Source organism: Littorina saxatilis, linkage group LG17 (genome assembly GCF_037325665.1).
Source record: "Littorina saxatilis isolate snail1 linkage group LG17, US_GU_Lsax_2.0, whole genome shotgun sequence".
In the NCBI taxonomy this organism is placed as follows: Eukaryota; Metazoa; Mollusca; class Gastropoda; order Littorinimorpha; family Littorinidae; genus Littorina; species Littorina saxatilis.
In genome coordinates this window covers 9,670,616-9,741,572 of record NC_090261.1, presented here as the reverse complement: position 1 = coordinate 9,741,572, position 70,957 = coordinate 9,670,616, and the positions used below count along the sequence as shown (strand labels likewise).

Genomic DNA, 70,957 nt, shown 5'->3' with positions numbered 1-70,957 from the left:
GTTACGGTCTGGTACGTGGATCTCCGAGATGAGGGCGCCATAGTCCAGGATTCGAACCACAAGGCTGCCACTGCTGTTCTTCAGTGAGTACCTGTATCCACCATGCAAAAGACGGTCTTTTAGCTGCTTATTCATGCAACGGCGGGGGTATAACTGGTTCTTTGGGATTGATATGCTCGGCCTTCCGTTTGCCCTCCAACCGCAGGTCCGCGTTTTGTCCAAACATCTCTACTGAGTGTCTTCTACTTTGAAGACCTAGTGGACCATTCCAGCTTTTCGACCACACTTGACACATGATCATAAGAAGAGGCCTTTTGCTTAATATTCCCCTCAGTTCCCTCCCGTGAACACCATCTTGTACGTCATCACAGATCCGTCCAGCCATTTACCTGCGACTAAACGAGTCATTCCACTTTCATACATACCGAAGATGCCGTAAAGCCTGGCTGGCTGCTTTCTGTGGAGAGTGCAAGATTTGATAACTGACACAAATGTCCATCTGCGAATTTGTTTCTTCTTTCAAATTCCCGTTTGATGTCATACTGGAAGCGACCTACAGGCTGTTGATTTGTCACAGTGGTAAGTCATCAAGAGGAAGGTTGCCCTTATTTCATGCAAAAGCCCGGGCAGAGCTGACCCTGTGCTGCTGTACATGCTGTATTTTTAATGACGGACTGATGTCTTCCGCCTGCTGTGCGTCCTAACTCTGTTTAGTTAAACCACGGACCTACATTAGAATGTAGGTCCGTGGTTAAACCATGAGCCATTGAAAATGTGGTTGTATTTTCATAAAAAGGAGTCCTCTAACTTAAACGGCAGAGCATATAGCTTGTTTGTGGAGTTTGGATCTCGTCTATCTGCAAGCTGTCGGACAGGCCATACTTCGTGTGCTGTGTGTGGGTGGGGGGGGGGGGGGGGGGTGCCGCCTGGCCATTGTTGCGCGCGCATGTGTGTGTGCGCGTGAGTGCGGCGTGCGTTTACGTGTGTGTGTGTGTGTGTGTGTGTGTGTGGGGGGGCTAGTGGTACTGATGCCGCACAGAAACTACAACGCGTGTATTATCGATCGAAGATAAGACATTGTTGCCTGTGTGGAGTATGGATCAGTACGCACCGACCTAGCCGGCTATCGCTCAACCGGCACTAGTTTTATGTACGGGTAATTAAGGACATACCGTACTGTTATACTCGGGTGAAAACGTTTATTACGCTACATGAAATTGCAGCATATTTACACCCCCGGTATAGGGGTGTGTATAGGTTTCGCTCGATGTGTTTGTTTGTTTGTTTGTTTGTGTTCGCATATAGATCTCAAGAATGAACGGACCGATCGTCACCAAACTTGGTGAACAGGTTCTATACATTCCTGAGACGGTCCTTACAAAAATTGGGACCAGTCAAACACACGGTTAGGGAGTTATTGGTGGATTAATATTCTACAAGGACTTATAGAGCGACATATTAATGGTCAAAGGGAAATAACCACACTTGTTAGCAGTGCCTGCTCAGTTGGTGGCAGTGAGAATGCTAAGGACGGGGGTGTTTTTCCTACCTCGAAGGAATTTCTTGTTTTTTTATGCTGCGATTGTTTACAGTATTCTATAGAAAATTCCATAACAGCTAGCCCCGTTAAATCCTTCACGTTTTCAGTGTCACTTTATGTATCTGTACTTCGTGGTGGGTGATTTCAGTACAGTGTACTACAACTGATCAACATTATGTACTAGCCCATGAAAGCCTGCTCGGATATTTATTTCCATCCCTTCTTGCCAATGTTCACCGTAGTCAAATAAGAAACAGCCCGGCATGTGCATTTTAGAAAGACACATTCAGCAAGATCATGCGCAGCCAGACCATACATAGACAAACAGATCCACGCACGCACGCAGCACGCACACCCACCCAAACACGCATACACACACACACACACTATATACCCTTTTCTTGAAAAGTGACTGAGGCTTTCAGTTTCAGACTCATGTGCCTTACCTGTTCACGTCTTTTCCATCTTTTAGTGTCTTTCCGTACAATTCCTGGGTAATTTCTCCCGGCATGTTTGTCAAGTCTGTACTCTGAAAGCCGTACTGTGAAAGCCACGAAGCGTATTGTCACGTTGTCTGTGTGTGCCGCATGAGATTTTGAAATAGTGAACACGAGGTCAAAGCCAAAGGCGAAGGTAAATGGGCGTGTCTTACCACAGGCACTAGAAATCACTAGTAAGTTTTATCAGATTGAAAACAGAGCGCCGTGAGTTCACCAGCTGCTCAGTCTGGTGGCTGGGTGTGATAACTGTCAGTCTTTCGCCCTTGATCTCATTTGGGGTCTAACAATTACACTTACCTTGGTTTAGTTTAACGGCGATGTTCATGACATGTTATATGAAGTCTTATATCGCGCGCGTATCTCCAGACTCGGACTCAAGGCGCAGGGATCTATTTATGCAGTGTGAGATGGAATTTTTTACACAATACATCACGCATTCACATCGACCAGCAGATCGCAGCCATTTCGGCGCATATCCTACTTTTCACGGCCTATTATTCCAAGTCACACGGGTATTTTGGTGGACATTTTTTATCTATGCCTATACAATTTTGCCAGGAAAGACCCTTTTGTCAATCGTGGGATCTTTAACGTGCACACCCCAATGTAGTGTACATGACTCATCCGTGATGACACAACGAATGGCGAAATGTTTGTTTGACGTACAGACCCTGCATGACTACAGTGGAACCCCCTTTTAAGACTCCAATTTAAGACTTCCCCCTTTTTAAGACCTTGATTTTTCAGGTCTTCTGTTCGAAACCTCTGTAAAATGTACGCCCATTTTAAGACTCCCTCCTTTTTAAGACCTGATTTTCTTAATTTGTTTAGGTCTTAAACTGAAGGGGGGTTCCACTGTATAACAATCAGTTGCCATTGCGTGACATTAGTTACCTGTATAGGACCCGTGTCAAATCATATCCACGATATATAGCTTGAGTACTTCCAACAGAACTGAGATGGCATTGTTAAACATTCTATTATTACTCGTACCAGACTGCTGAAGTTCATATTACTGCAGAAGGGATAACATAAGCTTCAATCAACTCTGGCTTGGGGGTAATGCCAATCCTTTAATCACAGAACGTTTAGGATGCTCATTGGGTGATGTGTACAGTCGAGTATTTAAAAAAAAATTGTTTTGGTGTTACATGTTTGGCCTCATGAGAGTTTATAAGCAATACAAAAGAATACACACAGACAGACTTACTTACTTACTGCCCGTTATGCCGGTTGGCATGTAGGGCAGCAAACACAGACAGACATACAGCAACAACATACGTCTAATAAACATAATTGTTTAATTTCAATTTTGCGTTTTCAGTCAAACCCGTCTATAACGACCACCCAAGGGACCCACCAAAAGGGGCCGTTATGGACAGGTGCTCGTCATGGAAGGGGGAATTATACAGAAGAAAAACTCCTCTGGAACCTTTTTGGAATGGTGGTTGTTGGCAGGAAGTCGCGAAAGAGAGGTAGTTGCAAGGACAGGTTTGACTGTATATCAATTCATAATAAAAGAACTTCCAAATGCCATTGTTAGATCTTTCTTTCTTTCTTTATTTGGTGTTTAACGTCGTTTTCAACCACGAAGGTTATATCGCGACGAGGGAAAGGGGGGAGATGGGATAGGGGAAAGGGGGGAGATGGGATAGAGCCACTTGTTAAGTGTTTCTTGTTCACAAAAGCACTAATCAAAAAATTGCTCCAGGGGCTTGCAACGTAGTACAATATATGACCTTACTGGGAGAATGCAAGTTTCCAGTACAAAGGACTAAACATTTCTTACATACTGCTTGACTAAAATCTTTACAAACATTGACTATATTCTATACAAGAACCACTTAACAAGGGTTAAAGGAGAAACAGAACATTGTTAGATCATTTGCTTTGGATTATATTTGCAAAATCATGCTTTAAATATAACTGACCACTGTAAATCTCTTCTAAACACACGTGAGAAAAATATGTTATATGTTCAAAAATAAAATCTCATTTCAAATCTCATTTCATAATACTGCTGCATTAAATTTTATTAAACAAAATCAGTGTTCTTAACAATGTTCTTGACACTGCATAAAGCAACATTAAATTTAATTTTCAAATGCATTTTATTTTTTATAAAATGGAATCAAATAGGATGCATGGTATTTTATTCAACAAATAACACTTTCAGTGATGATATCATATCAACAAGAATAACTTTTTTAGAACATGATCACACATACATGCACACATAATTCTAAAATGCACATAGAAACCATTACGCCTTCTATTTAAAAACAAAACAAAAACAACAACAAATAAATAAATAGATAAAGTCAATGATATCAAAGCAAACTACAAGCATTAGAAAGTTCATGCTACAAATCCGGATTAGATGTTTTCTTCAAACAGTTTTATTCATAAAAAAATGCTGCCTAACAAACAAAAACAACATTTAAAAAAAAGTATTTCATTGAAAATGCACAAGGTAAAGTGTACTGATGCATTTTAAAAGCACAAAACAAACGAAAAAGAAGAATGCAAGAGATAACAAAGGTAGACAACATAAGAGACAGCAACAGTACCCTTCCTTCTCCTTGACAATAAACAAAACAAAACCCCAAATTAATCAAACATACCCCCCCCTCACACACACACACAATTGTAACTACATGTATATTCTTTCAATGTAACTCAATTACTTACTTTAAATAGTCAGGTTGATTTTTAGATTAATTTAATCTGGTCTTTTTCTCCTTTGTTCATTTTGTCCTAAGCTAGAGCTTTACCACTGCTAAATCTTGTGTCAAATCTTTTCATTCCCAGTGATGACAGACATGTACTGGAATGCAACTTCTGCATTGAACTGCATGAAACACGACAGAAACAAAGAACCATGTCATTTCTCTTGATGTGAATCAATCAGATTAAGCAGGAAAATAAAACCAGAACAATGAAATACTTCGAATAGATAATTTTTCTTCAATCATTCGGATGAAAAAAGCAAGAATAGTAGACTGGTACGGATTATAAAGTTCATGTACAAGTAACAGAAGCCACACTGCACTTCCACTGACAATGCCACTAATTCAACATGTTTAGGAAGCAATATCAATGATACTAGATCGACTAGCATTGATTGTGCACAATACAACCTTTTTTTACATTTAGTCAAGTTTTGACTAAATGTTTTAACATAGAGGGGGAATCGAAACGAGGGTCGTGGTGTATGTGCGTGTGTCTGTCTGTCTGTCTGTTGTGTGTGTGTGTGTCTGTCTGTGTGTGTGTGTAGAGCGATTCAGACAAAACTACTGGGCCGATCTTTATGAAATTTGACATCCCCGGACGTTTTTTTCATTTTTTCGATAAATACCTTTGATGACGTCATATCCGGCTTTTTGTAAAAGTTGAGGCGGCACTGTCACACCCTCATTTTTCAATTAAATTGATTGAAATTTTGGCAAAGCAATCTTCGACGAAGGCTGGGGTTTGGTATTGCATTTCAGCTTGGTGGCTTAAAAACTAATGAGTGAGTTTGGTCATTAAAAATCGGAAACTTGTAATTAAAATTAGTTTTTTATTAAACGATCCAAAAACAATTTCATCTTATTCTTCGTCATTTTCTGATTCCAAAAACATATACACATGTTATATTTGGATTAAAAACAATCTCTGAAAATTAAAAATAGAAAAATTATGATCAAAATTAAATTTCCGAAATCGATTTAAAAACAATTTCATCTTATTCCTTGTCGGTTCCTGATTCTAAAAACATATAGATATGATATGTTTGGATTAAAAACACGCTCAGAAAGTTAAAACGAAGAGAGGTACAGCAAAGCGTACTATGAAGCACAGCGCAACCGCTGCCGCGCCAAACAGGCTCGTCACTTACTGCTCTGCAAGTTTGCACAAACTTAATCCACTGCCTCCGAGTTTCGGTATCGTCAGGAAACCTGTGCATGGTATATCCCTTACCATGATTGCACAGGTGAAACCACATCTTCTCCGCTTCGAAGATGGAATCTCCGTTGAAACATACGTACTAGCAGTGGCTATCACTGTCGGCCATATTGCTCCTGCATGCGGTGCCACAATCATGACGTCACTAGCATCGGTGCTGCCTCTCGCAGAATTTGCAGGTGCGTGGAATCGGTTTTTATTTGATTAAAAAATCAGCCACGCAAAATGTTACAAAACGGTCTTCGGAACATTTACAAGATGACTATTGCACATGTTTTAGGCGAATAAAAATTTTGCACTTTACTAGGCCTTTAAATGACAGTGTAATTCCAATATTTTTACCAGTAAGTTCTGACAAGATCAGCAGCAAAATCAGGCAACACCAAACTTGTAGATGGTCTTCTGACGATAAGTCTCACCAGGCCTCAGAATGGTGGTGGGCCACGAAGGCTGAAACAAGTAATATGCATGTTTGAGGGTATGTACACAGCAATTTTGTATAAACCTTAACCCTTCGTATATTCACATCCACAGGGTTTATTAACTTTCTCGCTAAAACTCCTGTTTATTGTCTGTTAAATTTATTTCAGTAACTGCTGTGACTTCATCATTCATGGTGCAGTTTCCTGAATTTATCAGCAACAGGTATGTCAAAATAACTGAAAAAACAAAAACAAAACAGAAAACTTTACGCTAAGCAATAAAACAGATTGCTGTTGAATTTTTTTTTCTAATTTGCACTTTGCAACATATTTCAAAGAAAAAGGACTTAAAAACAAGGTACCTCTAGCCATTTCAAGAAAAACACTGAGCTATAAGAGGAAGCATTAAATCATTGTAACATCAGTGTAATTGTGTAAAAAGACCAACATTCATGAACAATTATCAATTGGAAAAACAACAGACAATATATCCTTGTTAAGAAAACCAGATAGACCCTATTTTATGCTGTCTACTCCATACATTTTATCCAATAATCAAAAAGTTTTAGCCTACCTACTTACCCCAACTGTTTTGTATTTGCTGTTTTCAAAGTCATTTTACATTAACCACAACTATTTTTGTGATCTAAGAGAAACAAATTCGTAAACACTACGTTACCCCCCCCAAAATTCTACTCACATGATGAACACTGTCAGGGTAATGTTGAGCCTCCAGACACATAGCTCCGTACTGTTTGTACGTTGCTCCTCCCTTTCCATGAGGCACGTCCAGGAAGAAACCGGTGTAGAGATGCATACCAGGCTCTGTGGTCCGACACTCGATGGTGCGACCTGATGGGGGATGCTCCAATCTGCCAAACAAACAGGAAAACAATCATCTCTTACATTCATCTGAATAGAAACATGTTTGAGATAAAATCAAGTGAAAGATCAAAGGTAACAAGAAATTCCTTCGAGGTAGGAAAAACACCCCCGTTGGTCAAAGGGAAATAACCATTCTCACTGCACCCATTCTCACTGCCACCAACTGAGGTTATTTCCCTTTGACCATGAATATTTTTCTCTATAAGTCCTTGTAGAATCTTAATCCACCAATAACTCCCTAACCGTGTGTTTGACTGGTCCCAATTTTTGTAAGGACCGTCTCAGGAATGTATAGAACCTGTTCACCAAGTTTGGCGACGATCGGTCCGTTCATTCTTGAGATCTATATGCGAACACAAACACACAAACACACAAACACATCGACCGAAACCTATACACACCCCTATACCGGGGGTGTAAAAACAGAAGGTAAAGAAAGTCAAACAAAAACAGTGGAACCTACAAAAAGCAACTCTTTACAAGAACTTTATACAGCATGGTTAGACCGCAAAAATCCTGCTTGCCTGTTCCACCCAACACTGACCTGCGACCCCCCCCCTCCCAGCACACACACCCATCCCCTTTCTTGGTCCTCCTCCCAACTGCTTTCAAATAAAATTAAAAACTTTGATTTGTTACATACATGTACATCTTGGAAAAGATAATTATTTTTAATTATGTTTATTTTTCTTGGCAAAGACTTGCTTAGTTGCTACTATCTTTCATTATGTTTCCAATACAGTTTGTTGCTTTTTTTAATTTTTTTTTACTCCTACTACTCACTTTGCAGCCAGCTGAGGTTTTCCATCACTGGGAGGAAGACAGTAGGTGTGGTCAAAGCCATTTCCTCCCGGCACCTGTCGCTGACGATCTCCCAGTCTCGTCGGTTTCCTCAAATCCCATTCTGTGCCCTCCACCTTTTTGATCTCGCCTGCAACATGAGTGTATCATTGCTGTACTGTCAATACAAAGTAAAGGCTTTATTGTTGACTAGCTGTACACGTTCTTTAAACTTGGTCAGCATAAGTGAAGAGTGGAGACAATGATGCGATGAAAATATGACGCCTGACTGACTTTTACCAAGACTGAAACTTGACCAGCAAAAGTAAAGCGAGTAGAGCTAGACAATGATGCCATGAAAATACATTAATGACGCATGACATAAGTCATAACTAACGACTCAGTGGGGAGAGCTGAAGCAAAGTTTTGCAAGCCCAGACGGACTGGATCGCCAAGGGCTGATAGAATATATACTAATTTCGCCTTTTTTAACAATTCTTTTCAACTATGGATTTTCGAAAGTACTCTTGGACATGACCTGAGTGGCAACGAACATACTCCGCAATTTTTCCGTCCAAATCGATGCAGCTGTTTCCGAGCCTTTCGACATCAAACACACAGACAGACATTCAGCAACCAGCTTTATATATTAGATTTAGTTTGTCCAAAAGTTCCTTGTTCATGATTCAACTATTGTGACATGCAAAATTATGTAACGCCCTGTATTCCTTGACAAAGACCTATACTTATTCAGTCATGAATGTTTTCAGTAGTAATCAGTGAAACACTCACCAATGGGGATGTTAGTTTCATCTAATGGCAGGAAGGTGTCAGTAGGAATGGTCACAACATGCTCATCCAGAGCACCTCCATTCTAGAAAACAAAGAAAAGATTTGATTTGATTTATGAAGTTTTATATCGCGCGCGTATCTCCAGACTCGGACTCAAGGCGCAGGGATCTATTTATGCCGTGTGAGATGGAATTTTTTACACAATACATCACGCATTCACATCGACCAGCAGATCGCAGCCATTTCGGCGCATATCCTACTTTTCACGGCCTATTATTCCAAGTCACACGGGTATTTTGGTGGACATTTTTTTTTATCTATGCCTATACAATTTTGCCAGGAAAGACCCTTTTGTCAATCGTGGGATCTTTAACGTGTACACCCCAATGTAGTGAACACGAAGGGACCTCGGTTTTTCGTCTCATCCGAAAGACATTGTGTTTCATACGTTTTTGTTCCTCTCCATCCACTTTAGGACAAATACACGGGGGGGGGGGGGGGGTTAAAATTGCTGAACAGGTCAATGTTCAGTAAATTAGTTCTACTGTGAAATAATAGTATTATAAACACACACACGCATGCACACACACACATACACATACACACAGAAGTGTACATTCACAGAATTACACACCCACACACACATCCACATGTGTGCATCCACACACACACATTCACAGAACACTCACATGTCCTGCAAGATTGAAGTACGCATGGTTGGTGAGGTTGACAGGGGTTGGCTTGGTGGTTGTAGCTTCATACTCAAGGATCAGTTCGTTGTCGTCCGTCACTCTGTAGCTCACAGTAGTGGTTAGCTCCCCTGGGTAGCCTTCCTCACCGTCAGGACTGACGTACGTCAGCACAACTTTATCTCCCTCCACCTTGCCGCTCCAAACTTTCTGTTCAAACACGATACGATGATGTTACTTTCAGTAGTCAGCGTTCATCTACCTGGCTTGTTGATTGGAGTTGTCCCTCTCCTACAGTTTTGTTACCTACCAGGCCTTGGTCTACAGTCATTTATGCATATTTTTTTTATCAGACCCCTGTCCGGTCAAATGTTCGGCAGTTTTGACATGCAGGATGTCTTTTGACACCACAACTTAATTGTTGCAGCTTGGATATTCTGACCAAAAATAATTTTGAATCAAGTCTAACTGACCGATTGTCTTTGATTACTGGAACAACACTGCTCCTAGCCCAAACTGTTTGGCTGCCAAGGTTGCGAAGTGTAATTAACCTACCCTCTTGACGAGGCTGTTGGTCGACCTCTTGTGTCCTTGAGCTATTTAGCTGCTATCATCGATAGGTACTGTCCAGCACTGAGTGACTCCCTACTCTACGTTATGTTTGGCTTGCATCGGTCTGTACCAATATCAGCTAAAGAGACGAACCAACCAACGTTATTTTTGGCTTTTATTACTTCAGGGAAATCATGAAATAGAAATCACAAACAACACAAACAGCCATATAAAAGATAATACAGAATACAGTATTTATTGAGCCAAGTGACATTAAAAAACATTTAAAGCACAAGGAATTTCGCGTAGTGTTGGTAAAATCACGCACACACACACACCCACACACACACTGACACACACACACACACGCCCACACATACACTGACATACACACCAACACACACACGCCCACACTACAGCAGTCACGATCACACCATCACACGCAGGGCAGACATGAGGTAAAACAAATGACAATCATCTATTAAAAGAAAATGTACAAAGAGTGGTCTAAGATGCTGGTGGAAGGGTCTACACAGAGTACAATTTCATAATCTAATGCATAGTTAGAACTAGCCCATCCCCTCCACCCACCCACTCATGAATAAAGCTACAATGAATCATAAAATAGTTATTATTTAAACCATACAGGGTTATAAACATTCGTTAACACGCACACACACAAAAATAGACACAAACAAAAAACAAATGAAGCTGAAAGAAAAGTTTTTCATACCTTATAAAAGCCCACTTTTCCTCCATGCAAGGAGTTTGGTGGACTGTTGACACACAAGTCGTATGTCTTCCCATCCAAGGTGAACTGACCGCCCGCAATGCGACCGGCTACTCTTCCTACTATTGCACCAGAGAACAGGCTATCCGCCTCATACCCTGAAGAGAGAAAAGTAATAATACATCAGTCACTGTTTCCAAATAGGATAAATGGTTCACCAGAAAGGGAGCATCTCGTTACTTCCCCGTATCGTTACTCCCCCGGCTTTGTTACTAACCCTAACCCTAAACCTAACCCTAACCCTAAGGGGGATCGAGTAACGAGCCGGGGGAGTAACGAGCTGATCCCCACCAGAAACAGTACCTCTTTCATGACTATAACTATTTTTTTTTTACTGTTTAGACTACTGCACTGGTAATTAGTGAGAAAAAACCCTTGGATTGCCCCAGAGCATGTCTTCTGCCCTGTCCCCCAGCTACCCCCCCCCCCCTTTCCACTCTTGCAATCTTAGTAAGTACTTGGCAGAGAGGCTGGGGTGGGAAGAGGGGGGCTCACCCCTTTTAGGGCCTTTCTTTCTTTATTTGATGTTTAACGTCGTTTTCAACCATTCAAGGTTATATCGCGACGGGGAAAGGGGTTAGATGGGATAGAGCCACTTGTCAATTGTTTCTTGTTCACAAAAGCACTGATCAAAAATTTGCTCCAGGGGCTTGCAACGTAGTACAATGTATTACCTTACTGGGAGAATGCAAGTTTCCAGTACAAAGGACTTAACATTTCTTACATACTGCTTGACTAAAATCTTTACAAAAATTGACTATATTCTATACAAGAAACACTTAACAAGGGTAAAAGGAGAAACAGAATCCGTTAGTCGCCTCTTAGGACATGCTGGGGAGCATCGGGTAAATTCTTCCCCCTAACCCGCGGGGGGGTTTTAGGGCCTGATTTTCTCAGATTTTTGTAGGTCTTAAAAGGAACCTTAAAAGGGAGGTTCCTCTGTGTATTGCTGTGTTCACCTGGCAAGTCATCAAAGCCCAAGGTAATGTCCACCACCTTGCCGTTGCGGTCTGGAACGTTGATTTCGCTGATGAGGGCGCCATAGTCCAGGAGTCTCACCACAAGGTTGCCACTGCTGTTCTTCAGTGTGAACCTTTGAACAAAAGGCAAAACTCATGAAGTACTAATTACTCTACTTCCCATGCAGGTGGCAACCCTAACCGTACCCAATGTTGGGAAATAACTCTTTCAAGTTTGTATGGGTCGTCGAAGAGTTGCTTTCCCTCGTTTATATAAAAACACTTAGGCAAGTCTACAATGTCACGTGTGGCTTGCCTCAGTGTTTTTTTGGAAATGCAATGAAAAACAAGGGAAAGCAACTCTTCCACAACCCACACAAACTTCACCCGACAGAGTTATTTCAGGAATTCGTCTATTAGACCACCTGAGAGTCTGGGAGCATTGCTACTGATAATAATTTGTTGTTTTTGTTGTTGTAGTTTCAGTTTTATGTTTATAGCATTTATCTAGTAAGGCTGATGGGGTCTATGTCGACCAAAAGAGTGGGATTCCCTGTAGGTGGAGTTCCTGGATGGGGATTCCCTGTATACAGGGAATCCCACAGGGTGGAGTTTTTCAATAAAACTTGCAAACCATACTCAAATTTCTAAGAAATATAAAAAAAGATTGAAAAACATCACATTCTACCGATGTCGCCAAGCATCATGTGACTTTCAGCGATATTAGCGACACGCTACAGGAACTAAACCCTGTGGTATTCCCTGTATACAGGGAATCCCCCTCCAGGAACTCCACCTACAGGGAATCCCACTCTTTTGGTCGACATAGACCCCATCAGCTCTAGTAAGTCTAAAAATAAGGGTATGTTTACGAAAAAAAATAGGGATATTGCTTTTTAAAAATGTGCCTGGTGAATACAAAATACCTGTGCTCGATTTTTCAAAGCAATTTTCAGTTCACCCAGCTGTATATGGGTACCCGACCCTCCTGCACGGAAATGCACTGACGCGTCGCATAACTTGACACAAAGACACAGTGATACAACAAAAACATTCATGTTCAAAGTTTACGTCGTTCATGCATGCAGTCGACACTCGTATCCTCATCGCGAATTATTGCAGGACACCACATGACAGTGACAACACACGTGCAACACAATCAATACAAAGTAACTCATGTGATGCAACTTATCCCTAGCATCCGCACGGGCTGACCTATGAAAGGAGACGATTTCACTTTCAGTGTTCGATCTATAGTTGCTACGTCACCCTACAATAAACACGTGTCGCTTTACTCGTCTTCGGAGGCAACTACTTCAACTCATGCAATCGCATTCACCCTTGTCATACTTCGTCACATCTTTCCCATCTTTCGTCTGGCCGAACGCTTCTTTGGTGATCTCCCCCGGCATTTTGTTCCAGATCTACTGCAGGTCGCAGAGGGGTGTGTCGAGCAGAATCTGACTTTGTGCACAGTCTAGCGCTGCACGCGAGGCCGAAGGTAAAGCCAAGGGCACTCGGCGTGGGGTTTCCGAGTTTTGCCGAAGTTTGCCGAAGCCCGGTATGAGCAACGAGCAAAAGCGTCCACGATCGGAACGTGACGAAAACCAAATGGGGGACGAAGATATGTCATCGGGCTACGAAGGGCACATGTCTAAGAGGCAAAAAACAGAAGAAGGCATGCACGGAATGTCAGGAAGGGTAAGAGATCAATTTTGTTCAAATTCAGCACGAAACATGCCCAAAATTAATAATATTTGCCACGGCCAGCTTCGACGCCTTTGTCTTGCACGTGTGGTTTCAAAACCGCATCTCATTAGAAAGTATAGTTTTGTTTCTAAGTCAAAATAGTGCATGCCTGTTGTTAATCCATAGTCTCAGTGTTTATAAGAATTTGTTAACAATGACTAAAGTGAAAGCAACGATTATTTTCAATCAATATTTCCAATCACAAAACATGATGTACGAAATATAACAAGATGGCGACCATCATGTCGCCGGTGCATGTGTTGGAAATGTCGACGTAGTTCTGTTTCATGGTATTGGTAATCTTTCGCATCAAATTAGTAATATATTTAGGCACGTCAGATAATTGGTGTTTTGTGCATGGACATTCTGGTTTGAACTAAACGTCTTTGTTCGCAGTTATGGCTCTGTTCATTTTCCTTTGACCCGGTTTACATGGGCGTCATCTATTTTTAGTAACGCCAATGACCGGCTTGAAATACCTTGAACTGTCTGGGCATAATTACTAGGTGAATCAATCAAACGAAGGTTGCCTTGTTCTTTCAGCTGATCAGCTTAGGGAGAACTATACAGTTGACGATGTTCACATTATTTGGCAGTCTGACTGTGAGTGTGATTTTCCACATCAAACAATTTCTAGAAGTGAAATGGCTTTGGCACAGTCATTTGAGTCATCATGCAGCCAAAGCATTGCATTTCCCCAGAGAAGGACACCACACACATACACAAACAAACTCATACAGTTACACGTTTTCTCTCTCACGATGACGCACATAGACAGTGACATACTCAGTCACACACACGTTTTCTCTCAGTCTCGCACATGTATACACACACACACTGTTCTGTCTGTCTCACACAGACTTTAAATTTCAAAAAGGAAACAGAAGGTGAGAGAGATAAATCACAGACAATAACACAAACACAAAAAGAGAAGAAGGCTAGACCCCAGAGAGGGGATGACGTCACACTCACAGTGCATCAAACAAAGACTGTATAGTGTTCGTGTTACTGTTATACCTTCTAGCTTCCCCGGGATAGCACTATAGACTATCAGTGACAGTAACTTTGTCTGAGTACCACAACAGCCGACAGGAATTTGTTCATTATTAACAAAAAATAAATACTTGTGGGACTGGGAGAGCATTTGTCTGGTCAGAGAGCTGTTTATTATAGCTTACAGTTACAAACCACATTGCACACAAACTTTTGACTTGCAGGACCGTTACGAGGACCCCCACAAGCCCAACCCATCTCCTGTGGTGCACGTCAGAGGTTTGAGCGATGCGGCCATCGAAGCTGACTTGGTGGAGGCCGTTCAGCACTTTGGTGCTGTCAGAGACGTCATCATGATGCCACGCAGAAAGCAGGCCCTCATTGAATTTGAGGTATTTACAGGCTATTTTGCTGCTCTCAACATTCACTTGCAATGCTTGTATGTGTGGTTATGGACAAGCTTGTTAAAGCCTGGTGTTCTGCACTGATTGGTGAACTCTTTCGATGTGGATCTTGATACCTAATCTGTTGTTTTTTATTTTATTTGCAGGACATCAACGGTGCACGGAACTGTGTGGAGTATGTTCAGGTATGTCTGATTATTTTTTAGTTTAAGGCTTTTCAGATTTTAAATAGTCGAGTGGCAGTGTGAGATTTGATCACTGCACTCAAATTGTTGTAAATTTACAAAATGCCTTACCTTTGGCAAATAATAAACTGCTGTCAACTCCAATTCTCATTGTTGTTCGAACTTGATAGCATTAAGATACTCTCCTTTGTTATAATGTTAATATGTTATAGAAACTTTTACATGTTCTGTTCCCAGTGTATTCACACACACCGGCACGGTTGGCCTAGTGGTAAGGCGTCCGCCCCGTGATCGGGAGGTCGTGGGTTGGAACCCTGGCCGGGTCATACCTAAGACTTTAAAATTGGTAATCTAGTGGCTGCTCCACCTGGCGTCTGGCATTATGGGGTTAGTGCTAGGACTGGTTGGTCCGGTGTCAGAATAATGTGACTGGGTGAGACATGAAGCCTGTGCTGCGACTTCTGTCTTGTGTGTGGCGCACATGATATGTCAAAGCAGCACCGCCCTGATATGGCCCTTCGTGGTCGGCTGGGCGTTAAGCAAACAAAAAAAAACAAAAAAAGTGTATTCACAATCTGTTTTCTCTTATTTCAGTCAAGTGCTATTTATGTTGCTGGCCAGCCAGCTTATTTCAACTATTCAACAAGCCAGAAGATTCAAAGACCAGGGTGAGTTGGCAGTTTTTGTCTGTGTCTCAGTTTCTGTAAAAAAAATAAAAGGATATTTGTCTGTTATTCTGTGGAATTTTTGTTTGTTTTATTAATCAAAGGATGAAATTCTAGGGCAGTTTGTAGCACAATAGCATTGTTTCTAATTGTCGTATGTTTGTATCAAGAATGACTCCAATGGGACAAAGCTCTCATCATGGGCCTGTGCTAATGTGTGAATTGTGTTGACTGTTCGCAGAGACCCCGAAGACAACAGACCTGCCAACCATGTCCTTCTCTTCACCATCCTCAACCCACAGTACCCCATCACAGTGGTAAGCACTTAGCTTTGTCATTCTTCTGGCTTATTTTGTTGTACTTTGACTGAATTAAAACCACGGCTGTAGGGTGAAGCTGTTTCCTATGGAGTGGAAAAGTAAAGGTCAGCTGCTATTTGCATAGCGTGTGATGTAGACATTATGTTTCACGGTCAGTCAATTCTCCAGGATCCTTAAATAAGGGCTAGACTTATCAGGGGTCGACACTAACTTATTTGGCCTGGGGCCACACTGGCCCCAGAGATGGAAATTGCTGGGGCGGAAAACAAAAATCTGGGGCCCACTCTCAGTATTCACGTGCGGCAATGCATTGTCTGTTTTTCTTCATCGTACTGAAGCCAGGGAAATTCTTTCAACCATTTGACATTGAAATTACGACAGCGCTTCGCGCTTTTGGCTGCATCGGTCTCCTTTTTTCGTTTCTTTCCACCCTGTTTTTCATCTTCATTTCCATGTCTTTTTACACCAGGGATGTGTCGCCACATTTTGCGTTTGGCATTTGAAGGCGATACTTATCTCTCACGCTAAAGAGCGCAATCTGGGAGTTATTTCCCTTGTGGCATTGTCCTTCGATTTCAATGGTTTTTTTTTCTTGACTGCGGCATTGGTCGTAACGCAAATTTCGGTGACGACTTTGACTGGCGATTTTTAGTGATTGGCTCTGGCATTAGAATTTTCGGTTTGTCATTGTTGGAATTTATCCTGGGGCGGAGTGAGCCCCAAGCTTCGGCAATGTTTGGGGCGGAACACAAAACTCTAGGGCGTTCCGCCCCCGCTAGTGTCAAACCCTGCTTATTAATAATAAGTACCCCCCGCGGGTTAGGGGGAAGAATTTACCGGATGCTCCCCAGCATGTCGTAAGAGGCGACTAATGGATTCTGTTTCTCTTTTTACCCTTAAGGGTTTCTTGTATGGAATATAGTCAATTTTTGTAAAGATTTTAGTCAAGCAGTATGTAAGAAATGTTAAGTCCTTTGTACTGGAAACTTGCATTCTCCCAGTAAGGTAATACATTGTACTACGTTGCAAGTCCCTGGAGCAAATTTTTGATTAGTGCTTTTGTGAACAAGAAACAATTGACAAGTGGCTCTTTCCCCGTCGCGATATAACCTTCGTGGTTGAAAACGATGTTAAACACCAAAGAAAGAAAGAAAGAATAAATAATAAGTAAACTGGGAATACTGTTCTAATTTTGGCTTTTTTGACTCACATGCGTAGCAAAAGTGAGTCTATGTACTCACCCGAGTCGTCCGTCCGGACGTCCGGACGTCCGTCCGAAAAACTTTAACGTTGGATATTTCTTGGACACTATTCAGTCTATCAGTACCAAATTTGGCAAGATGGTGTATGATGACAAGGCCCCCAAAAACATACATAGCATCTTGACCTTGCTTCAAGGTCAAGGTCGCAGGGGCCATAAATGTTGCCTAAAAAACAGCTATTTTTCCCATTTTTCCCATTTTCTCTGAAGTTTTTGAGATTGAATACCTCACCTATATATGATATATAGGGCAAAGTAAGCCCCATCTTTTGATACCAGTTTGGTTTACCTTGCTTCAAGGTCAAGGTCACAGGAGCTCTTCAAAGTTGGATTGTATACATATTTTGAAGTGACCTTGACCCTGAACTATTGAAGATAACTGTTTCAAACTTAAAAATTATGTGGGGCACATGTTATGCTTTCATCATGAGACACATTTGGTCACATATGGTCAAGGTCACTTTGACCCTTATGAAATGTGACCAAAATAAGGTAGTGAACCACTAAAAGTGACCATATCTCATGGTAGAAAGAGCCAATAAGCACCATTGTACTTCCTATGTCTTGAATTAACAGCTTTGTGTTGCATGACCTTGGATGACCTTGACCTTGGGTCAAGGTCACATGTACTTTGGTAGGAAAAATGTGTAAAGCATGTGAGTCGTATGGGCTTTGCCCTTCTTGTTTATCATTCTGTCTGGTTTACTTTTGGATACATCTATCTTTGTAACCTGTCAGACATTTTTGGGGTAGATACATTTCTTGAGAGCTAACTTGTGTGTCTCTTTTTCCCATAATTTCACTTGTTAGTTTCGTGCTGTATTTGTCAGTTTAATTTCAACTCCGTATACATGTATCTGTTGTGTAGTTAAGGTAATTTCTTATCACAGCTGATTGTAATTTTCAGGACGTGATGCACACAATCTGCAGTCCCTATGGCCAGGTTCTGCGCATTGTTATCTTCAAGAAGAATGGAGTGCAGACCATGGTCGAGTATCCTTTCACAATGCAGCGGAGATATGTGTGAATTTGTGTGCATGCTCATCTTTGTAAATGTACATTTTAAGATATGTGTCGCCTGCAGCATTTCACTGAAGTACCCATGGCTAATTTGTTTGAAGTGTTCTGCTGTTCATGAGTAAATTGATACATATATTGTGTATCATTGTCTGACCAGTGGAGCTGCTTTATGTCTTGGGTGAGATATTTCCTTAACCCTGTGAAAGATTTGACAACATTGAGTCAGCCAAGAGGGCTAAACAGTCCCTGAACGGTGCTGACGTCTACTCCGGCTGCTGCACCCTCAAAATTGAGTATGCAAAGGTAGGCTCAAAGTGCAGGGGTGGGATTTCTTCCGTCCCAGGAAGAATTTGGCATTTTTTAATATTTTTTTTATACTTTTTTTGTTAATCCCTGGCAGCTGCTGTTTACACTCCGTTCTGTGAACAGAAGGTCAACTACCTTTCACCATTACAAAATTGATACCATGAGTGACATGTCATCCTGGCGAATGTGGCATCTTAGTTGCTATCAATTTGAAAACTCTGCTCACCCACAACTTTATATGACCGGCACGGTTGGCCTAGTGGTAAGGCGTCCGCCCCGTGATCGGGAGGTCGTGGGTTCGAACCCCGGCCAGGTCATACCTAAGACTTTAAAATTGGCAATCTAGTGGCTGCTCCGCCTGGCATTATGGGGTTAGTGCTAGGACTGGTTGGTCCGGTGTCAGAATAATGTGACTGGGTGAGACATGAAGCCTGTGCTGCAACTTCTGTCTTGTGTGTGGCGCACGTTAAATGTCAAAGCAGCACCGCCCTGATATGGCCCTCCTTGGTCGGCTGGGCGTTAAGTAAACAAACAAACAACTTTATATACCGTATTTGACGGACTACAAGCCGCGACTTTTAAAAAAAAATTGCATTGCGGCTTATGAAAAGATGCGGCTAAAACGTTACCTAAACTTGAATAGCATTCACCTAATGGAAGTCGCCGCAGATTTTCATTTTGCTCGATTAGCGATTACCGGTACTTTATTAGCTCTCTACTCAAGACTCGGCGCTTTTCTCTTTCTTTCGTGTGTCTTCGTTTGTCAACAAGTCGTTGTGACAAGATAGCGTACAGAGAAACACAGGATGTATCAGGATCTCGCGCGCGCGAGATTTCGTTTTTTTGTGTCTCGCGATAGTTGGAGGAGCGAGAGCCGCCATGTTATGTTTTCGTCTGCTCGAAATGTGCGCAAAAGTCGTAATTCATCCCAAAAAAAAAGCTTATTCCGGGCGGGACTACATGTGTGTGTTGGTTACAAATTGTGTGTGTGATATTTTTCTTCAAACTTTTTCACTTTTCTTCTTTGTTTCACTTGTTTATTCTTGGAGCCAATTTCGCCAAATACCATACTTTCATTTGCCTGGTTGTTTTGATTGATTGACGCGATCTGATTATATTTTTTTCGACGGCGGCTAATATAGTGACGCGGCCTATACGTGGCTCGTCCCAATTTTTTTGTTAAAATTCGGGGGTGCGGCTTATAAAACAGTGCGTCTTGTAATCCGTCAAATAGGGTACCCCTCTTGCATGGATTCAGAGACCTTCAGTGTGCATTCCTGATCTGTGAACCAGTGGTATTTACCTTCTGATACATTGAGTCCTTTATAAAATTTGCAAGTGAAACACACTTAATTTAAACATATTTCTCTTTTAATTCAAGCTATGATTCAACAATAATTTTAGAATATAACTCCTGAAATGATGAATTGAAAAGCAGCATCAGAAGACTATAGAATTAGCAAGGGATATAACTCTGGCGGTTTCTGATTTTGTCTAAACCTTCTTGTATAACCTGAGCAGTTAGCCCTTTTGAAGGTGTTTAATTGAAAAAAACTGACTTGAAACTTGTTTCTCATTTGGTTCAAGCTATGGTTCAACAATTATTTGAGAATATACCACCTGCAGTGATAAAATCATAAGCTACAAGTAAAGATGTGTAGTACAAGGGAGGTGACTGTTATTTTCTGTGTTTGCTTTGTTTGCATGGCGATTTTCCTTTAATGCAGTAAACATTTGTTTTAAACAAAGACAAAACTAGGTGATGAAATCAAATACCTTCAAGTTCACAAAAATTGTTAATTATGTGCATCTCCAATTTTAAGGTTTTGTTTAAGCCGCTTCTAAAACCCTTGAAATTTGCTTACCACTTGTTTTTGTAGACCCCTCCTAGCAAGAGTGATGCAACCAAACGCCTTCAAGTATAGAGGTTTTTGATTTTGTGCATTCATTTTTCCCCCCCCTCCCCCAAAAAAAGTGTGTGCTGTTTTCAGTTTTAAAGCCAGGAGAGGCTGAAATAGCAACTCGTGAATTGCTAAAAATTCACTTTCAGCTGGTTAGTTACAAATACCTTCAAGTTAACAAGATTTTTTACTTTTGTGCATCTCCAATTTTAAGATTTTGTGTAAGCTTATTTCCTGAGACATCCTGATTGCTGGCTCGCGCGCAGAGAACAATTTTCCCTCTTTATCTTCACTCTCGCTTGCTGCAAAATCCCTCTCGCGGAGGTTTTTTTAAGACAGGCCAGACACTGGTTTTCCCTTGACTGTATAGGGGCTTCTAAAAAAAAACCTCTTGAAATGTGTTTACCACTTGTTTTTGTAGACCCCCTAGCAAGAGTGATAGGACCAAACATCTTCAAGTATAGAGGTTCTTGATTTTGTGCATTCTCTCCCCCCCCCCCCCCCCCCATTTGTTGTTGTTTGTTTGCTGTTGTCAGTTTTAAAGCCAGCTGAGGCTCAAATAGCCCCCTCATGAAATGCTAAAATTAGTTTTCAGTTGGGCAGTTACAAAAACCTTCAAGTTTACACGATGTATATATTATGCATCTCCGAAAAGCTTGTTTGTTCTAAAAATTTAAAGGGGGTCCTGATTTGGCCTATTATAGTCCGCTGGACCTGAAAAGCAACAACTAACTAACTAACTAAAATTTAAAGTCAGGAGAGGCCACCTAAACCCTCCCTAAAATGCTAAAATTCGTTTTCGGATGGGGGGCACTGCCCCCCCAGCAAGGGCGCTGCCCCTACACCCCGCCGGAGCCTTAGCGGCCCCTGAACCCCGACCTTCCAAAATGTTCAGTCCTGGCAACATTTTCGGCTCCCACCCGTGAAACTGTGTTTTCATTACAATTATCTTCAAGATGCCCAAGCATCTCAGAATATCATGTACTTGATATAAGTTTGTTTGTTTGTTCGTTCATGGGCTGAAACTCCCACGGCTTTTACGTGTATGACCGTTTTTACCCCGCCATTTAGGCAGCCATACGCCGCTTTAGGAGGAAGCATGCTGGGTATTTTCGTGTTTGTATAACCCACCGACCTTTGACATGGATTACAGGATCTTTTTCGTGCGCACTTGGTCTTGTGCTGCTTGCGTGTACACACGGGGGTGTTCGGACACCAAGGAGAGTCTGCACACAAAGTTGACTGAGAAATAAATCTCTCGCCGAACGTGGGGACGAACTCACGCTGACAGCGGCCAACTGGATACAAATCAAGTGCGCGACCGACTGAGCTACATCCCCGCCCCACTTGATATAAGTGATTGAATAAGATGGGTTGAAACTAGAATGAAAATGGGCCTGCAGACATTTTGTGTTTAATAAGATACGAAATGGATGGATTATTAGATTTGGTAATGTTGAACGTTTTGAAGATAATCAGCAAGTTATTCTGTTATTATTTTGAACAGTTGCCATCCCAGCTTTGCTTTAAGCATAATAATGTATTGCAGCTGGCATGTTTTTCACTTGTGTGTATTTGTTGGTTGTTTTAAGTGATAGTGGAAGGGCTTGGAGGTATAAGAGAGTGAAGTGTCAGATCATGTTCCATTTCAGCCATCTCGCCTGAATGTGGTGAAGAATGATGCCGAGAGCTGGGACTACACAAATCCAAACCTTGGTATGACTCTTTTGACTTAGCTGTTATCTTTGTTGTTATCTTTCTTCAGTTTTCCCTTTTAAGGAAAGAAAGTAACTTGTATTCATCGCAGTCAGTGATCATTTGGTGTTGGAAGTTTTATCCCACATGTATGAAAATCATGCCTAGTGTCAGGAGTATAATGAAATGTTAAGCACGTTCTTTCAAAAATGATCGAATACTATCATGCATTAATTAAGAATATTGTAAGTGTTTTTATCTCCAAATTGTTGACTATTTGTAATAGATTAATGAGTGCAAGTGTGTGTTTTCCAAATTACAGAATGATATTTAGTTGATTTGACATCTTTCCTTCACCCATTGTGTCATATATGCAAGCATTGTTGCATCTTCAGAACAGATCTCAATAAAATACAGGGCCTTGCTACAAAATCAAACTGAAAACAAAACTGCTTTATTTAATATACACTAAACAAAATGGAACAATTCTGCACACACATTACCGCATCATTAAACTATTATTAGGCAGTGAACCCTGCTAAACTGGGAGGCATAAAATTGGACTGAACACCGTTGCTTTATTCAGGCTTGCAATCGATTTTCCAATAAGGGGAAACCAGGAAGGGAGGGGGGAGGGTGGCATTTGCTTTTGCCCTTATTTGTTTTCTAGCTCCATGGAGAAACAAAACAGACCCACAACAATGCAGTAGTCAGTTTTATTCCAGAATATTTCTGAACATTTCTTACATGTTTATCACCAAAACTTGTTAACAAACTCAGACCTTTTATTCAATTTTAGGTCTGTGTCTATTTGTTGCGTGTTTTCGCACATAAGCTGTTGCCTCTGAGTTAGGTTTCACTGTGTTTATGAGAACATGGATTTCTGCTAAGCTTTTAACCACACCTGTGGCTTAATGGCACATTAAGTGGAAAGTATTGATTGTCTTGACAACATCTGGAGGTAAAACACACGTTTCACTGTACTTCATTTTCACCTCAATCCGCCACTCGCAGGTTCTAACAGCAAGACTTTTGATTTACTAACACATTTGCGCCGCACTTAATATTGCGTCGACATTGTTTATTCACCATCTGGAAAGAATTTCTTACTTTGGCTTCTGATACACAGGACACTCGGTCATGTTTCCCGGAGGTATACACAGCAGTTTCACCTTCTTGTGCATGTTGAACACTTACCATGTTGCTTTGTATTCTTACACCTATTTCAGTCATTTACTTTTTGTGCGTTTGAACAGAGCATTGATTGTACATGCAGATAGTGATCAAGACCATGTCTGATGCTATTTTTTTCTCATTTCACTACTCTAGGCACATTTTCATTCATACGACAAGGCAGGATCATTTGTCCATGCTAGTTGTAATGAAAAGCTCAGTACAGTCAGTGTCCTGCCGTGAAAGGTTAAGGTTTTGCATTCCACTCAGAACCGCTTGCATCGCGTCATCTGTGCAATAGACATGTTGAAGGAAGAGGATAGTTGCATTGCTGAACTTGTCAGTTGACATGAAACACAAGGAAGCAGATTGAAACTGAAAGCAACACGAGAGCAGCCAGGAGATTCACTCATCACTCTCTGCAACACTGGGGGACACTCCACGGACATCACCTCAGACAGACAACCTCGATCAGGCGTGAGAATGAAAATACCTGTGGTGTTCCAGTTTTAATTCAAGTGGCTTGAAATAGAGAATTTGATTGTGCTGTATTTTGCTTGAGAAATAAGCAAATGGGATAATGAGAAAAAGCTAGCTTTTGGTGATGAATTCAACAACAAAACCGACAGAAAAATTGAACTAGTGTTTAATATTTATGCCGCTTTTCAGTTTCATCTTGCACATTTTATTTATGGAAACAAGATTTACAAAGCAATGAGGAGGTAATGATATTAAAACACACCATTTAGTTTTATACAATAAGAAACAGAAAAGGCAGAACATGATAACTGCAAGTAACCTTGAAGTAGGGAAGGAGGTTCAAGTCCAACAGAAGACCTCATCATATATATCGCAAACATTAGCATTCATATATTTCAGTATTGTGATCAGTTTTGCATTTTAAACTAGAAGTGGGGTTGGGTTAGCTTTGCTAGGCTTTTGAGGGACACATTGTCAAAAGAAGATCACAGACATGCTAGTGCATTGAAGGAACAGTACCTCCAGAACCGCTTCTGGCGTTAAAAAACAAGTTAGACAGTAATACAGCCATGAAGTTACATAAAGCAGCCACTGAAGCAGCCACTGAAGCAGCCACAAAGTTGTAAGTGAAAATATGAAGCAGCCACATTGTTGTAAGAGAAACACTGAAAGTGACACAGCAACAACATTGCAAGTGAGACACTGAAACGGCCACAAAGTCATCACTGAAAATGTCATCCACTGCAGCAGCAGGGACACGGGGAACAACACTAGGCCCAACCCTCAGACCCTTGCAGACACGCCTGACAGAAGCACGGGGAGCAGACATTAATGCAGCATCCTTTGTACTGCCGTTCGTTCGCCACAGCGCAACAAGAGGAAGTGCAGACTGCAAGCATCCACCCAACCTCATGCAACCAAACTTCTGGTCTTTCCCACTCTCCACCCCGTTTCATAATTCTCTTTTAACGCCAATGGGTTGTGCTCACGTGCAGACCGCCGGGCCCTGGTCGGCTGATGCTCGGTGGAGCTGCGGCTTGCCAAACCTACGAGCTGTGGATGAGAGAGAAATCTCCCCTGACTTTGTCGTCTGAGTCTGCCACCCTGCAGGATTGTGAACTTACGATAATGTGTGGAGCTGTGTGCTTGTTTGTGACTGACGTTAACCCCTGCGAGCTCCGTGGAATCTTTTCGGGCATCTGTGTTTGCGTTGACTTCAAAAATGGGTAAAGTGTGTTCAGTGGAAACACATGGTCTTGGTGTTATGCATTCCTGGTGAAGAAATCAAAAACACGCGAGCCATTGAAATGAAATGCCAGGCAGTGCATGCATGCAATGTACAGATTGCTTTCTGTCCTACATTCTTTTGTTTGTTTCTTGTTCAAAGGGTTGCAGTTTCTTGTTACAGGTTGCTTGTTCTGTTCTTTTTGTTCTCACGGCTCTTTATTTATTTTAAAGCGGAAAAAGATGTATTGAAAACATGACATGTGCTTTTGATATTAAGTTTAAAAGTTAATTGTTTCTTAGGAGCTGTTGTATGTCTTGGCTTGTTTAATTTGGGATAAAGTTGAAAAAGGCAGTTCTTCAGTGGGATAGGGCGGGTGTGGGGCTCCATATAATGTGCAACTGATGAAGTTGAGTAATCTGACCGTTTTTGTTACTGATGTTTTTTTTCATTTGGACTTGTTTTCGCTCTTAGTAATCAGGAGAAGAGATGCCATCCAGCCACAGTGGTTTTGCAGAGTTTCCTTGTGTTACTCGACAATTCTGTCATTTCTGCTTTGCGGAAAGTTCTCACTTCTTGTGGTCACGTTTTCCATTTCTGGTTTGAATTTTTGTATCAAACTGGAGTGGAGGGAATGTAGCACCTCTTGTTTTTTGTACTGCATCTCAAACGCACACAGCTGCAGATGAAGGCTTGACATAAAGGATTAACATTATCACGTTTGATTCAGACTGATTGTTTTTTTAACTCTTTTATTTCTAACCATATGAATTCAGCTTATGAATGAGTTTGAAACACTTTTTTTTTTAAAGCTGACAACTGTATCAAAGAATTTTTGGTTTTGAAAAGAAAAATCAGGCAGCAATGCTTTTATGTCAAGCCTGGTCTGCAAAACCTTAAGGCCACAACACTCATACACTCAGAGAAGCCACAGACGTGTCAGAAGTGTAAAGCGTGTTTTAATAACTTGTAGGCAAAGATGCCCATCATCAGCGTGGACAGCCACTCCTGCAGGAGCCCAGTTACGGAAGCGCACCTTCGCCCTACAGTATGTAACCCACCGCTACGCAGCATACACACACCTATACTCCCCTCGTCACACCCCAACAAGCATTGGACTGTACTGGAAACTATCTAGCCATCGGAAAAGAAGAGGAGGCTGGGTTGTTGAGCAATCCTTTTTTGGTAGACGTGACCCTGGAAAAAGGGCACAACCTGTTATTGGTAGTATGGTCCAGCTAGTATAGCTTTCAGTTCAGTCAATGCTTCGTTGTGTGTTGACCCCAGGTCTTTCTGGTGTTCCATCACGCTTCTGTTCCTTGTATTCTGAAGTTGATGGTTGGGATTGGGTTGCTTTGTTTGGTTCGGTTCCATGTTCTTGGTTTTGATCGTTGGACCTCGGGTTTCAAAATGTCAAAGTGTGATGGAACACCAGTTAGATTGTTCAGAGCAGACATATCACACAAACACACATTTTGAGTGTTGTGGAATCGTTCCAAGAGGTGCTCTCATTTTTTTTCAATGAAGAGTTTTGGATTTAGGATCTTGAGTCTTTTTTTCACCTTTGTTGGCTGCTTTTGACATTTTCTATAGATACCAATCTCTATTCTTGTACATAGAAATAATGACTTGATATTTGTTAGTTAACATTTTCAGATCTGTTGTGTGCAGCAGTCCCGAAGCTAAGTTCAGAAGATTGTAAACAAAAATGTAAATACTTCAATGATGGCACATTTTGTTCATAACAGACGGGCCAGCTAACATGCGCGGAGGGCCAGGCGGCGGTGGTGCCTATGGTGGTGGTGGCGGCGGCGGTGGCTACGGCGGCGGTGGTGGTGGCTACTACGACGAGTTTGAAGGCTACGGTGGAGGCCGAGGGGGACCCTACGGTGGTGGCCCACCTGATCGCTTCGGGGGACCTAAGCAGGTCTGTATTTCTTGACATCCGTCAGGTGGAGGCATACGTACTGACCTGTGCTGATGACAGAAGAAAACTATAACGCAGATTGCTAAACATTCCTCATCAGGAGATGGTTCAAATTGTCGATATGAAAAAGCAGGCATCTGATCGTTTATTTAAGTAAGAAAAAGTTGGCTCATGAGCGTCTCGATTTTTTTGTGTCTGCGGGGTTGAGTGGAAGGTAGCTAGGTCACAGGAGGTTGTCCATTATTGAAAAGACCATAACACAGCAAAATTGTAACGTAAACTAGCACGCTTTTGCTAAAAATGTCAAATTTATACAATACACCTACTTGTGGCATGCCTTGCCAGGTATGAAATGAATTACCCCCCGTGGGTATCCCATATTGGTTGGGACGAGAAAGAATTTACCCGATGCTACCCAGCATGTCGACCGGCACGGTTGGCCTAGTGGTAAGGCATCCGCCCCGTGATCGGGAGGTCGTGGGTTCGAACCCCGGCCGGGTCATACCTAAGACTTTAAAATTGGCAATCTAGTGGCTGCTCCGCCTGGCGTCTGGCATTATGGGGTTAGTGCTAGGACTGGTTGGTCCGGTGTCAGAATAATGTGACTGGGTGAGACATGAAGCCTGTGCTGCGACTTCTGTCTTGTGTGTGGCGCACGTTATAAAAGCAGCACCGCCCTGATATGGCCCTTCGTGGTCGGCTGGGCGTTAAGCAAACAAACAAACAAACAAACCCAGCATGTCGTAAGAGGCGACTAACGGATTCTGTTTCTCCTTTTACCCTTGTTAAGTGTTTCTTGTATAGAATATAGTCAATGTTTGTAAAGATTTTAGTCAAGCAGTATGTAAGAAATGTTAAGTCCTTTGTACTGGAAACTTGCATTCTCCCAGTAAGGTCATATATTGTACTACGTTGCAAGCCCCTGGAGCCATTTTTTGATTAGTGCTTTTGTGAACAAGAAACAATTAACAAGTGGCTCTATCCCATCTTTCCCCTATCCCATCTCCCCCCTTTCCCCGTCGCGATATAACCTTGAATGGTTGAAAACGACGTTAAACACCAAATAAAGAAAGAAAGAAAGAATGAAATGAATTCTGCAATGCATGTCTGAATATCTTAATTTTGAAGCCAGGATGGAAATAGACTTAAAATGTGTTATTGACTGCAAGCATTATATTGCACTTTACTGTACAAAGAGCTGGATTTGGATTTGTGCCTCTGTCATGGGCAGTTTTGAATAATGTTCACATGGTTTGACTGAACCCTAGCAGTTGTGAATGTAGCGACATAGTATGATATCAAGTGTTGAGTTGCTGCATGCAGGACCGGTTTGGACAGAACATGGGCCCCCAGGCCAGCGGACAGGGTTGTGTCGTCATGGTCTACGGCCTCAACATGGAGAAGATGAACTGCGAGAAGCTCTTCAACCTCTTCTGCCTCTACGGAAACGTCGTCAGGGTAGGTGGAGCTTTATATCTAAAGAGGACGAAGACAAGAAGTAGTACAAATTTCTTGGAAGAAACAAAATACAATTAAAAAAGATGAGCTCATTAGAGCATTCTTTTTTTTAAATTTTTTTTATTTGCATCAATTTGGAATGGGTTTTCAATGTAAACATTTTTGCTGCCATGCTTTATAAAGATTTGTAAGTTTCAGAAAGTGTTGATGTTGTTGAGATATGTGTGGGAAGCAAAACTTCTTTGAGAATGTCAGCTGTCAGATAACAATAAAAACAAAACAAAATGCAAATCCTGTTCAAGTGAGTCGGACGTCCTCTCTCAAGAAGTTCCTTATAGTAATTGTTATTGCTGATTATCAAATCAAGTCCTAGAAGAGCAAAGAGAGACTTATTGTAATTGGTATTGATGTTTATCAGATCAAGTTCTTGAAGAGCAAAGAGGGAGCGGCCATGGTTCAGCTTGGAGACGGAATCTCAGTGGAGCGCGCCATCCAGAATCTCCACAACTGCTTCTTCTTCGGCAGTGAACTGCGCCTCAGGTTGGTTTACTCTAACTCTTGTTATTAAGACTCCATGGGTGATAGTTATCTTTTTTGGTTTGTTGAATCATAAGGCAGAAAGGTTACAAAATGTAACAGTAGCTGTCATGTGATTACAGTTTCCATGTTGCTGAAAAAGTTATATCAGTGATACACTTATTTTGAATATGATTCCATATTTGGGAAGAGTTTAAATCTGGCCAGTAGACTGAACAAGATTTCTTTGATTTGTATGCGGCCGCTATGCTTTTTCATGGGAACACTAAAGTGATTTTAAAGCTGAGTTAATGTATTCGGAGTCTGGAGACCATTTCTGTAAAAGTTAGAAATGTTGTTGAAAATGTTCCCTGCAAGACGTTGACTGTTGTTGCTTTCTCCTCCAGTCATTCCAAGCAGGCGTTCCTGCAGGACGTGCCTAACCCCCATGACCTTCCTGACGCCACCCCGTCCTTCAAGGACTTCATGGGCAACCGCAACAACCGCTTCACCAACCCTGAGGCTGCCTCCAAGAACCGTATCCTTGCTTTGCTCTAACATTGTGCTGGTTATTGTCCCGTGTTTCCAGCGTCAGTTCGACACCGTGGCTTCAATTTCTGTTAACGGGATTTTTAAAGTAGCTTTAACATCTGCTTCTATCTGAAGAGAAAGTTGGACTTTTTTGGTACAATGGCTTTGATCATTTAGGATCAATCAAATATGCTCACTCAAAGCTGTTCTAGTAGTCTGTGAAGACTAGTAATGTATAGAGAGTAATGTCATCAGTTTTATAAAGTCCAGGTTGGTGATTGCATCTAAAAAAAATAAAAAATAAAAAAAAAGGAAGAAGAAAAACCTAACTCAAAAACAAGTTGTCTGCAGTTACATTGTTTCCTTAACCCATGTTCAGGCATTCAAAGCCCAGCAAAGGTTCTCCACTTCTTCAACGCTCCCCCTGGCATCACTGAGGATGAGATCAGAGAGGTGAGTGGTTTCTATGTGAATGTTCACGAGTTTGTTCCCTCTTCCTCCCTTTACAATGGACCTTCCACTTGAGTGGAAAGTGTCGGTCAATTAAAGGCACAGTAAGCCTCCCGTAAACCATCACAGAGCTCCCCGAGCGTCTAAATACAGTACAAGCATACTTCCATTTGAACGCTCACCGAACGGGAACATCTTGGCTGCTTTCTGTCGAGCGTGAGACATTTTCCAAGAATTTATTTTCGTAGACTTGTTCCGTTAACAACAACGGCGCCTCGTTTTTGCGCTAGACCTAACTTTTAAAATCTAAATAATAAATTGACAGCTTGTTACACAAACATTCTTTAATCATAAAAGAATTCGTTTTTCATCAAGACAAGATCAGAACAATTCGAAGTTGTGAAAGTTTAAAAAAAGAAAAGCCCGGAAGCAGGGTCACGCAAGGGTCGTAGCAGACGACGGCCGGTTTATCAGTGCAAATCGCCGTTCCTCTCAACAGTCAAAAGCTATCGCTAGAGTTCTTGTGAACCACAGCCGTTGTTTCGTGCATAAAAAAACGTGCTATTGTAGATAAGCTCACGTCGAGTCGCATTCAAATGACTAACTATGACGACTGCATTGTGAAAAGGGAAAACTGGATCACACGGGTTCACGATGGCTCAGGGGTAAGATAAACCACGCAAAAATAAATTCTTTGAAAATTGTTCGCTCTTTACGGAGGGCACCTAGGATGTTCTCAATTGGTGAGTGTTTAAATGAAAGGGTGTTTGTACTGTGTGTAAAAGCCTGACCGTATCTGTGATGGTTTACGGGAGGCTTACTCTGCCTTTAAGGTTTATACCTTGGCTACAGCTCATCTTTAACCTTACATCATCAATATTAATTGTTTTTACCCATGGCAAACGAACACACGCCATTCCTGCTTCAAATTCTTTTTTGTTGTTCCATAATTTCTTTAAGTTGGCATAAGATTTGGAATTTGAAGAAGTGAGACTGAATGGCATAATCACAGAAATAACGCTACATAAAGTTACTATAGTTCACTTGATTTCCCTTGGATGGATTTATTGTGTACCTTGATTTTGTTCCCTTTTGTTTGGTTCCCTGGCACTTACTTGATTTAATTTTGTTTTCAGATCTTCGAGAGCAACAGTGGCAAGCGACCTTTGAGAATAAAAATCTTCCCATCCAAAAGTGAGTATTCATCTAATACCAGTTATAATACTTGTATCCACTTGACTTACAAGGAAACTTTGCTCTGTCCTGCTAGATAAGCTAATGGTGTGTGTGAGTGTGTGTGGTTTGTGTGTGTGTTTGTGAAGGACTTACTTTGAAGATTTATCTGCCCTTTTTGAACATTTGCCTTAGCAGACAAATCTGATTTGAAAAGTTATTTTTCTGTAAGCTGTTGTGGTTGGTGTGCAATGATTTCAATAACGTTGTTGTTGTGTTTCAGCGGAGAGAAGTTCCACTGGGCTGGTGGAGTTCGAGAACAAGAGTGACGCAGTGGAAGGTCTGATTCTCACCAACCATCACCCTATTCCAAGTGAGTATTCTTTCGCTTTGAGCTTCAAGCTTCATGGTTTATTTAGTAGTGTGTTTTGTGAAAGTTAGCAAAGATGAAAGGTAAAAGGGTTATAATTTGATAAGTGGTGTTTGTGCCTTCATTTTTGCTTTGTTTGTAAGGATTTACATTCTTGGTGTTTTTTTGTTATTGTCAGTTTATGGCTTTTTTCAAAATTGAGGAGAAATGCTTAGCAATATCTTATGGCTGTCTTTGTTCAGACACACTGTTCTTATAAAGAAACTGATTTTTTGCAACAGTTGTCTAATTAACACATTTTGTGTGAGTAATCCGGTGGAAGCAAGTTTGGTCAGTCAAGTTTCAATATCGTATGTTTACAAATGTATCCTTGTCTGCTGCAGGCGCCAAGACACCCTTTGTCTTCAAGCTGTGCTTCTCTGCCTCCCCCATCGTGTAAGCCCTTGGAGGAATCGCCACCAGGAGCTTTGGCTTGCTATCATCAAGCTGTGCAGTGTTTTAGGCACAAACATCCTGCAACTTTGTTTTACAAACTGCACTTTACTGTAGGCAACTATTTCATCATCATCATCTTGTCATTTTAATGGAATAAAATGTTCGTGGTTTAGGTTATCGTGGACTTCATTTCTCCATGTCCTCCATGTGTCTGTGTACTGTATTTTAATTGAGGTGTTCAGTATTGGATGGTTTTATTACTTCTTGGACTGTTTGCTACAGTTTCAATTCTGATGTTAAAACATTTGAAATCAAACTGTAGGGCTGGTCGTTTTATTGATCATTGGTGAAAGTTGAACTGTGTTTCGCTTTGCTGATTAAAATAATAAATCATTTTTCACTGATACTTGGTGTACAATTTTTGTGGTGTACTCGTATGTGTGTGAGGAATGATTTTGGACTATTCGGACATTCTCAAGGGTTTGCACAAGAACCTTGGACTAGAACCTCACCTGCTGAGAAATTGAAGCCCTGGATTGTCTCTCCTGGTACAGCTCTTTAACGGGTGCCCGAACTGCAGAGAACATACGCACAGCCCAAGAAAGTAGAAAGGCAATGCAAGCCCAGTCTCCACGGTTGTCTTCCCTTATTGCCCTACCTGTTGATGGTACGTCTGGATTGTTGGGCCAAGTCATATTTGGACACTGAACTTCCAACACAGTATGCTATTTGTCTTCATCGCACTCCTAAATCAAGAGACTAGACCTGAGAATTGATGCATGCATTCTTTGTGAATGTAACTGTACAACTGTCTGGCTAATGGCAGTATTTGTGAAGAAGGCATGTTCGTAGTACAAAGAAAGGGTATAATGTGACAATGAACTTGAATGTACAATTGTAACGCAAGTCTTGTTTGGTGCTGGTTCTGATGAGGCCTTTGCATCATTAGAGCTTTGTCAATTTTGTCAGTTATAATTATCCAAGTTAAGACTGGCGACATGAATTGCCACTTTTCTATTAAGTCCTCTTTTTCTGTATCTTCTCCAAATCAAATGGAAAAGCATATCTGCCAAATCTGGGCAAGGGTCATTACTCATGCACATATCAAACTGCCCACTATTTCAAAATCGTTTTAATTTTATACTGTACCCTTCGCGATCAATTGACACAAAATAATTATTAAGATCTCGACCCTTCGCAATGAAACGACATACAAGTATTAATTCTTTTTCTTTCTCTCTTTCTCTCTCTCTCTCTCTCTCGGGTAGAACTGACACTCCTAAATTACAAGTTGACCCGTGAAAAAGACGAAGTGGAACATTCTCTGTTCCGAGGGCCATGCTGACACGCATGTAGTTAAACAGAACCACAGGCACTACAAATATACATTACGTTGAAATCGGCTTTTCAGTGAAAGTTGCTCAAACTTTTAGCAATTATGTGGAGGGGGATGTAGTGTGTGTGATACCCCCCGCGGGTTAGGGGGAAGAATTTACCCGATGCTCCCCAGCATGTCGTAAGAGGCGACTGACGGATTCTGTTTCTCCTTTTACCCTTGTTAAGTGTTTCTTGTACAGAATATTCTGAGCGAACGACGAAGAAGAAGAAGAAAAAGTATAGAATATAGTCAATGTTTGTAAAGATTTTAGTCAAGCAGTATGTAAGAAATGTTAAGTCCTTTGTACTGGAAACTTGCATTCTCCCAGTAAGGTAATAATTATATTGTACTACGTTGCAAGCCCCTGGAGCAATTTTTTGATTAGTGCTTTTGTGAACAAGAAACAATTAACAAGTGGCTCTATCCCATCTCCACCCCCCCCCCCCCCCCCCCCCTCTTTCCCCGTCGCGATATAACTCGTGGTTGAAAACGACGTTAAACACCAAAGAAAGAGCGTCCGCCCCGTGATCGGGAGGTCGTGGGTTCGAACCCCGGCCGGGTCATACCTAAGACTTTAAAATTGGCAATCTAGTGGCTGCTCCGCCTGGCGTCTGGCATTATGGGGTTAGTGCTAGGACTGGTTGGTCCGGTGTCAGAATAATGTGACTGGGTGAGACATGAAGCCTGTGCTGCGACTTCTGTCTTGTGTGTGGCGCACGTTATATATGTCAAAGCAGCACCGCCCTGATATGGCCCTTCGTGGTCGGCTGGGCGTTAAGCAAACAAACAAACAAACAAACCAAAGAAAGAAAGAAAGTGTGTGTGATGCAGTCGGAGCTGGCAAGTAAGGTCCCGGGAAGTACAGTGGAACCCCCCTTTCAGACCTTCACAAATCTGAGAAAATCAGGTCTTAAAAAGGAGTGCGTCTTAAAATGGGGGTACATTTACAGAGGTTATGAACAGATCATGTGTGGATACTGGGTCTGAAAAGGGAGAGAGTCTTAAGTTCGGGGGTTTTAAAAGGGAGGTTCCACTGTATCGAGTTGATTCTGTTTTGATCGGTGCTGTGACAACAGTGTCATCACAAGGCCGCCTATCGCCGGAACACTGTATTAGGCGGATTACGAGTTTCACGTGCAGTTATAAAGTCTGGATGTCCAGCTTGCTGTTTTTTCTCTGGGATTTGAGAGGGAGAGATAGAGAATATCAGGTTTCTTGTTGTCAACGTAGGTAATTTGTAAGAAATTGCTGAATTTTGACACCTGGGTAACCAGATGAGTCTTATAGTAATGAGTGTTAGGCCCAATTCATATGTGACTTGTCGCAAGAAACTTAACTGATCAAACGGTCATATTTTTGTCCACGTTTATTTTCTTCCAAAAAACAAATCTAAAACAACAATAACAGTCTCAAACGCCCCAACAGGTACACACTTAGGTTTAGAGTTTAGAATTGTAATACGGGCGACACGTCCCAACTTTTTAGACCGACCTTCTCCATGAACAGGGCTTCTGATTTTTTTACTCTGTTTCGATCCATGACAACAGGAGGACTTGCTGGTATTTGGTAGATTCAAGTTTCGAAGGATATTTTTTATTGTGCAAATCCCGCATAACAAAGTTAATTCTAAATACAAAATGCATTCACAAATAAACAATTCTGTGCACGATTCAAATACATCACAGTGAACTACTATAGATACACTTAAAAAAATTATCAACTGTACAATCACACATACACATAATCACACCGTGGCACGCACACACACACACACACACACCAGCACAGCGTGGCGGCACACACACACACACAAAGGGACGCACGCACACGCAAATGTATATACGGCATGTACAAATATGTATATATGCAAGTATTGAAAGCTTATTTAACAATGTTACACACGTGGGTAAGCGAATAGTTAAATTAGTGTATTTTTCTTATTTTAGATTCCCTGACAGTCCGCTTCAGTGAAGACATACAGTGTTGTGCCTGTTCTTCCTCCTTTCTTTTTCCCCTTTCTGTAGACTGTATATTGTTCGTCATAATATATCCATAGACTTGCACTCTTTTCTGCTAACACTTTTTCAACAGTGTTACAAATCTAAACCTCTTCCAACGCCTATGGTGGGCACTCAGTCATCGCTGTTCTAATGTTTGGCCGCCCCGAGCGCTCGGCCGGTGCCAGACAATTCCAGACTCCACGTTCAGTGGACTTTTCCCATGTCTGGCCGATCCTGGAAGCGGGTAGCGTCGCACCCAGGCGCAGACAACACGGGTGGTTGTGTACCCGTTGTGTGGGCTGAATTGATCGCCATTCAGTTTGATGTCACCGTTCAGGGTGAGAAATGAAGTCACTCCCGAGGGGGCGAAAAGGAAGAGCCTGCTGCGCAGAGGTCGCTGTCTTAGTGATGTTATTATGGTAATAACAGTTTATAGATAATTGTTCTCATCAACACGATTATATTGCCAAAAATGTTACAAACGCTAGGGTGACGTACTCAAAACCAAATAGAGCCGCAGTCCAAAATCATTATCAGCTTGACTGAGTTACCGGGCTACAAACTCATATGATTCGCTGAAACTTAAAGTATTTGTTTCAGGTGTCATATAGTTTTTCGAGTTCAAAGCCAGTATATGTGTTTGGTGTTTTCTGCTTTGTATTTTCTGTTTGTTTCGAAGTACCATTGAGACCGAACCTGAAAATAAGTGTCACGTTGAAACTGATGTTGAAAATCCTGAAATCTGGTCAAAGACATACTAGTTATGCCCGAAATAAGAAATATTCATAAATAGCACCTATCATACATGGTGACCCCCCCCCCCCCCCCCACAAAAATCATAGTGCAACCCACAACAATGCTTACAAGAAAATTGGTTGATTAAAATCAACATGGCCGAAGCAATGTTTTCATAAAAGAAGCGGTATTGTACGGGCACATGTTGAATTTGGGTTACATGTGTTGCAGAGTATTTGAAAATCCGTAGGCATAAAAACATGCAAAGAAGAGTGATAGGTCCCTGTTGTGAATATAGTCAAGTGGATAAATTGATTACTTATGTTTCACACTTGTTCTGCTGTTTGAGAGAGGAGACGGTTTGGCGGTCATGGGTTGTAGGTTACTTATGCAACTTTAAGAGCAAGGCGCATGGTGCATGTTCTTATGATCGTTTTGATGAAAGCGTCATGAAGAGGGTGTTACAAATACAATGTAAATTTTGTTTTTGATGTTTGGTCTTCGTTGTGGTGGTTGTAAGATTGTGATGTGTTTAACCAACGAGATACAACGCTATTTGGGACATGGTAATAATTGGTTGCCGGTATGGACGATATTCTGTGCTGTTACGGTTTGAGATTGTTGGCAGGGCCCGTGAGCAAAAGTGTGACCGACTCAGCGCAGAGATGATCGAAGAGATTGTTTCGTAGTCTATTAGTGTTGTGACGAGCGTTGGCTAATGGTAACGAGTACATATGTCTGTAGTTGTGGGTGTGTGTGTATGTTTGCGCGTTCAGTTGGTTGGGATTATGGGTGTAATTTGTAAAAACAGATGTGACAGTAATAATGGAGTTCACTTTGAGGTTAGTTTGAAATGCGGGAACACACGCACGTTTTTGAAAAAAACTATCAAATTTTGAACCATGAGATCTTTATTAAATAATAAACTGAACATCAGCAAAAGATCAAAGCAATTATTAATAAGGTTTGAAAAACTTGACTTACTTACTATGTTAAATAGTGGATTGAAGGCTGAAGATGACCTCATTTACAAATTACAACTGAGATGGGGAGGGGGGGGGGGGGGGGGGAGTGCTGAAAATGTGGATGAGAATACAAAAAAATGCTGAGTGACAACAGGGAGGTTAAGATACAATGAAGTTTTTTTTGCAAGGAGAAATCACTGTTTGAGACTTCATATTTTACATTTTAAGAATAAGTTTTTGATTGGTTTGAATAACTCGACCCCTCAATAAATAGTAGAGCATAGTGCAATTTCATGTTGGCATCTTCTCCACTCAGTGAAAGCTATAACCCAAAGACTGAAGACCAAAGTGCTTTATCCCACTTCTGACCCGAATCACCCCCCTCCTGCTAGGTACACGTGCACTCAAGTTAACCTCTGCTTTGACCTGTGTGCCAGGAGTCAGATGGGAGAGAGAGAGAGAGAGAGAGAGAGAGAGAGAGAGAGAGAGAGAGAGAGAGAGAGAGAGAGAAAACCTGTAACTGATCTCGTGAGAACGGTAACAAAACGAGACATGTCAGTTCTCCGAACGCATTGCAATAGATGACCGCTCCTGCGACCATCAATAATGTCTAATCTGTTGACCGAATGACTCCATATTTAGTATACATGAGTTCAGTTCATGGATGATTAGTCCACAGAGTGGAAAACTGGTAGGTCGACTGGTCTGACTTGTTTGCTCTTTCGCACACAAATTTCAAATTCAGTGCACATACGATAGCTGCTTAAAGTCGGCCTAAATCGGCACACTTCGGCGAAATAGGCTGAAGTAGGCCGAAGTAGGCCGATTCTGCCGAATTAGGCCGACTTGCGTGGAAGAAGTACGGTATGTCAGTTGCCAAGAAAACCGCCAGTAAAATGTGTTGATTTAAGCTCGGAAGCTTAAAAAGTAATTGATATCCATATGCGACTGTAGTTTTCTTTTGAAAGAGTTCAAATTAAATCCTGACAATTACACATTATGTAGAGATTTTGATCCAGATAAAGAACCGCATAAGTTTATTTCAATGCGACGATGCCATGGAGATTGCGAAAGGGGAAAAACACCCCAAATGTCCGTGGTGTTACTTTCCGTCCTAGTACGATACTAATCTGATGACTGTCGTTTCTTCAACTGAGTCGTCCTTCTTTCAGAAATGTCTTGCAAAACATACAATGTTATTGACACCGTCGAAACAGGTTTTCACGATAAAGAATCAGTTAGTTCTTCTTCCCATTTCAAGATACAGGGAACCGGCACGGTTGGCCTAGTGGTAAGGCGTCCGCCCCGTGATCGGGAGGTCGTGGGTTCGAACCCCGGCCGGGTCATACCTAAGACTTTAAAATTGGCAATCTAGTGGCTGCTCCGCCTGGCGTCTGGCATTATGGGGTTAGTGCTAGGACTGGTTGGTCCGGTGTCAGAATAATGTGACTGGGTGAGACATGAAGCCTGTGCTGCGACTTCTGTCTTGTGTGTGGCGCACGTTAAATGTCAAAGCAGCACCGCCCTGATATGGCCCTTCGTGGTCGGCTGGGCGTTAAGCAAACAAACAAACCAAACCAAAAATTCAAGATACAGGTATGTATGTATATGGAGGATAAGCCGAATAATAATAATAACTGGACATTTTTAAGTGCCTAACCTATGGCTGTAGGCCCTTTACAAAAGAACATAAGATAAGATAAGACAATCACATGTTCAAGTTGTGGCGCAAATTTGTCTTTGAGTGACTCCAGCAGTTGTCAAAAACAAGTTCGTTTTTCGCGAAAATATGCCCCTATTTGGCACCATTTTTGAGAAGGTCCCATAACTATACAAACATCGAGACATAGCTCCAGTTCAGGCCAAAGGCTGACCCCACGGATTATTTCACGAGCATTGTTACACAGGCTGGTGTAGACATTTCAGGAGTCCTTCGTCTCGATCATAAAAATAATGCAATCTCTAGTGTGCGTGAATTTTGTAGTGTGCAAATGCAAGATATATGTGCACACTAGAAGTACCGGACCGGCACAGGCAAATAAGTAGCTCGTGGGCTATGACCTCTCTTCGTCCCGTGCCGATGACACTCAGACTGACCGTCCTCATTAAGGCTGTGGTCTCCCTATGACTGTCCGGGGCTATGGGTGTTTGAAAAGATGAGAATCACGTAAAGAATTCTGTACAGCGAATTAAGGCGGCCTGAAACTCGACCTACACTGCCTGCATTCCCTTGGCAGCTTCATTCAACTCATGACCATTGCGCTACTGATCTCAGTTTTTGAACACATAACCCCGGGTAGTCATAGAGAGACATCGGCTTTAATAGACCACCTTTTTCCGTCCCGTACCCAACCCCAGCCAATTCCTAGCATATAACCACGTCATGTCCCAAATAGACACTAGTTCTGGGGACAGAAATATTAAGTTAGCACAGCAACCCCAGCCAAGTCTTTACACTGGTGTCTGTACAACGTTTCGGCCCATGACTGAGCGATGCGGCACATCACGCCTTCGATCACTGCCCCCAGCAGCGCCTGTGACAACAACCATGTAGGCCCGCGTCAGTCTGTCTCTGCGACGACGACATTCTACTCTCGCGCGGTGGACACTGACAGGGATAGAACGCGCACTGACTGTTTACCGACTTTCTGTCCGATACTGAACCTGTTTTAGGCCGCGTCATTTTGTGGATTTGAACGGCTGACAGCAGGATTACCACCGCCTTGTGACAGCCTGCTGTTCGTCAAGACAGGGACCTATATTAGGTCTAATATAGGTCAATGGTCAAGGTAAGAGATAGTTATCGTTAAAAAAATGTTTTACTTTTGCTTGCACATTGATTACATTTCATAAGAGGCAGTTTGACTTTGAATAGCCATATCACTGCTTTTTGTTTGGTATGCCGGTTTGGTAGTAGTTGTCCTTGAAAATAGTGATACGTCAGTGTTAATCCTTTTACTTTAGAACTTAGAAGCGTAGTTTTTAATGGATAAAGACATCGTTATCGAGGATTTCAGTGATTGTCTGATCATAGCTGCTTTTGTTTGTTTAATCATTTGAACGATTACCTGAATTTATTTTCAAGTTATTCTCATATTTGGAATTTTCATATATGACATATTTCGTGTTGCTGTTTTCTCATAATTATTTGGATTTTGTGCTTATAAAGATCAGTGGATCGATTCTTTGGTATCCTTTTTACAATACTTCAAATCAGTATTTGTTTTAATTTTTTTTTCTTTGTATATGATTTCACGTAACTTAGTGGTTCTCGAAATTCAGCTGCCATTTTACCCCCGCGGGTTAGGGGGAAGAATTTACCTGATGCTCCCCAGCATGTCGTAAGAGGCGACTAACGGATTCTGTTTCTCCTTTTACCCTTGTTAAGTGATTCTCGTATCTATATATATATATACGACTTGTGTCTGTCTGTGTGTCTGTTCGCGATGCACGGCCAAAGTTCTCGATGGATCTGCTTCAAATTTGGTGGGCATATTCAGGCAGACCCCGGACATAACCTGGTCGATGAGAATTTTCAACACGTGCTCTCAGCGCGCAGCGCTGAACTGATTTTGGTTTGCGCGCTGAACCGATTTTGGTTTTTCTCCGGATCCATTCCCAGTAACTCTTCCTTATCTTCTCCAGTGTTTTCAGTCGCGCTTATCTCCCTTCCTCCGTGCGGTGCGCCGGCAAAGCCGGCGTTCACCCGGCATGGCCGGGTCCCCGGCGCAACCGGGTATTCGGCTCGACTTCTTCCCGGCGCAGCCGTACCCGGCGAAGCGGGTATTCATCTAGTAGAATATAGTCAAATTTTGTAAAGATTTTAGTCAAGCAGTATGTAAGAAATGTTAAGTCCTTTGTACTGGAAACTTGCATTCTCCCAGAAAGGTAATATATTGTACTACGTTGCAAGCCCCTGGAGCAAATTTTTGATTAGTGCTTTTGTGAACAAGAAACAATTGACAAGTGGCTCTATCCCCTCTCCCCCCCCTTTCCCCGTCGCGATATAACCTTCGTGGTTGAAAACGACGTTAAACACCAAATAAAGAAAGAAAGAAAGCTGCCATTTTTGTTCTTCGAGTTTTGTTTTCGATTTGAAAATCTTGTCAATGACACGATTGTACGGGTACCTTCTTCTCCTCATAGAGTTTTTCTTGTTGTTTATCGGTAAGTTGTTTTTTCTTTCTTTTCTTTCTTACTCTTTATTTGTTTGTTTGTTATTTTGATGGTTTTACTTTTTTTCTTTTTGGAAGGCTCTCTGATTTTCTTCGTAACTGTGGAAGTGAAAGAAAGTACAACGCAGAAATGAAAGAACCTTTATTAAAGATAGTTTTCATCTGTAGATACCACCAATCATGATGGGTTTTTACGCGAATTTTAACCGTGTTTTTTGTTTTTTATTGTTTTTTCTTTCCTTCTTCTTTTTTCCCCTCTCTCTCTCACACTTTACTGCCAACCGAACATCAGTCGACTGAACTATATATTACTTCTGTCTCGTTAATTTTCCATTTGTGCCACCGATAACACTTTAACATAACACAAATAAAAACATGTAAAAAAAGTGTAATGGAAGGAACATGATCAGAAAAAGGCAAGGAAAAGAAAAATAGACAAACTTACAACTTAGACATGTTTTATTTGTCGCATTGAATGTAAACATTAGGTTGATGGCGGGGTAAAAGGGTTATTCTCCTGAGCTGTGTGCCAGTGGAAGCCATGTTATGAAGTTGACATTTCTTCACTTAACTGAGACATTTAAACCATAGACATTGATTTCATTTATAAGAACTGATTCCATATATATTCTTGGCCTGCAGATAAAGAATTAGAAAGTAATACTTGTTCATTTTTTTGGTCTGCGTTGAGTAAATTACAACTTTAAAACCCTGGTGACAAGGGTTTTAAAGTACGCCAACTTTGTAGCATGGAAACCAAAGGTTGTGACATAAATGTGAACACTAACAGTTATAAAAACAGAAGACAAAAATAATTATATATTAATTATTATGTATTTTGTTGTATGTCTGTATCATTATCTAACTGAAGTGTTATTGAAAACAAGTGAAGAGAATACATTCTAGTTGCCATCTAATATACGTTTTAATCATGTAAATGCATACCCCCCGCGGGTTAGGGGGAAGAATTTACCCGATGCTCCCCAGCATGTCGTAAGAGGCGACTAACGGATTCTGTTTCTCCTTTTACCCTTGTTAAGTGTTTCTTGTATAGAATATAGTCAATGTTTGTAAAGATTTTAGTCAAGCAGTATGTAAGAAATGTTAAGTCCTTTGTACTGGAAACTTGCATTCTCCCAGTAAGGTCATATATTGTACTACGTTGCAAGCCCCTGGAGCAATTGTTTGATTAGTGCTTTTGTGAACAAGAAACAATTAACAAGTGGCTCTATCCCATCCCCCCCCCCCCCCCCCCCGCCCTTTTCCCCGTCGCGATATAACCTTGAACGGTTGAAAACGACGTTAAACACCAAATAAAGAAAGAAAGATGTAAATGCATGTCTCAAAATGGTACACAGCTCCGGAGAATAACCCAAAAACGAAGGCGTTTCAGCCCATGAACGCAGTTAAGAAGAAGAAGTTCATGTTGGTTGCATCCGATGAGGAGGCGTGTTTTCAAACATGAGATTTTACACTGCATCCTTCTACCCTATCCTTCGAGATGCTGTAACACGCATCGGTCTTTCTGTAATACAAAAATCAACCTATTTAAAATTAAATATAGGCTTCCTAAATGCATATCACGTTTTTATTTTGATCGTCAAGTTTTCTACTACGCAAAGACCACCGACATTTCAAAATTCAATAAAAAAAAAAAGCGGACAAACAAATATACACGTAAAACTATGAAAAAGAGAGAAGATGGTCGATTCTTCGTGTGAAATCAATCTTGTCCGGAACCTTATTACTCGTTTTCGCCAGTGCCATACAGTGTCCAAAGCATGTTGAATAATATGTAACGGAAATAATGCCATTTTTATATAATCGTCATTGTTTTATTTCTGACCGCTCTGTAACATGTCATGTTTATCACACAAAGATTGTTTTTGTCCTGTGTTAGGAATTAAACGTACCCTGGAATATATCTCCCGCCCTTGTTTGTTTTGTTCGTGGTCTTCTTGTTTGTTTTGTCTTTCTGTTTTTTCTTTGTTTGTTCATTTTATTATCGTTGGTTTGTCTCTCTATTGTGAATGTTTAAAAAGGCAAATGTTCTATCGACCAGAACGTGTGTTGCAAAGCAACTCCCCACTCACTATGACTAAGACTGTTTGACTTTTGATAAACACAACACCAGTTGACGCGTCACAGCGGGGAGTTATCCTGTTGATAACCGTGAAGACGGAAGTTCATGCGATTATCGCAGTTTGTAGGGTCAGACACCGAACAATGGACACATTGTGTAAAGTGGTGTTAGCCGAAATAACTAACCAAATAGAACGGAGTCTTTGTGCTTGCTGTTACATTGAAAAGCAGATCAGGTATAGTGATAACTATGTGGTAATCTCGGCGGCAGCTACGTCATCAGTTTATGCCGTACATAGAGTTAACTATGGTTAGAGCTTTGGCATGTAATGCATCAAACCTCAAAGACGACACCAAGATTTACGACAACGAAGGGAGTAATCACAAACGGATACCTTCTCCCCCCCCCCCCCCCGACCGCGGACTCAGTAAAAGGAATAGTATTATGAAGAACAGAAAAACAAACACACAACAACAAAAAAGAAAGAAAATAAGAAAGAAAGAAATAAACACCCAAAATAATATTAAAAAAACAGAACAAACGGGATGTCAATCAAAGGCTCTGCATTTAAAGAACAAAAAGAAAGAAGCAGAAAACGAATAGAAACTGAAGGGTAAAATTGAATTTGATTTGTAATCGCTCGTTGGTTTTTCAGTTTGGTGGGGAAAACAGACGGGCGCAGTGGCTTGGTGGTAAGACGTCGGCCTCTTGATCGGGAGGTCGTGAGTTCGAATCCCGGTCGCTGTGCCGCCTGGTGGGTTAAGAGTGGAGATTTTTCCGATCTCCCAGGTCAACTTATGTGCAGACCTGCTTGTGACTTAACCCCCTTCGTGTGTACACGCAAGCACAAGACCAAGTGCGCACGGAAAAGATCCTGTAATCCATGTCGGAGTTCGGTGGGTTATGGAAACACGAAAATACCCAGCATGCCTACTCAACGAAAGCGGAGTGAAGATGACTATGCTCTCACAGTATAGTGTGGGGAACCCAAATGGGAAAACGAGCTCACACGTAACCAGACAATTTTGGAACGCTGAAGAAGAAGAAGAAGGTGGGGAAAACAAGGTTAATGAAAAGTATTTGACATGGTTTTTGTCGCACGATAATTGTATTCTTGCCTTCTGTTGTACATTCTGAACGCAGAGAACCCATTATCTCTATTGTTTTTTTGGTTTCTTTAGAAAACCAAACTAAGGGTTAGGCAGCTGAATCAATGTGGTAGAATTTATTTAATCGACCATAACATATATCTTCCAGAAGCATCAGTCAGACTTATTTGACGGCGAAACAAAAGCAAAAGGGAAAAAAATCTCGTGCCTGTGGTCTTTATAGTGTAGTTTCCGTCCTTTTACAAAAGACGACTCTCATAAAGTAAGGTAATTAATCCATCGACATCAAAGTTGGCCAACCTAAGTCATTCGCCGATAGGCTACTATCGACCGCCTTTCAAAGTCCGACTCTCGACAAGATTTTATTGCCAGCCGACCGTAAGAACTTTTCAGCCGCCCGTTGAAACTCATCAGCCGCCCGTTAGAACTCTAATCTGCAGGATTTCGAAACGCAGTTGTGATTACCTGGTGTTACGCATAATACACATTCCTGGGATTGGATTGTTTAGAATGCTGTGCACGGCTTTGCGGGTGCCACTTCAACGATTGCGCTTTTCTGCAATTGTTGATCCAAGAGAAAAATGCGAGTATTGAACCGTCTTTAGACCACGGAGTCTGGAACTGGCGAAAACGGTCGATACAGATCCGGCCACGCTTGATTTCACACGAAGAATCGGCCTCCTTCTCTCTCCTCCACAATCGGTTTCGCATCAGTGGTTGTTTTTTTGGTTCCCTATCGACGGTGTGAAGCGAAGTGTGTCGCTAACAGGTCGTTGTAGTTGTTGTTGCTGGGACGTTAGCGGTGAATTTGAAGAGGAGAGCTAGAGAACAGGTTTCTCCTTATCTTTTATGTCGTCGTTTAGTTTTTTTTAATAAGGGTAGGAGTGGAGTGAGAAAGAAAGAAAGGGGAGAGAGAGAAAGAATCACAGTGCGTGTGTGTGTGTGTGTGTGTGTGTGTGTGTGTGTGTGCGTGTGTGTGCGTGCGTGGCGTGGAGAGAGAAAGAAAGAAAGAGAGAGAGAGAGAAAAAATCACAGTGTGTGTGTGTGTGTGTGTGTGTGTGTGTGCGTGGCGTGGAGAGAGAAAAAAAAAGAGAGAGAAAAAATCACAGTGTGTGAGTGTTTGTGTGTGTGAGTGCGTGCGTGATTGTGTCAGTGTGTGTGTGCGCGTGTGCGTGCGTGCGTGTGTGTGTGTGTGTGTATGTGCGTGTGCGCGTGACTATCCGTGATGACTTCAATGTGAGTGAAAGCAGGGCGAGGAGAAGTAGAGGAGCCTAACCTGAATGCAGTTTTCTTGTTTGTTTGGCTGTGTTGTGGTTACGCAACCAAGAAAGACATTCCGTTGGCTGGCTGAGACCCACTACGGACGCAATTTTGCAGCTTCCGGGAGTTGTAGAAAGCGCGCAGACTCCCCGTCATGCACAAAAACACACTCTGCCCCCCCCCCCCCCCCACCCTAACCCTCACCTCTTTATTGTATAGTTGGCGAGACAACTATACCTGCAGAGGTGTGCAAACACGCTTCCAGATAGCGGCCTTGTTGCAATCAGGACGTCCACTACGAACCGAGACCTTCTTTGTTACACTTCGTGGGTTCTTGTTTGATGGGGGATGGTATAGACAGAGTTGTGCGGTGTCTTCTTCAGCGGGTTTTTTTTGTCCGTCGAAGATTAAAGAACAAAGGTTTAAAGGAATAGGCATGGAAGCTTATCCCAAACGTCATGCAGAAAACCGTTTTTGTTTGTTTTTATATTGCTGTCAGTTTGTTTGTTTGTTTTGTTGTTTGTAGGAGTGAGATTGTGCCTTGGGCTAGGGTAAAGGAGAAACTCTGTACATGTGTTATTTAAAAAAATGCGTGGAAGCGGGTAAACGATCAAAAACAGCATGATTGTGTTCAGTTGCTGTAACAACGTTGAGCAGTTAAAAGAAATGTTTTTCACGACTATCATAATTTATGTTGTCATAGGCAACACGTGTCGCATTGACCTCTTCCAGATCTTTTTTTCTTGTTTTTGCATTCTTTAAAAACAAAACAAAAACAAACAAACAAACAACTATATTCCAAAGCCATAACAACATTGATAACAAGGCATCAATAAAATCACAAAGTCTATAGATGAATGTGTTATTGAATACACGTAGATACATAAACAAATACATTGATAAATACTGTACATAAACATAATCCAATCAAAAATATCAAATCTTCTATACATATAAATAAAAGAGAGTGTCTGTCTGTCTGTCTGTGTGTGTGTGTCTGTGGTCGCCATACCTCTGAGATGGCAAGAGGCAGGAACAAGATAGTGTGCACGTACACTCCCTAGGTGCCGCAGATGTGCACCTGGGTTTTAGTTTCTTGATTCATTGTTTCCTTTCTCAGATTATGGACCTCCCATTTATAGAATACAGCCTATATGGTGCAAGACCAGTTCAGTGCCTACTGTTCACCTGTAGCAAGCACATCATGCCAGTGATATTAGAGACTCGCTATTGCTCCTATGAGGGGAAGAAATGAAGAATGAAAAATTAACTGGACAGTTCCGGAAATTTCTAGAAGGTAAGGGAGATAACTCTTTTTTGTCTGTGGTCGCCATACCTCTGAGATGGCAAGAGGCAGGAACAAGATAGTGCCGCAGATGTGCACCTGGGTTTTAGTTTCTTGATTCATTGTTTCCTTTCTCAGATTATGGACCTCCCATTTATTGAATACAGCCTATATGGTGCAAGACCAGTTCAGTGCCTACTGTTCACCTGTAGCAAGCACATCATGCCAGTGATATTAGAGACTCGCTATTGCTCCTATGAGGGGAAGAAATGAAGAATGAAAAATTAACTGGACAGTTCCGGAAATTTCTAGAAGGTAAGGGAGATAACTCTTTTTTGTCTGTGGTCGCCATACCTCTGAGATGGCAAGAGGCAGGAACAAGATAGTGCCGCAGATGTGCACCTGGGTTTTAGTTTCTTGATTCATTGTTTCCTTTCTCAGATTATGGACCTCCCATTTATTGAATACAGCCTATATGGTGCAAGACCAGTTCAGTGCCTACTGTTCACCTGTAGCAAGCACATCATGCCAGTGATATTAGAGACTCGCTATTGCTCCTATGAGGGGAAGAAATGAAGAATGAATAATTAACTGGACAGTTGCGGAAATTTCTAGAAGGTAAGGGAGATAACTCTTTTTTTGTATCCAAACAAAGGAGGTAAAGCTAATCATAATGGGATAGCGAGCGTCTTAAATTGATACAGGGCTCCGCTTACTCCCGGGCGAAGCCGGGCTTAACTGCTAGTATTAAATAAAAGAACACGAATGAGCTTGTAGAACATTTGTTGCTAAGCAAGACTATCCTTGGCTTCAAATTATTAGTAATCAATGAAACCAAGCCCTCTTAACGTATTGATTGAGTGCACGGGGACAATTTAAACATTTTTCACTGAATAAACCTTTCTGTGCGTAATGTTCTATTTACAAGCTAACGATCAGTTGTTACGTCTTCAATAGCTTTGTTGTGCAGGCCAAACAAGGCTTGGAAGAATAAGCTAGACGTGTAACCTGCATCATTATTGTAAGATCTATCAACGAGTATTCGCACGTCACATGGTGTTATTAATGATCGTTTCATAACTTGTAAACAAAATCCTTCCATTGAGTATTTTACTGAGTGACGTTTTAGTTAATTCACAGAATAAATCTTCTTTTGTTTTGTTTCCTTGATAATCTTTGTGATTGATTGAACTGATGGGACTGTCCTTGTTATGAATACATCTTTTTTGAGTGTCTTTGTTTTGAATACACTTTTTTTGTTCCTTGCAGGTGTTTGGCTCCGATGTACAGTGACCGACCATACCCTGGATTATTGTAACCGAACATACCCTGGATTGTTGTATAACTTCCCGGTGAATACATTATCTCTGGAGAAGGGTGGAATCGGACTTCATTCAACTTACAGAATCAAACTTCTAGCGAGGTTTTTGATTATCTGTATGGCTGACACGTTCTTCTCTTCGTCATCTTCAGTAATGCGGTAAACTTTGACAGCACGACTTGCGTGTTGACATGAGAGGCCTTGGGCCATTCTAGCGAAGACAACAGAGCCTTTTATTTCGAGTTGATGCCTTATGTCACGGTAAGGCAGAAACAACAGACCACCACGCCGATCCTGCTAGAGTTGGCATTGGTCAAGATAGGAAGGAACGAAACCTCGTAAATTGAGGTACGGACTTCGTGGATGAAGAACAGTTCAGTTGTGATTTTCGGGGCGACAGTTCTGGCTGTAAAATGCCAACAGACCATGAAAGAAGCAAAGGTGGCACAGCTTACCCCGGTGAGCACGAAGACAGCGACAGTACCAACCAGGCACACGTCCAGAAGGCACCATCTGTGGAAAGCATTGTAGCCAGTCAAAAAGGAGTGTCCTCTGAAATCAACGCTGACACTCAGAAAGGCACACCACCTGAAAGCATCGCAGATTCACAAAAAGACAGCTCTTCGGATATCTCTCCAAACATCCAGAAAAGACTTTCTTCAGAAAGCAATCTTGACTTCAAGAAACGACCTTCTCTGGAAAGCATCCCAGAAGTGACGCCTTCAGAAAACAGTGTGGCAGAAACGAAACAGGAGGACCACGACAAACTTGCAACTTACAGCGAGGTGGATAAAAGAGAAGCTGGGTCCCACTCCTCTGCTGGCACAGAAGGAAAGAGGAGCACCTTGAAAACTGAAAGTCCTCAGACCAATCAATCAAAATCTACGACAAGTGAGGCACTTGGTTCACCTATCAGTTCCTCTGAAGCACAATCGAAAGCAATGCCTGGCGTGAGCTATACTGGAGGTAAACACGGGGGAGAGTTCTCAAACGACCCGTTAAACATGCATGCAAACAGCATAATTAATCAAAATGCTACTGATGGCAGTGAGACAAAGAATCAAACACCCAGCACGAACAAAAACATTGACAACGAGAAGATCGCTCACAAAGAAAAAAGCGGCCCACAGAAGCAAGCGAAAGAAGAACAGGAGACTTCGCGAACAGCAGCAACTAAAACTGGAGTTTTCTCGGCTAGCAATGGATCAGCCAGTACAAAAGTGAATCAGAAAGACACTGACTCCATGGAGACGCGTTCTGACAGCAAATCACCAAGAAGAGGGGTAAGCGGAAAACAACAGAACACTAGACACAGCAGACTTGACCTAGCAAAGGAAGACCAGAAACACGCGAAAAGGACGCCTTCAGCCTCATCCAAATCTCCCAAAGCGGAGTCCAGAATCCCGAGAAGTTTGATGCAGAGGCATCACAACAGAGGCGATAAGGCTCATGATACGAGCGAGGACAAACCCCAGAATCACACAGGCTCCAAGACTGGTTCAGCCGATGCGTTAACAAAGAAAGAGAACATGATGGAAAACGAAAAGCCGAAACCACCAGAAACAAACACACCCAACCAAGAGGGACCCAAAGGAATCAAACCAGGAGAAGGAAATGAACAGAAACCAGCAAATGATAATGAAAGAAGCGTAGAGCACCAAACAGAACCAAACGTTTCTGCTGAAAAGATGACCACAGCAACCAACAATTCTCCCGACGTAACAACCATTAGTTCCAAAGAGAAAGCAGACTCAGTTCATCCTGTTACAAAATCCCAGACCGGTGGAAAACCAGCTAATGGATTGATTCAGAACCACAGTCACAAAGACTTCTCAACGTTGGACAGTACGGGAGAGGAAGATGAACAGCAGAAGAAGGCCCACGCTATTCTCAGCCGAGCTGTCATGAAAAAAGCGAACAGCTCCAAAACCGAAACACAGAAAATAAAGGAGGAGCAGAAGAAGGAGGTAAAGAAGGAGGAAGAGGAAAGCGAGGAGAAACTGAAAGCCCAGGCCCTTTTCAACAAAGCCGTGCTAAGGCGTCTAGCCAGCGTGGAACAGAAACCGCCAGGGCAGACCTCCTCCACCCAACCCAACATCACCGATCTCAACTCCAGCTTGAACTCAAGCGCGGGGGCAAAATCCTTAAACTCCTCCTCTTCCGGCCCCGCCCACCACCCTCGCCCCGCCCACAAGACCCATAGCATGCAGTCATTGGCTGTTCCCGCGCCTGGCATTGGCCCCACGCCTTTAGAGGTGGACGACAGAGTGTCCCTGGGATCTAGGAGAGATTCCGTCCGACAGTCCATGGATTCTTCAGGCTCGCGTAAATCTGTGGACTACAGACTGCAGACGTCGCAGGTGGTGTCGGCGGGGGGAGGGGAGGAAAAGCCCAAGTCTGTGACGTGGCACGATGACTCCATGATCCGTGCCGCCATCCCCGCCCTCCCCCTCCCACTGGCTGTCGTCTGTCTCATCCTCAACATCGTCCTGCCCGGTTCAGGTGAGTTGCTGTTGTGTGTGTGTGTGTGTGTGTGTGTGTGTGTTGTATGTGTTTGTGTGTGTGTGTGTGTGTGTGTGTGTGTGTGTGTGTGTGTGTTCTGAAGCAACTTTCAAAGCCGTCCTTTTTATATTTAGTCAAGTTTTGACTAAATATTTTAACATCGAGGGGGAATCGAAACGAGGGTCGTGGTGTATGTGCGTGTGTGTGTGTGTGTGTGTGTGTGTGTGTGTGTGTGTGTGTGTGTCTGTGTGTGTGTGTAGAGCGATTCAGACTAAACTACTGGACCGATCTTTATGAAATTTGACATGAGAGTTTCTGGGTATGAAATCCCCGAACGTTTTTTTCATTTTTTTGATAAATGTCTTTGATGACGTCATATCCGGATTTTCGTGAAAGTTGAGGCGGCACTGTCACGCCCTCATTTTTCAACCAAATTGGTTGAAATTTTGGTCAAGTAATTTTCGACGAAGGCCGGACTTCGGTATTGCATTTCAGCTTGGTGGCTTAAAAATTAATTAATGACTTTGGTCATTAAAAATCTGAAAATTGTAAAAAAAAATAAAAATTTATAAAACGATCCAAATTTACGTTTATCTTATTTTCCATCATTTGCTGATTCCAAAAACATATAAATATGTTATATTCGGATTAAAAACAAGCTCTGAAAATTAAATATATAAAAATTATTATCAAAATTAAATTGTCCAAATCAATTTAAAAACACTTTCATCTTATTCCTTGTCGGTTCCTGATTCCAAAAACATATAAATATGATATGTTTGGATTAAAAACACGCTCAGAAAGTTAAAACAAAGAGAGGTACAGAAAAGTGTGCTATCCTTCTTAGCGCAACTACTACCCCGCTCTTCTTGTCAATTTCACTGCCTTTGCCATGAGCGGTGGACTGACGATGCTACGAGTATACGGTCTTGCTGAAAAATGGCATTGCGTTCAGTTTCATTCTGTGAGTTCGACAGCTACTTGACTAAATATTGTATTTTCGCCTTACGCGACTTGTTCTTTGTCTGGTGTTTTTTTTCTTTGTCCATTTTAGATGCGTCGAAGGTCTTTTGATGTTTTGTTCTGTCTAAAATTAAACCTTCCATGAGTGATTTTTTTTATTTGTTGGGGGGGTAAAATTAAAAAAACCAAGAAAGATATTGTTGTTGGAACGTTTACTTATTGACAAAACAAACCGTTACGTTCACAGATATATCGACCTAGTGGTCTTTTAAGGGAACAGACAGACACTAATTAGACCAAACTTATCTGACAAAATGTTCAGCCGCTTTCAGGGAAGAATTTTTTGAGGCAATTTTCATCTGCTTCAAGCTAGTTGTTGGGTGTATGCAGGCACGGTGGTGAGCGGCATGTCGGTGCTGTGCTGCAGCCAGTCCCGCATCTCCAGCAAGGGCGACACCAAGGCCAACACCGTCTGCGTCAACATCTTCGTCGGTGCTGCACAGCTCGGCACCGTCACCTTTTTCCTCGTCGGCTGGTTCTGGTCGCTGGCCTGGGGCGTCAAGATGGTCATCCTGGCTGGTGAGTGTGGGGATGGTGTGTGTGTGTGTGTGTGGATGGAGGAGTTGGGTAGAGGGGGTGAGATCGTGGTTACTGCATAGTTGGGCACTGTCACCTTTCTCCTCGTCGGCTGGTTCTGGTCGCTGATAGTCATCCTGGCTGGTGAGTGTGTGTGTCTTTGGGAGAGTTCGTTGAGGAGTTGGTGGTGGGAAGGGTGGGGGTGGGGTTAGGGTGGAGGTGACTACAGCACAGCTAAGCACCGTCACCGTTCTCCTTCGTCGGCTGGTTCTGGTCGCTGGCCTGGGGCGACAAGATGTTCATCCTGGCTGGAGATTGTGGGTGCGTGAGGCGAGGGGAGATCGTGGTTTCTGCACATCTGGGCATTGTCACCTTTTCCCTCGTCAGTTGGTTCTGGTGGCTGGCAGAGGGCGTCAAGATGGTCATCCTCGCTGGTGATTGTGTGTGTATGTGTGTGTGTGTGTGTGTGTGTGGGGGGGGGGGGGCAGCAGATCAGGGTTTCTGCACAACTGAGCACTGCCACCTTTCTTCTGGCCGGCTGGTTCTGGTCGCTGGCCTTAGGCGTCCATATGGTCATCCTTGCTGGTGAGTATGGGTGGATGACTTGGGGAGGGAGGGGGGATCGTGGTCTGCTATACGGTTGGGCACCATCACTTTTCTTATGGTCACTGGTCCGAGTCAAGAGGGGAGTATAAGAGAAGGAGTGGGGGTGGCGGAGGGTGAAGGGGCAAGGGGTGTTTTAGTGCTTCGCACAGTACACGACTCTGACGGCAACTGTCATGTTTCTAAATCTTCGATTACGAACCGTCACTACATTTCAACATTGCATTAGACTCGGAACAGCAGCAAACTGGTTATTCTAGATACAATAGTCCACTCTAAAAGACAACAACAACAACAAAACAAAAAACAACAAAACAAACAAGTCGCGTAAGGCGAAAATACAATATTTAGTCAAGTAGCTGTCGAAGTCACAGAATGAAACTGAACGCAATGCCATTTTTCAGCAAGACCGTATACTCGTAGCATCGTCAGTCCACCGCTCATGGCAAAGGCAGTGAAATTGACAAGAACAGCGGGGTAGTAGTTGCGCTAAGAAGGATAGCACGCTTTTCTGTACCTCTCTTTGTTTTAACTTTCTGAGCGTGTTTTTAATCCAAACATATCATATCTATATGTTTTTGGAATCAGGAACCGACAAGGAATAAGATGAAATTGTTTTTAAATCGATTTCGGAAATTTAATTTTGATCATAATTTTTATATTTTTAATTTTCAGAGCTTGTTTTTAATCCAAATATAACATATTTATATGTTTTTGGAATCAGGAAATGATGTAGAATAAGATGAACGTAAATTTGGATCGTTTTATATTTTTATTTTTTTTATTTACAATTTTCAGATTTTTAATGACCAAAGTCATTAATTAATTTTTAAGCCACCAAGCTGAAATGCAATACCGAAGTCCGGGCTTCGTCGAAGATTGCTTGGCCAAAATTTCAACCAATTTGATTGAAAAATGAGGGTGTGACAGTGCCGCCTCAACTTTTACAAAAAGCCGGATATGACGTCATCAAAGACATTTATCGAAAAAATTAAAACAACGTCCGGGGATATCATTTTCAGGAACTCTCATGTCAAATTTCATAAAGATCGGTCCAGTAGTTTAGTCTGAATCGCTCTACACACACACACACGCACAGACACACAGACACACACACACACACACACACACACATACACCACGACCCTCGTCTCGATTCCCCCTCTATGTTAAAACATTTAGTCAAAACTTGACTAAATGTAACAAAAGAAAACACGAAAATAAAAAAACAAAAGAATGGAAATGTAGCATCTTGTTTTGCGATGCATTATGAAGACATTGTCACAATGCCCAGTCATGCTTTGAACATTTTTCGATTAATTTGTAGTTAGCAACGTCAAACAGTAAAGCGTGCACACACACAAGCGCGACATGTTGAAACATTATTAATGGCGTCCTTCACGGGGACATTTGATTATGCCGCTGTTGATTGAAGAGCAGGTTGAATTATTGATGATAATGGCTCATCCTTGTTTGAAATAATTTGGCCTGTAGTATTGAGCTGCAGACTAGATCGATGGAAGCGTTGAAAAACCAATTGACAATTTTACGTTTTGTTCTCATAAAGTTAAAGGCACAGTAAGCCTCCCGTAAACCATCACAGAGCTCCCCGAGCGTCTACATACAGTACAAGCATACTTCCATTTAAACGCTCACCGAACGGGAACATCCTGGCTGCTTTCTGTCGAGCGTGAGAAATTTTCAAAGAATTTATTTAAGTGGACTTGGCCCTTTACAACAATAGCGCCTCGTTTTGGTGCTGGACGGCTGTTATGAATATCCCGGAAATCACGCCCGGACAAGTAAGCCTCCCGTAAACCATCACAGATACTATCAGGCTTTTACACACAGTACAAACACCCTTCCATTTGAACGCTCACCAAACGGGAACATCCTAGGTGCCCTACGTAAAGAGCGAGCAATTTTTAAAGAATTAATTTTGCAGATTGTCTCGAACACTTTTTGGACCCATCCTGAAATCAGGTCAAAAATGAGTTACTTCCCTTAAACTGGCGATAGCCGTGGATCGATGATAATCAGAAAGTTTTTGGACCGTGGTGCGTTTTTGCGCTAGACCTAACTTTTAAAATCTAAATAATAAATTGACAGCGTGTTTTCATCAAGACAAGATCAGTGCAATTCGAAGTTGTGAAAGTTTGAAAAAAGAAAAGCCCGGAAGCAGGGTCACGCAAGGGTCGTAGCAGACGACGGTTTATGCAGCATATCGCCGTTCCTCTCAACAGTCAAAAGCCATCGCTAGAGTTCTTGTGAACCACAGCCGTTTGTTTCGTGCATAAAAACGTGCTATTGTAGATAAGCTGACATTGAGTCGCATTCAAATGACTAACTGACGACTACATTGTGAAAAAGGGAAACTGGATCACACGGGTTCACGATGGCTCAGGGGTAAGATAAACCACGCAAAAATAAATTCTTTGAAAATTGTTCGCTCTTTACGGAGGGCATCTAGGATGTTCTCAATCGGTGAGTGTTTAAATGAAAGGGTGTTTGTGCTGTGTGTAAAAGCCTGACCGTATCTGTGATGGTTTACGGGAGGTTTACTGTGCCTTTAACTTCACGTTTTTGCATAACATAAAGCATTTTGTACTTGACATTCCAATGATCAGCTTTTGGCTCTAAACACAAACGTTTTAAGATTTTTATTTCTTCAAGTTGATAGACAAATTTAACAAAGCTGCTCTGAATTTCAGTAGAACGCTATGTCCATGGAGCTTGGTTTGTTTATGCAGTGAAGTCATTAATGAGAATAAATACTCGGACTATAAAGTTTAAAGGTACATTCTTTCTTGCGTAAACGATCCGATACAATGCCACAGACCTGTCCAGGCTTCTAGGTGGGATCAGAGCATTCTTCCAATTGAACACACATCAGAAAGTTCAACTTGGGTACTTTCTGCGCAGAATGGATATTTGTTTTCTGAATTATTGACGCAGTATGGCACGCATGCACGCACACACACACACACACACACACACACACACACACACACACACACACACACACACACACGCACACACACAAGCAACAACGACAAAGAGGAATATTCTTTGTGTGTTTGTGTTCAGTAAATGTTCATGTCAAAACTGCTCCAATTCTTTCTGTCTGTGTGAAAGAAAGGAAAAAAAGAAAAAACCAAAAACCTTTCCATCTAAAGCAAGACACACACACACACACATCAACAGATTCTTCAACTTAAAACAAGAACAAAAAGTGTCAATTCAAAGCAACATTTGAGTTCTATCGTATAGAGAAATGAACACAGCGATAGCGTTTGCTTCATTGCCATTCCGCACACAAAAACTGCACGTGGTACCAGAGGCTAAAGTAGGTCAGGCACGAAACGATTGATGGCGCGGTGATCGAACTTGATCGATCGCTGTCTAAGGACGTGTACCTGGATTTTTTTCATCGATCACAGGAGCAAAAATAAATCATTACTCCTTCGTCGCTCATGGAAAGGGAACCGAGCTGAAATCGTATCGTCAATAAGCATTAAGCACTGTGTGAATACTTTTTGTGTTTCGCTTTATGAAAGCATGGGGTACTTGCGTGCTTATGTGGGCGATGTTAGACACATGTTTATTGTTAGAGTTTATTTTTGTGGCTGTGTGAGCACGCAAGCGCCATTAGCTTCGGAGAAAAGATACTGCGAAGTAATCGTCTGGGGCTCATAAGGGGGAAATGAGAGATCTGTGCAGTTCGTGGTAAAACCGCTTTCAGCAACAAAACACAACACACACACACATACACACACATACACACGCACACACAGACACACACCGGTCACCTCACCCTCCGCAAATTTAGCTCTTGCACGATATGTTACTTGGTAATGATCAATTAAATATCCATTGTTTGGCGAAACTTAGGGAAGGTTTTGCTCTTGCAGTTAAAAAGCCATGGGTAATGTTTTTGCTTAGCCTATTAACTGCCTTCATCAACAGTTAAATGTGTACCCTAACTACATAAGCCTTACCTGGGTAACTATGGACACTAACAACCTCTTGTCGTTGAAAGAGCGAACCCCAAACAACGGAAACGATGACAAAGCCCAGGCCTCAAATCTTATAGACTCACCAGAACGAAATGTGCTGGCGGCTCTCTTTGTTCGGGAATGTTAATACCAACAGCGCACGCGGCGACCCTCGCTTTAGCAGTTAGCGTATTATCTTCTCTTTTCAAGTATTGCCTTGCCACTCAGTCGTCATTTTTACATTTAGTCAAGTTTTGACTAAATGTTTTAACATAGAGACGAGACGAGGGTCGTGGTGTGTGTGTGTGTGTGTGTGTGTGTGTGTGTGTGTGTGTGCGTGTGTGTGTGTAGAGCGATTCAGAGTAAACTACTGCACCGATCTTTATAAAATTTGACATGAGAGTTCCTGGGTATGATATCCCCGGACGTTTTTTTCGTTTTTTCGATAAATGTCTTTGATGACGTCATATCCGGCTTTTTGTAAAAGTTGAGGCGGCACTGTCACACCCTCATTTTTCAATCAAATTGATTGAAATTTGGCCAAGCAATCTTCGACGAAGGCCGGACTTCGGTATTGCATTTCAGCTTGGTGGCTTAAAAATTAATTAATGACTTTGGTCATTAAAAATCTGAAAATTGTAAAAAAAAATTATTTTTTATAAAACGATCCAAATTTACGTTCATCTTATTCTTTATCATTTTCTGATTCCAAAAACATATAAATATGTTATATTTGGATTAAAAACAAGCTCTGAAAATTAAAAAAATTAAAAATTATGATCAAAATAAAATTTTTGAAATCAATTTAAAAAAACTTTCATCTTATTCCGTGTCGGTTCCTGATTCCAAAAACATATAGATATGATATGTTTGGATTAAAAACACGCTCAGAAAGTTAAAACGAAGAGAGGTACAGTAAAGCGTGCTATGAAGCACAGCGCAACCGCTACCGCGCCAAACAGGCTCGTCACTTTCACTGCCTTTTGCACTAGCGGCGGACTACGTTCAATTTCATTCTGTGAGTTCCACAGCTTGACTAAATGTAGTAATTTCGCCTTACGCGACTTGTTCTTGTTTGTCCATGGTAATATTTTATTATCGGCAGCTCATTGTGTTGTCGAGAATACTAAGCTGGTGAACTTTAAAGTCAAGATTGTCAGTTTTAATACATTCGATCCGGTAGTACATTGTTTCTTCTTTTTATAGTCAAAAATCCACCTTTGCTTCATATACTTTGTACAGGTTTATAGGTACGTTTATTTCGCCTTTCAATATCAAGTTTGAATGACAACTTTTGAAGAGATTCTTGCAATTTTAATTCAACTCTTTTATTTACAAGTAAAACAGGTGTTAAAAATGAAATTGCAGAAAGTCAGTGTTACTGCACGTGTCCTATTTTCAATTTCAAACAACAATAAAAGTTCAACAACAACAGCAACAAAAAAAGCAACAAAAAACAATAGCCAAACTTATACATTTACTGTTACATATAAAAACTATAATCTGAACTGCAAAGTCGAGTTCCACAATTTTACTTTTTCAAAACACAAAAATTCATTACTTCCTGATAGAAAAGAAATATTGAGCGAGGCAGAATTCTCTTGAAAAGTTAACTCCCCACATCCTACTCGTTCCCCATTATTAATAGCCCAGACCACTTGAACAGACAGGGGGGAAACATGACTTTAACTCGGCCATTTTGTGATCGAACACCACCCAGGCAATCAGTTTGCCCATGGCAACGCCACCGGTCGTCACCGAGACTTGATATAGGGTGACATCCCTGATTGGCCCAGATAGGAAACAATAGGAAGCACACAGCGGAACGATGCATAAACCTCAGGGTGCTAGTGTTTCAAAATAAACATGTCACAGGAAACAGTGTTTCAGACGCAATATGCCAGGGGGAAACAATGGGGTTTATCCAGTTCCAGGCGGTTCGGTCTGGCACATCCGGGCCTTAATTGTTTCAGCATCCGGGTTGTTGTTTTTGGTGTATTGATCTGGTGGTGCTCTGAGGTAACCTCGACCTGAGACTGTTTAAAGTAACTGCTTGGTAACGTTGGAGACTGACTTTGGTAGAATGGGCGGTTCTGGTGAGGTTATGCCCCCTCTTTCTTTCGGCTGGTAACTGGCGCCACCTCGTGGCAAGATCACACGAGAAAGGGAAAAAAACACTTGCATTGGTCCCAAATAGCATATCGGTTTGGTAACAGTTCGTGTGTAAGTCGTGCATTTTATACAGTAAACAGACAATGGTCGGTTCTGGTGAGGTTATGCCCCTTCTTTCTTTCGGCGGGTAACTGGCGCCACCTCGCGGCAAGATCACAAAAGTTGTCTCGCGTTATCATCCCAGAAGAGCTCATTGGGGGTGTATACCGTCATTAACTACGGCAGTATAGCCGAGTCAGTATGAAAATTGCATTTGTTTTATGGAAACGTATTAATGCCTCAGTCATTCCCACATGATTCCTACTTTTGCCCTCAAAATCCTATAACGCAAGTTAATGCAGATTACATCATTTACATTGTTTCCTGCGAACCTCCAGATCTTTTGATACGCTTGCACTTAGTGAATCTTGTAACATTAAGTGGCATCCATCAAATGGATTAATGGCACTTTGTGATGGGGATTGATCTATTGAACGGTGGGAGAATACAACGGGTTTTTTTTCTTCTCGTATTTCTTTTAGCCCAGGTGGAAGTGAATAAAGCTTTGAGCCAGATCGATCGTCATGTTACCAATAAAAATAGAAATCCTGTTTGCTTTTCCGGCAGGTCTTTTTTCGAGTTTGTTCGAGGGCAGTCTTGCGTTGGAGAGATTGGAGGGGGTGGGGGGCGGGGGGTAACATGCTTGTTTTTCTAGACTGCAAAAAATCAGAGCAGGAGTACCAAAATGAGCTAATTGGATACCGTGACGCAACGAAATTCGTTTAGAATCACAGGAGTGACCGGTCGCTCGCGCCCCGGCTTGGCATATGAGGCATAGTGCGGTTTGTGCCAAGGTCAATGGTGGGAGAATGTAAGCCTATAGATAGTCGCTTGTATTTATGTTCAGTATTACGTGGTCGTCTACTGGTGTTTAAACAAAAACACAAGTTTTTACATTCCTCCTTTTGTTTACTAAGTAGTCCGCTGTACGATAATATCACAGTGACTAGTTTTGTATAATGTGGTTGTGTTTCAGTGGAACACAGAGAGGAACTGAAACAACAACGAGAAAAAGAGCTCCAGGCCTTGGCATTGCGAGCGTTTGGTTCCCCTGGCAACATGCGTCGCTTGCCTGTATGACGTCATCTACGCCTACGTCCAAGCTGAAACGGACTGCGTCATAACTACAAAGACAGTTATATATTGGGAAAACTCTCTGAGTGGGCAAAGACCATTGAAGCAAAGAAAGAAAATATAATTGTTTTGATTCTCTATTTAATGACACATTTGTGATGCTCTTGTAAATATGAAATGACTTGGAATGTGTCTAAGCGTCCAAAATCTCATGGAGAGTTTGATTTCCCCTTTCTCTCACACATTTATAAAAATGTATTTGTGCGATTAGTTTGAGAATGAGAGGATAATAATATTATATCAGAGTCATTGATAAATAAATTGTGATTTGTGTAAACTGTGATTGTTGCGGGTGTTAATCAAAAAGTTGTAGCATAACCACAGGAACGTTTTAACGGCTGTTTGGGATTGTGTTGGAAGCTGTTGTACGTTGATTTTTGTTGTTGTATTTTAACTTTAGTTTTGTTAAGCAAAACACATTTCGAACAGTTCTTGATGAAACTACCGGAACAAAATTTAGTCCAAAAGATTATGTTGCTTGCACTGGTGCTTTCTCAATAACACACTCGCTACATAGAGAACTCTAAAATGCACACGTATTTATAAAATTGTTACTTGCCAAGGAAATAGTTGGAAGTTTTTCTCTGGTACAAAGCACTTGTGGATGAAGGATTATTACTGTGTGTGAGAGATTCGCCATGGTATGTTTGTTCCTTATTGAGTCAAGTCAATCCATAAGGGAAACGGAGACAGAATGAGGAGCAGTATTTTGTGCAACACGCGAGGATATAACTACACCTGCTTTCCAGTGAAGCAGAAATAGAGAACAAGACTGTAAAGGCGGTTCGTTGGCTTGATGCAATTTGAAAAAAAAAGAGAAAATGGAATTTGACAAAATGTTTGACTTTATTTGCTAATGTTTTTCTCTTTTCTTATTAACTCGTTCGTCGATATATAAAGAGAAAAACATCGCGGTTTTTTGTGTGGAATTGTCTTTCCAACATGGGCTGAGAGAGAGAGAGAGAGAGAGAGAGAGAGAGAGAGAGAGAGAGAGAGAGAGAGAGAGAGAGAGAGAGAGAGAGAGATTTGCTTTGACATTTTATTGAATAAACACGAAGGTTCATTTCAAAAAGGGTTTGTTGGGTTAATGGGTACAGCTTTTCGGGACATTTAAAATAATGCACAATATTTATCCTTTTTGGAACCAAGAGTCCAACGTTACACGGTAACACTAAAAGACGATTAAAGATGCAAAATAGAATCCCGCGTAATCCTAATTTATACGTGTTATACATACCGGGTTATAACGGGTGTGACCTGTTCCTTCCATTACAAATTTAACACGATCCCTAACTTATAACTTTGGTTTGATCGTTTGAGGTCAAAGAGTGAACGCTTAATGTGAAAGCCAGGGTTCGTACTTGTAAACAAAGACTGGTTTTGATGATGTTAAGAGCGACCACTGCTTTACTCCAAGGCGTTGAAGTGAGACCTTGATACCGTTATATTATTGCTGACTCTATGCTGTAGTGATTGAAGGCGTTAAGGTCGCTAGCATGAGGTGATTAATCGTGGTGATGTTTGATGTGACAAGTACCTGAGACTGTATTACCCGTTGAACAATCGTGACGTCGTCAGCAGCTATTCGCAGGCAGCGGCTGTGTTTTTTTCGTATTTGTTTTAGTCGATTTATTGATTTTGTGTGTGAATTTTTTTAATTCGGTATGTTTGTGTGTGCTTCTGGTTGGAGTGGTACGTTTGTTCTCCTTCAACAGCGTCGGCAATCTCAGCGTACATGCATCCCATGGGTAAAGTCTATACACTTTTAGTAATCCCAGCTATAATTTATGCCATCAATTCGAGGGATGACTGGGGCCAATTAATGCATGTTGATACCCACCCACCCCCGCCCCCCCCCCCCCCGCTCCCGCGTTCAGCCCATACCAACAGAAAGGCCTGGGACCTTTTTGGTACACATTTTGTTTTAACGTAATATCAAGAGCCTGTGGCAACTTTCCGACTGTATCATCGATTTTGTTCTTTTTCAAGCGTGCAACAAAGGGACTAACTATAGGTTGGTTAGGAGTAATACCTGCACGTAGCTAGTCGTTGTCCTACTTTTTATCGGCTTCTATAGGTTGGAGTAGCATTCAAACTTGGCATTTAATAGGATGATCTGTGTGTGAGTGTGTGTGCGGGGGAAGGGAGTGGGGTTGTGTGTGTGTGTGTGTGTCATTTCTGTGTACGTCTGTGTACATGTAAGTTTTTACACAATTTCTTCTTAGTACACGTGAAGTATCTCTTTACGGAGGAAGAGGGCGTAAGAGTATTTGCAAGCTGACAGATGACGTATTGTAAAAACACGGAACTCGTATTTATATGTGCAGTTTTTTTGTAATTTTTGTAAAAAAATATTTAAACAATAAATGAGAAGTTGTGTCTTCTCGTTATTACATTGTCAAAACTGTAGTGTTGAATTTGTTGTCAGTCCTTTTCATAAGCTAGATAAAACGTCTCCCCTTTGGAGTTTCAATGAAAATCAGTTTGAACTACCACAGTTACTTTATTTTACTTGTCCTCGACTCGAGAAGGTCTGTCTGGCAACGACGTCCTGTGTGAACTTGCACCCGTAGTAGTGGTGTTCTTCAGTCCCAGGCGCTTCAAGACGCGTGCCCGCTGTTGCTGTCGGCTGTCTTCCAGCCGTAGACTCAGCACGTGCATGACGGGGAGCAGGACGGAGCTGACAGGCTGCACAGCCACCGCCACCACCACTCGCACCTCGTCGGGGACTGGAACTCCATGAGCGGCATCCAGCACCCAGACCCAGGGAACTACGACCCAGGTGATCACGTGGAAGAAGGTGATGTTGAGAGCTCTTTGGGAAGCCACGAGCGCTGTTGCCTTGTTCGAGCCAATGAACAAGGCTCGTGCGTTGGAGCGGATGAGGAAGAGTACATACGCCTGTCCAGCTGCCGTCAGGGATACTAGAATAATTGTAAAAGCAATCAAAAAGTGAAAGAAGAGAACTGTGGCATCCTCAGAACTTAGTGCTAGGAACGGGTTACAAAGAGCTGTCTGACTGTGTAGAGGCGTGTCCAGCTGCGCATGAGGTGCTAATGGTACGGAAGAGAGAGCAAGAGCTGCAATCCAGGTCACAGCGAGCAGGATCAGACAGCAAGTGTTAGAAAAGCCTTGACGACTGAAGCGCGGACACACCGCGATGACACGATCAACAGTGATAAGAAACATAACAACGACAGATACAAGACTAGACAGGAGAAGCAGAAACCCGGCGGCTTCACACATGGCGCCATCTCTCCATGCCCGGTCCTCAAGGCCGTAACTCCCCCTGTGCACGATATCGGCCAGAGAAATGATGGCCAGGTAGACACCCATCACAGTCCCGGAGCACATCAGGTGATCTACCATCATCTCCATACTGGTTGCCTTGTCTTCCCGTTTGGCGGTCCGACGTCGTGATATGATGAGTGCCAGGTTTCCCAGCACAGACAAGAGAGAGTGCATGTTGGTGAAAACACGGCGAAACACGGAGCCGAGCAAGTCATCACACGAAGAGACAAGATCCTCGGGTGACTGGCAGTGTATCTCTGCAACGCCTGTAGGCAGAGTGTCAGGACAGCAAAGCCTGTAGTTGTCTGACCACACTTGCCGAAGTTTGTTTAGTCCTCGAAACAGACCGTAGGGAGTAACGGATATAGGACATCCTCTCAGGTCTAAACTCTCGAGGTTTGGAAGACTTTGAAATCCGTCTGTTGCTATTGTTTTTACCCCACACTCTGTCAGATTAAGCGTGCGGAGACTGTCATGAAACAGGAGACCAGTGGCGTTCAACGATGGCATTTGCACATAAGACAGGTCAAGGATTTCAACCTGAGGTATTGGAACATGGCCGGCACTGCTCGCAAAGGATGTCAGTGGGTTACCGACCAGGATGAGGATTTTAAGGTTCAGAGTCTGGTTGAAATGGTCCTCGCTGACAAAAGTCAATTCGTTTTCACTGACATCCAAGCTTCGCAGATTCGGCAGCATAAGCCCAGAGATATTTTTCAGTCCACCTCTAGCAACACTAAGATGAATCAACATCTCGTTGTGCGCAAACTTATCAAGAGTCATGAAGCTGTCACTGGCATCCAGATAGCGCAAGTCAGGATGCTGCTCAGCTAAAAAGTGGTCACGACAGGTGAACGCCAGCCCGTGACACGTGCAGCCTGTGGGACAAAGCAGGTCACACAGCAACTCGTCGTCGTGTCTGGGACATTGGTGCATGCCGTCACACAGGTGCTTGGAATGCAGGCACACTTTAGAACCTCTGCAGCGGTAGAAACCCTGACACTGGTACCCGTCACACCCCAGTTCGTCCTCGTGATCCGGACAGTCGTACACCCCGTTACAGATGGTGAAGACGGGCAGACAGAACCCTCCCCCAGGACACTGGAAGTGGGTTTCTGGACACCCAGTGAAGTGATCTATGCGTGTGATGGTGTAACTGCCTTTACCAATAAAGTCGATGATTGCGGGTGGGTCAAAGTTCTTGAAGCGTTGGACCGTCCCGGCCTGGTAATGGTAACAATTAAGTTCGTCCGACGAGGAACCAACGCAGTCTTCTTTGCCATCGCAGCGACCGTCCTTTCCGTAGCACTGGAACATATCGATATACATTGTTATGACGTAGCTTGGGTAATGTTTTGAGTTCGTCAAACGCTAGAGGTATGTACAGTTTCAAAGCTATGGCTAGAAATATATCTGAGAAAACTTCAAGGTTCCGTGTGTGTGTTCATGTTCACTCAGTGACGTATGGCCGGCCGTCCATATAGATGAATACCGCACATTAGGGTAAAAGGGGGGGGGGGGGGTAAATTAAACAGGGGGAGGGGGGTGGGTAAATTGAACAAGGCGAATATTTTAATAGTTCGTGTTACAATTTTTAATGTCACTGTATCTTTACGTTACTGGTGATTGCCAATGACGTTTGCATAAGAAAAAATAGTGCAACGACTAAGAACGTACGGGTGGCAGGTGAGAACGTTTAGAATATTTTAGCTGAATTTCGCTGAATGTCTAACTTTTTGAGTATTGATGTTAGAAAATTGCAATATCCCAATACGATTTGCATACAACAACAACAACCAGGGACAGTGTTATGTACCTGCTTGCTCTTCCCCTTGCACGGTAAAGGTGTTTGACCGCCACAAGGTGGAAAGACACAGAAATCCTCATCACTGCCGTCCGGACAGTCTGGCCTGTGGTCACACACCAGCGTGTACGGCGTGTCGCCTTCGCCACTGGAGCACCCTAGCGATGGAGGAAATGACGTCATTGACGCAGAGCAGGAAGTGACGGAAGGGCCATCCCAGCCTTCCCTGCTGCTTTCCTGCTCGGCCCAGCATTGACTGCGAGCATCGCAGGCCAGGAACGAATGCACCACGTGCTGTGCAGGACACCGAAACACAGGGACACTCCAGGACATGTTTGCTGGCACAGGTAGCTGAACTGACTTTGGAAGCTGTTCTTCTGGACGAGGTTTCTGTTCCAGGCCATCGACTGAAGGGCCCATTTCGCACAGAAAGGGCATCATCATATCCAGGCCTTGACACAAGCTAATGTCCATTCCTTTGTGGTCAGCGAACTGAACCCCACAGAGCCGACCTAAAAGATAGTCATTGTTCACTGCGAATCCATACGCGATTGTCTGGTCTTCCCACTGCCGTGTATTCCTGTACCTAGTGTAGCCCACACATACTCACTTTCATTACCAAGCATTTAAATGCTGTCTCCAATGGTGGCTGGTGATACAGTCATCATTTGCAATCTATCCACAGCTAATTAGGTGCTAAAGTCTGATTTCCCTGGGAAGTTAGGCATGAGCTTATCAAGCAATAATTACAATAACATATCATGACACGAGAAGCAGCAGAGTTCAGGCTATGAGCTTATCAAGCAATAATTACAATGACATATCATGACACGAGAAGCAGCAGAGTTCAGGCTATGAGCTTATCAAGCAATAATTACAATAACATATCATGACACGAGAAGCAGCAGAGTTCAGGCTATGAGCTTATCAAGCAATAATTACAATGACATATCATGACACGAGAAGCAGCAGAGTTCAGGCTATGAATACGAATACGAATACTTTATTATCTCATACAGAGAAATTTCAGTGTGGTGCACATTAAAAGACAAAACAAATAATAAGACAACAGATAAAAATACCATACGAAGCATACTACACTCGCGCACGCATATGTACACTAACAGGAATAGTAACATGATTCCAAATAGGTTAATTGCCGTCAGCTTTAGCTAAAAGTTTAACGCTAAAAACTATCATTATCACAGGACTAGATATGTCATTGAACAATATTTATCACAGGACTAGTCATTCGAGGGTTATCACACTCAGCATAAGGGTGCACATAAAAAATATTCATCACAGAAATCAGTGCATATGTTCACCGGCACACATACTAGTTTTAATTAACTTAGGTATTTAAAAAGCCAATTGACTTTGGAATAAAACTGTTCTTAGTTCTGAGCGTGCGGAATCTGGGAGTGCGGAGGCGACGTCCTGAGGGCAGGACCTCAAAGTGGTGAGCGAGCACATGACTACTATCCTGGATGATGCAACGGGCCTTTCTATTTCGCACCACACGTCGTTCATACAGCACAGTCAATCCTTCCTGTCTCACCCCCACAATCTTACCACATGTGTTCACCACCCGCCCAAGCACATTCTTACTCTTCACACACAGACCTCCATACCAGCAGATGAAAGAGAAAGTGAGAATGGATTCAATGAATGAAGTATAGAATGTTTGGAGGATGCGGCTGTTGATGTTCAGACTTCTGAGCTTTTGTAAGCAGTAGATTCTTGACTGACACTTCTTGTGGATAGCTTTAGTGTTTGAGGAGAAATTTAGTTTGTTGTCAATGACTGTACCGAGATATTTGTATTCAGTCACTCGCTCAACTTTCACACCATCTATGTAAAAATCTGAAACTGTAGCTGGGTTTTTGCGAAAGTCAATAACTAGCTCTTTTGTTTTTGTCACATTTAGGGCTAAATAGTTATCTTTACACCAGGAGCTGAAATTTTGAACTTCAGAAAAATAAACAGAATCAGAGTCAGACAGGGGTGTTGCAGGTAGCTTTGTTTCCTCCTTGGGGATGAAGCTACCAGGGGAAGGGATTGTGTTGGAGGTGCGGGTAGAGGGGTAGCCCTCCCGGTGCTCCCCCTTGGACCTCCCTAGTCTAGGACCCTGGGTCTTCGCGAGGTGGCCATTGTGGCGTAATCCCTCCGGACTAGCATAACGTTTCCCTATCCCAAGACCGACCGTGCGTGGTCTATGACCACATCCTCTACGAGGTGACCCTATCAACTAGGCAGCGAAAGCCCCTAGGCGAAACACGGCGGATCTAGAGGAGAGAACCTCGATAAAAAATTTGAGCTGCCATGAAGACGGAGCATGTTGGCTGAGGACAGCGGGCAGACCTTCTGTGCCGACACCCATCTACAGGAGAAAACCAGGCATGCACGCATCAAACCCAACATGGCCATACAAACGAAAAAAAAGAGTCAGACAGGTCTTCAAGGGCAGAATCGTCAGAATATTTCACAAGAGGGGTCGTAACAGTGCCTTGACAATCGTTAGTGTATAATGTGAACAGAACTGGAGACAATACTGTGCCCTGAGGGGCTCCAGTAGAAGTACTAACTATGGATGAAAGTGCGCTATGGAAACGGACGGACTGGGTTCTGTTCACTAGAAACTGTGTGATCCAAAGGACGAGTCTGGGAGTGACGTTGTAAGAAAGCAGTTTTTGAACAAGCAGGTGAGGTTGTATTGTGTTGAAAGCAGATGAAAAGTCTATAAATAGAATACGGACGAAGGAACCAGGTTTTTCTAAGTGACTATATGCTTGTTGCAGAAGTGTGAGTGTGGCGTCATCTGTACCTCTGTTTTTCTTGTAGGCAAACTGAAAAGGGTCCATGAAAGGTTGTGTGCAGTTGAGAAGACGAGGCAGAAGGATGCATTCAAAGCATTTCATTACTACCGAAGTGAGGGCAACTAGACGATAGTCATTGAGCTGTTTGGGTCTACTGTTTTTAGGAACGGGACAGATGGTTGACTTTTTCCACACATCAGGAACAATACAGTCCCTGAGTGACCAAGTGAAAAGCTGACTGAAAACTACAGACAACTGTGCTGCACACCACTTCAAGGTCCTGCCCCCAAGACCATCAGGACCAACAGCCTCACGCACCTTAAGTTTCTGAAAAACAGACTGCACCACATCACCCTCGATCTCGAAGTCGTCGTCGTCAGAAATTCTCTCTTTTAAGTTTAGAATGGTGTCATCTAAAACACTCCCTACATCGTCGCGTTCGAATCGGCAGTAAAACGTATTCAGGTCCTGTGCCATGTTTTGTTGGTCTTCTAAAGGGAGAGTACAACTGGGTTTCTGTTTTGTTTGACCTGACAGAGTTTTCAACCCTTTCCACGAATCAGCGATATTCCCGTGCTGAAACTGCTCTTCGACCTTTTCTTTGTACGCTTTTTTTGCTTCTGAAATTTCTGTCCTAAGTTTTGCCTGCACACGTCTACGCTCGTCTTTATCACCAGATTGAAAGGCGATTTTCTTCTCATTGAGCGTGGCCTTCAACGACTTCGGGCTTGTTGTTGGGGAACATTTTGACAGTTTTGGTTGGGATAACTGTATCTTCACAGAAAGTAATGTAGTCAGTAATCACATCCGCTGCTTCATTCACACTGTCACCAGACTCAAAAAACATATCCCAGTCAGTACATTCATAACATCCACGCAGCTGTTCAATGCTATCCTCAGACCACACTTTCACGGTTATTCTTTACAACATTTCCAGATTTGATTTTGGGTGTGTATGATGGGACAAGATAGACAGAATCATGATCAGATTTACCAATGGGGGGCAGTGCAAATGATTTGAAAGCATCAGGTACATTTCCATACAACAGATCAATAGTTTTTTCTTTGCGTGTAGGGACTGTGACATATTGGTGAAATGAGGGCAATGAGCTTATGAGCTTATCAAGCAATAATTACAATAACATATCATGACACGAGAAGCAGCAGAGTTCAGGCTATGAGCTTATCAAGCAATAATTACAATAACATATCATGACACGAGAAGCAGCAGAGTTCAGGCTATGAGCTTATCAAGCAATAATTACAATTACATATCATGACATGAGAAGCAGCAGAGTTCAGGCTATGAGCTTATCAAGCAATAATTACAATGACATATCATGACACGAGAAGCAGCAGAGTTCAGGCTATGAGCTTATCAAGCAATAATTACAATAACATATCATGACACGAGAAGCAGCAGAGTTCAGGCTATGAAAAAAACGAGGGTCCAGCAAATTGTGATGGGATATACTGAGCCGTGGAGCGCCAAATGTTATAGGCTCCGATGTCAAAAATAATCACTCGGGGAATTAAGACCACTAAGGGGAAAACTGCACTATCATATAATGAGTACGTGTATTTGCTTTGTACATAATTGCACTCGTTAAGGACAGTCCGCGCATGAGACTTACATGATAGGGAGGGATGCGTCGGACAGCGCGTGAAACATCAAGGACAGTCCGCGCATGAGACTTACATGATAGGGAGGGAGGCGTCGGACAGCGTGTGATACATCAAGGACAGTCCGCGCATGAGACTTACATGATAGGGAGGGAGGCGTCGGACAGCGTGTGATACATCAAGGACAGTCCGCGCATGAGACTTACATGATAGGGAGGGAGGCGTCGGACAGCGTGTGATACATCAAGGACAGTCCGCGCATGAGACTTACATGATAGGGAGGGAGGCGTCGGACAGCGTGTGATACATCAAGGACAGTCCGCGCATGAGACTTACATGATAGAGAGGAAGGCGGCGGACAGCGTGTGATAGCCTACATCAAGGACGTCCGCGCATGAGACTAACATGGTAGGGAGGGAGGCGTCGGACAGCGTGTGATACATCAAGGACAGTCCGCGCATGAGACTTACATGATAGGGAGGGAGGCGTCGGACAGCGTGTGATACATCAAGGATAGTCCGCGCGTGAGACTTACATGATAGGGAGGGAGGCGTCGGACATCCGGATGCCTAACATGAAAGGAAAACTCCGGTTCCTGCTCCACAAGACATCGATGACGTTTTTTCTCTCAGCCTTGGTGTTGAAACTGGCCAGCTGACCGCCCAGCCTGACGCAGAGACCCTGAGTTGAGGCCTGGGAAAGGTCGTCTTTGGAGGGACGTTGTAACAGGTAGCATCTACCTGATCAATTTCGAGAACAAGCTCTTTTTGATCAAGTTTAACAAGGACTCCCTGTTTAATTGTAACATCCATTCGAGGCGTTCCCAATACATCGGTCAGTTTTTCTTTTTTTCATCACTTTATTGTCGCATCGATTCTTCCCAGTGGAAAGCTAGCAGCGACAGAGTCGCGCTAAACAGGTGTCTGCGTGTTTAGGTGTAATCAGACACCTGCTGTTATGGCAGAATTACCGAGATCTTTTACGTGGTGACACGCAGGTGGAACATAGATTCCGTCTAAGTCCCGGTCCGGATT

General features: G+C 42.3%; 5 protein-coding genes across 9 annotated transcripts in view; 2 read left to right on the top strand and 3 right to left on the bottom strand.

Moving 5' to 3' along the window:
* Positions 1-2,654, bottom strand: part of LOC138952249 (galactose mutarotase-like) — a 46,086-nt gene extending 43,432 nt beyond the window's left edge. For both annotated transcript variants that reach the window (XM_070323874.1, XM_070323873.1), the window contains exons 1-2: positions 1,987-2,654; positions 1-91 (exon numbers count right to left, since the gene is read on the bottom strand). The exon at positions 1-91 is cut by the window's left edge and continues 43 nt beyond it. In XM_070323874.1, the coding sequence (XP_070179975.1) occupies positions 1-91; positions 1,987-2,051 (156 nt within the window). In that variant the 5' untranslated portion in view covers positions 2,052-2,654. The remainder of the gene's footprint in view (positions 92-1,986) is intronic.
* Positions 2,655-3,322: 668 nt separating this feature from the next.
* On the bottom strand, positions 3,323-13,381 carry LOC138952251 (galactose mutarotase-like). The gene is made up of 9 exons (XM_070323877.1): positions 13,208-13,381; positions 11,858-11,991; positions 10,842-10,996; positions 9,557-9,766; positions 8,868-8,949; positions 8,079-8,226; positions 7,111-7,282; positions 6,331-6,438; positions 3,323-4,891 (listed from the first exon to the last, which is right to left on the bottom strand). The coding sequence occupies exons 1-8, from the start codon at positions 13,267-13,269 to the stop codon at positions 6,361-6,363; spliced, it is 1,041 nt and encodes a 346-aa protein (XP_070179978.1). The 5' UTR covers positions 13,270-13,381; the 3' UTR covers positions 3,323-4,891; positions 6,331-6,360.
* Positions 13,382-13,399: 18 nt separating this feature from the next.
* Positions 13,400-32,500, top strand: LOC138952247 (heterogeneous nuclear ribonucleoprotein L-like). Of its 4 annotated transcripts, XM_070323868.1 has the most exons (18): positions 13,400-13,558; positions 14,824-14,991; positions 15,150-15,188; positions 15,783-15,856; positions 16,095-16,170; positions 18,342-18,427; positions 18,661-18,757; positions 22,314-22,377; positions 23,486-23,509; positions 26,208-26,282; positions 26,983-27,161; positions 28,485-28,619; positions 29,038-29,159; positions 29,543-29,673; positions 30,046-30,119; positions 31,253-31,310; positions 31,573-31,662; positions 32,043-32,500. In XM_070323868.1, exons 1-18 carry the CDS (start codon positions 13,421-13,423, stop codon positions 32,096-32,098), a joined length of 1,686 nt encoding a protein of 561 aa, XP_070179969.1. In that variant the 5' UTR covers positions 13,400-13,420; the 3' UTR covers positions 32,099-32,500. The 4 variants fall into 4 exon arrangements, with proteins under 4 accessions (XP_070179969.1, XP_070179970.1, XP_070179972.1 ...); XM_070323869.1 differs by lacking the exon at positions 23,486-23,509 and having other exon boundaries at positions 13,401-13,558; XM_070323871.1 differs by lacking the exon at positions 26,208-26,282 and having other exon boundaries at positions 13,401-13,558.
* Positions 32,501-38,893: 6,393 nt separating this feature from the next.
* LOC138951700 (micronuclear linker histone polyprotein-like) lies at positions 38,894-61,335 on the top strand. Its single transcript, XM_070323259.1, has 4 exons — positions 38,894-39,961; positions 48,354-50,907; positions 52,261-52,449; positions 60,232-61,335. The coding sequence occupies exons 2-4, from the start codon at positions 48,819-48,821 to the stop codon at positions 60,333-60,335; spliced, it is 2,382 nt and encodes a 793-aa protein (XP_070179360.1). The 5' UTR covers positions 38,894-39,961; positions 48,354-48,818; the 3' UTR covers positions 60,336-61,335.
* A 1,562-nt stretch (positions 61,336-62,897) lies between these two features.
* Positions 62,898-65,904, bottom strand: LOC138952659 (G-protein coupled receptor GRL101-like). The gene is made up of 2 exons (XM_070324360.1): positions 65,497-65,904; positions 62,898-64,988 (listed from the first exon to the last, which is right to left on the bottom strand). The coding sequence occupies exons 1-2, from the start codon at positions 65,902-65,904 to the stop codon at positions 62,898-62,900; spliced, it is 2,499 nt and encodes an 832-aa protein (XP_070180461.1).
* Positions 65,905-70,957: the final 5,053 nt, after the last annotated feature.

Coding starts and splice junctions, on each gene's coding strand:
- LOC138952251 (XM_070323877.1), bottom strand. CDS start 13,269: ATGCCGGGGGAGATCACCAAAGAAGCGTTCGGCCAGACGAAAGATGGG. Junction 10,997..11,857: donor GGGCTTTGATGACTTGCCAG/GTGAACACAGCA, acceptor TTCTCTCTTCAG/GGTATGAGGCGGATAGCCTG. Junction 9,767..10,841: donor GAAAAGTGGGCTTTTATAAG/GTATGAAAAACT, acceptor GTGTTTGAACAG/AAAGTTTGGAGCGGCAAGGT.
- LOC138952247 (XM_070323868.1), top strand. CDS start 13,421: ATGAGCAACGAGCAAAAGCGTCCACGATCGGAACGTGACGAAAACCAA. Junction 28,620..29,037: donor TCTACGGAAACGTCGTCAGG/GTAGGTGGAGCT, acceptor GATGTTTATCAG/ATCAAGTTCTTGAAGAGCAA. Junction 29,674..30,045: donor TGAGGCTGCCTCCAAGAACC/GTATCCTTGCTT, acceptor ACCCATGTTCAG/GCATTCAAAGCCCAGCAAAG.
- LOC138951700 (XM_070323259.1), top strand. CDS start 48,819: ATGCCAACAGACCATGAAAGAAGCAAAGGTGGCACAGCTTACCCCGGT. Junction 50,908..52,260: donor CATCGTCCTGCCCGGTTCAG/GTGAGTTGCTGT, acceptor GGGTGTATGCAG/GCACGGTGGTGAGCGGCATG. Junction 52,450..60,231: donor CAAGATGGTCATCCTGGCTG/GTGAGTGTGGGG, acceptor GTTGTGTTTCAG/TGGAACACAGAGAGGAACTG.
- LOC138952659 (XM_070324360.1), bottom strand. CDS start 65,904: ATGGGCCCTTCAGTCGATGGCCTGGAACAGAAACCTCGTCCAGAAGAA. Junction 64,989..65,496: donor GCAAGGGGAAGAGCAAGCAG/GTACATAACACT, acceptor GATATGTTCCAG/TGCTACGGAAAGGACGGTCG.